The sequence below is a fragment of the Gadus chalcogrammus genome, chromosome 19 (genome assembly GCF_026213295.1).
Source record: "Gadus chalcogrammus isolate NIFS_2021 chromosome 19, NIFS_Gcha_1.0, whole genome shotgun sequence".
Taxonomy (NCBI): domain Eukaryota; kingdom Metazoa; phylum Chordata; class Actinopteri; order Gadiformes; family Gadidae; genus Gadus; species Gadus chalcogrammus.
This window is the reverse complement of record NC_079430.1, coordinates 8,009,681-8,072,656: the sequence shown is the minus strand read 5'-3', so window position 1 is coordinate 8,072,656 and position 62,976 is coordinate 8,009,681. Positions and strand designations below refer to the sequence as shown.

Below are 62,976 nucleotides of genomic sequence, written 5' to 3'. Positions count from 1 at the left end.
CTGTCTGTCTGTCTGTCTGTCTGTCTGTCTGTCTGTCTGTCTGTCTGTCTGTCTGTCTGTCTGTCTGTCTGTCTGTCTGTCTGTCTGTCTGTCTGTCTGTCTGTCTGTCTGTCTGTCTGTCTGTCTGTCTGTCTGTCTGTCTGTCTGTCTGTCTGTCTGTCTGTCTGTCTGTCTGTCTGTCTGTCTGTCTGTCTGTCTGTCTGTCTGTCTGTCTGTCTGTCTGTCTGTCTGTCTGTCTGTCTGTCTGTCTGTCTGTCTGTCTGTCTGTCTGTCTGTCTGTCTATATGTCGTCTGTCTGGGCTTAATAAGTCAGAGGGAAAATAAGTATTCATTGATAACTGTCCTCTGATATTTAAATATTTTCTCGATTCTATTGTAGAATGGTATTAATTTATTTGTGTTTCTACATCTGTATATCTACCAAAAGCATGGACTGTCACATTGCATTTTAGTTTGACCTTAGCTATGACGGCTCCATTCATAGTAGGCCCTACTGATGTTTTTTTTTTTTTAAAAACATCCCTATAACTACACACGATAATCGACTCACATAACAAACACACTGAATACAGTGTGCAGGTTACAACTCCTGGTTGTCCACCGACACTCTTCAAAATGTCCACTGGGTGTCATCGTTAGGCAGCCGTAATTACCTTTCTTTCGCCTTCTGCAGCAATTCACGCTATATCAAATCAAATAAAAAGCTGACATCTATATAAAACCCTATATAAAACACTGAATAAACAACAACGCAATCCTTACTTAATTAATGATCAGATTGAATTATGGCATTGTGATCATAACCACAATAACAACTTGTGGGGTCAATACCCTTCTAAAGTTTAAACACATTATATCAAACTATTTGCGCAGGTATGGAGGTGGAGATGCTTTGGGAGGCATCCCGAAAGGGAATGGTTCAGTGGTTCACACACACACACACACACACACACACACACACACACACACACACACACACACACACACACACACACACACACACACACACACACACACACACACACACACACACACACACACACACACACACACACACACACACACACACACACACACACACACACACACACACACACACACACAGTACGGAACTTCCGGAAGACACCGGTTTGTTTTCCTGCGGGAAAAAACATCAACTCCCATAATGCCCCGCAGTGAGTGCACGTGTCAACCCTGCCAGCGAACCGGACTGGACGTCACATTCCAACATTCCCTGATTCCTCCCAACGCAATGCTGTTAGGGACGACGTACCATCTGATCTCTGCCCTGTATTCCCACGAAATAAACTAAATGGCACGGCGGATTTGATCTCAAGAGGTGATCCCCGACTCACCGGGACTCATAATCCTCCATTTGGGTGAGAACGTTTCCAATTGCTAGCCTGTTAAACTGTTGGGCTGTGTTGTAGCCGCAGTAACAAGATACAACACACAACGAGCGGCTGGCCGTTGTGACCCCAACTGAGGCTGAATGGCGTATTCCTTCTAAAAAGTGTACAAACCTGTTGCTACGGCTATGTCACCCAATAGAACCACACGTTGTGGGATATAGTTGTGGGCTGCTTAACTTGGGAGTAGTGCTGAGACCTTACTAGCCCGGCTACATTGAGCTGCTGGTCTTGCGTCACCTTTGTTAACAACATCCTTGGTGCGCGCCGAAGAACGCCGGGGCGTTGAGGCGGGAGGCCGCTGCCGCACACCGATGCCGGGTGCTCCCCTTCTTCTCTTAACAAAGAACATTGTGTGTTTTTTATTCCCATCTGAATATTGTCTTGACAGTGTGTGCATATGTCCAGTGGAGCGGATGTAGGTAGCATCGCCGGCTAGCATGGGCGTGGTTTGAGGAAAAGTTGATCCAGTCGTTGTGTTGTACGCTGCTGCTCTGCTGATATTGATGAACGTTGTTGACGATTGTTATTGATGGGTTGTTACTTCATAGTCGTCGGGTGTTGATGAGTATCAGCTGATTGCTGAGACTGCTCACAATTAGCTCCTATGCTCGTGAGCTGACAAACGAATAAGAGATAATTTTTGATTACATGTGACAAAGAAAAGTTGTGCTCTGAGATTGTGTATAACTAGATCAGGGATAACATTTGGTTATATGCATTGCAAACCACATGGCAACTATTTTCTCTCTCCATACATTCAATGAGGGGGGTAAACCGGTAAAATCAGTCATTTGAATATTTCCGTCATCAAGCTGTCACTGGCCCCTAAACCAGTGTGCATGGTTTAATATAATTATATTATTTTTGAACTAGTCCTTGAGGTGGACGTAGGAAATCCACGTTGTATGCAGGTCAATAGGTTCTGCTTTGCTCGTGGTTTACTGTAGACAAATGGCTGTAGGTAACTCCTGAGTTCCTGAGATTCCCGAAGGGGAAACATTAAATCAGTGATTGCAAACCTGTTACACTCCAGTTTGCATGCCAGTGCAAGTCATACTGACTCCAATGGCAAGTAAGGCTCAGTTGTATGGATAAGTGTCTCACCCTAAATTAGAATAACACATCTAATTTGACATTGACATCATGTTCTAGGTCAGGGGGCAGGACAGTCTAATGGTCAGGGTGTTGATGATTCCACCACCAGTGTCCACATTCTGCAGTTTACATGGAGCCTGTTGGTATCTTCAAGCTCTTACCTAGTCCTTACCTAGTCCTTAAAGTTGGGTAGGCAACTCAGGCTTTGAAAATATCCAACTGACAATCCCACCCCTCCCTCAGGCCTCCCTTCAGGCCCCCCTCCTGAAACACATGAGAGTGGTCTGCATGGTGTGTAGAGGATGAGTCCACGTGAGAGAGCGTTGAGGATCAGAGCGCCTTGTTATCATCGCTAACACTAACCATATCCAACTTCAACATGTATTTTTCACATGTAAGAAAACGCATCCAAAACGAACATGGCTATTCACACTCACAGCTCTCCTGCTGGAAGGTGAACAGACGTATTGGCCATTCAATCATCTCAATCGGGGAGAGTGTAAGGATTTAACATGTTTATTACTGGCCTGGAACAGCTCTTTTTGTCCCAAGCATGTTGGATTTTTTGATTGCTGTTGGGATCTAAAGAGCATTTCAACCAATATAACCAAAAATGCATCTCAAACAATTGCCATTATGGGGCATTTAGGTGATAGAGACGGTGCAAAGGTGATAAAGGTGACTTAGTTGGCTGTGGACCTCAGCCTCACCATATATCCATCACAAGGTAAAGGCAATGCCCAGGAAGAAATGAAGAAATAAGATCTCTCCATGACATTAATATGGCTCGGGTCAGAGCTTTGATTCCCAGCAGTGGCCATTCATGCTGAGAAAAGTATGTGTTCACAGTATTGTAGGGACGGTTTGTATAACAGCCACTGACCACCACGGAATGTGATATATTTGTTCATTCATATTTATTTCAAATATACAATTTGGTTGGAGACGGAGTCACCAAAGAGACCCCCTAGATATCTTTCAAAGAGACGTTTTACGTATCAAAGTTAACAGGCTCGTTCATTGTTAAGACCTCCATCACAATGTAGCGCGCACACACTCTCACATAGTGGACAATGGGACATTTACAACATTAGCACAGTTGACTCATGGTTGGATGGTCCTGGGTTTGAACCCAGGTTAGCGGGGTTCAAACCCCGTTTAACCCTGTGGGAGTCTGTATGTTCTCCCCAGGTTTCATATGGGGTCCTTTGGGAGCTCCGGTTGTTCCTACCCCACCAGTAGTATTTGAGTATGTATGCCTGCCTACTGGCCTGGGTGGTGCATATGGTTGGGAAGTAGTAGGGTGCCGTCTAATTCCCACGTGTGAGCGGGTGTGTGAGACCCTTGAGATTAACTGATGTAAAGCCTATCAAAGGTAGGGTTTAGACCCCGCTCAGTAAGCCCAGAGTGGTTAAGTAAAGGTTTCATTGGGGTCCGTGGCTCCACCTGCTAGTGAGCTAACCCTGTAGGCAATAGGCCTTGAATGCGACATGTTGTTCTATCCCTTCTCCATCCCACGTGCGGGTGGAGAAAGTGAGTCGGGAGGGAGAAGGAGGGTGGGAGAGATCGAACAATCAATGTGTTGCACGCAGCTCGACAATGTAATAGGATTTAGCCCATTTGAAATGGTATGAAAATAATCAATGTGTGGGAAACATTAATGATCGCTGATGGCGCCGTTCCCTCTGATGGATAGAGAAATTCCCCAAATAATTCCCCACCCAAGAAATGTCTGTATCGGAAAACACTGCATTAGCTTGGTGGCTGCTGGTGACTTGTCAAAGCAGCACATGATTTCAAGCTACATAGATATTATTGAAATATCATATCAATAAATTTGGTCTCTACTGGATTACCGTTTTGCCGGAAGTATAGAGGTGAAGGAAATATGATGCCATTTACATGCAACCAAAGGTTACGGATCAGATATAAAAAATAAAAATACAGATCTCTGGATTTTTATATTGTAGGAAAAAAAAGGGATAATGTACAAAATGAATTACACTAGTACACTACACATCAAGATATATAACATAGGTCATTTTTTGATATTTGAATACGTAAATGTTACATTATTATACTTACTATTACTACTATTTTTAAGGAACATGTTTTTGTTTAAGGTTTCATAAACAAACAAAGGAATGATGAAAACAGAATGATGCATGCTTCAGAAACATCATTATTCTCCATGGCGGCTGCCTGTTGCAGTTGTGGGAATGTAACCTCCCCTCTGACCCCAAGATCCAAACCAGCCCAGAGGTCTTGTCAGTCAGGTCAATAGCGTTGTGCTGCCGACCTCCGCAGACCTCTTCCCAATGTAGAAAATCCATGTCTTACAACATCTGAGATACTGCTCTGCAAATAGAACCCGCAGTTTTCCCTATGGAGAGACTCACAAAATACAAACTACACCACAGTGTGCCTCCAAAAAGAGGAGTTTCAGCGATGTTGTGGAAGGTAAAGGAGGTCTATATCGCCTTGATGACCTCAGAAAAAAACCAAGTGAAACTGAGGACATGGCCTCCTACTCCTGGTATTATTGAGTGTGTGATTAGTTTTTTCTTGAGGTATTTAGTAAAAGTTACTATTTGACTTGTCCTGTTATTTACCAGTCTGTTATTAACTGCTCTGAGACTAGATTCTCTTTATTCATGTCCTTGTCTCAGGTGTGCCTTCATCTCTTTGCTTGATTTCCATGCTGATTGCACTTTATGCCACTGTTTGTGCACAACAACAATCAGTAACAAACCAAAGCCATGAGGTAGGCTTACTTTTGTTGACGTACCCCCGTCCTTCTGTTGGGTGAATGCATCGATGACTCAGCGTTTCCACCTATGGCCCGTACAAAGGCCCCTTTAGGTGTCCCAGTTTGTTTGCCAGGTATTTGGTTGAACAAGCATGAAGGTATGTGAACGCATCCACAAAAACAAACTGTTGGATCCTACAAGTCCTCACTCCCTAGTATCCCTACCCCCCCACCCCCACCACCACCCCTTTCTACTATGCTATTACGAAGCCACCGAGTCCGGCACAATCGCACTATTGTATTGATTCACAAACAGTCCTAATTTAACCACACGCTCCTGTTGGCACCGTCCCCTAGATGTGGGTCACAGGCCCATTTACTCTTCTTGTTTTAATTAGCCAATTGAGTTACAACCGGGAGGTCGGTTGCCAATGGCTTTGGTTTGAGTTTATTTACAATTTGCATGTATTACCAAAGTAGCAGCAGATTGGTCTTTCAACCTCCGGAACATGGGCAGGGAATAGGTAAAGTAGCAACATTGTTTTTATAAATGATGTAGAAGGGTTTTCTCACCCTTCAATAATATGCTCAAGCCTCAAGGTTCTCATTTTGGAATGATGGAGTTGGTAGGCTCGTCTGGTTTATGTCCTGATCCACAGGCAAAGGAGACCCAATCTATTGTTTGATTAACTAACTGACCAACCAACCATCACTTCTTGTATTTTGGACTACACCGGTGAAAGGGAATTTATTCAGATTTTGTTCTAACTATTACAAATATGCTATAAGTCATGCATTGTCTAGACTCCAGACACTATGAATATGCTAATCATGTTTCTGACTAACATATTTTTGACACGCTGTGCAATGAGAGCAACACTTGTTGGACAGGTGTACTGTCATTAAAACCATGAAATCTATTGTGTGGAAATTAGAACCACCATGCTCGATAGCTGATGCCACTTCCAGAGGCTTCTACTGCACCTGTTGGATGTGTTGGGGTGGATAAATATACAATGCATATCAATTGCAGCCATTGTGAAATAATAATTAAGGCCTGTGTATTATGCATAGTGAATATATGAAATAATGCGCACACACAAAAAAACATGAAAAAACATGCCTGTGTGTAATTCTTTCTATGTGTTAGTCAAACATTATTTTTTTTACTAATGACGTTAACTGTGCAGAAGACCAACCTAATTCCCTATTGCCCCTCAATCAGTGTCGGAAAATGATGTGTCTCATGTTTGTTCTAGTGTGTAAAATTAACATATTGATGCGTGATATAGCAACTATCAATATGTAAACAATGGGTGTAAGCAGCATGCCTGTCTACCTACTGTAGGCATCTAACTGCAAGTGATCTAAGCCCAACCTGCACCAAAATGACATGCATCTACAAACTCAATTCTCAAGTCTGCTCAATGACTTTGAAGTGAATTCCAAAGGCAGTAGGCCTCCCTGGTTAGGGTGTAATGCACGAGGACAATTGTATTGGGTTGCATGCATGCATCTGGTATGGTCTCACTTTAACCCATCCTAAGCTTCCTGTGGCAGTGAAAGTGTCTGCTTTGGTCTTACCGTCTCTGCTCATCTCCTTCCTGGCAGTGATAACCACCACCCACAGCCTCCACACAGCCTCTCACCAGGCGGGTGGTTTATTTAGGTACCCTAGACCCGCCATACCACGTTGCTTCTTAAGAGGCTTTCAGCCCCTTTCACTCAGCCGATCCGACCCCCCCACAGATAAGCAGTTAGACATCAAGCAAGACCGGCACCGTGGCACGCACCTGGGTGGGTGTCAAACTGTGTGTTCATGTGTGCCTTCACACACACACTGACTCTGACACTCTTTGACATGTCTCTTTGCCTTTCAATGTCTATTTCTCTAATAATTGAAATTGCTTAAATTTCGGCCTGAAAGTGAGTATAACCTGAAATAGTGATTTCTCTTTCGAGAATGTGTCACATTTATCACGTACAACAAAAAGTTATAAGTGTGTTTATTCAAGTGAGGATACAGATTAACAGCTAGCGAGGCATCAGTTTGCAGTCTGGAGCCCTTTAAGCCTTTCCTCCTGGTGTAAATGCTTATTCCTTGCCAATATTGCATGCCAATATAGCATGTGGACCAGATTAGCTCTGCTAGCAGGCAGCTCTGTCTACAGGTCATGAGAACGTGGCTTTACATCCCTATGTATAGTCGGTCTGTTTTCGAGCTCTGTCTAGCCAGCTAATCTGCAGGCCCTTTTACTCCGATTTAAGTGACTTACATTGAATTAATTCAGAGAAATGCCCTGAGGGAGCAGGTAGGAGTACTACATCTTACCTGAGGATACCTACAGAAAGGATTTGGCCATCAGGGATTTAACCTAGTACCTTTTCGCTGGCAGTAAAAAAACAAAAAACACAAACTTTTCCATTCCCGTACACCTTCTAGAGTCATAGAGGTTAGAATGGATTGGTTTACCTATTTAAACTGTATTACCAGAGCCTATTTACCAGTTTCCATTAACCTAAAATGTTAACACAGTTAACCAGGTTTTTTTTAACTCTGAGCTCGGCTAATACTTTGGTAGAATCATGTTATGATCTATCACATTATAATTGAGCTATCGATGCAAATTCAAATGCTTTTAATAGCTTCAGTCTCTTCTGACCTTCATAAAACATTTCTTTGCTGGATGGAGAGCTAAAACTAAAATGAAATAATACGGTATCTGTGGCTGTCGCAGGCCTGTAAAAACCCAGGCTCCAATCATTTCATACGGCCCAAATCATATGATTGGATTGCATACCCGTCTATGAACCTACCCTGATATCTGCACAGTCCACTAACTCGAGCATGACTCAAAGCAAAGCAGGAATATTGCTCAAGCTAGACAGCTAGTCATGTTTCTGGGGGGAGTGCCTTGGATCGAGGCCTGAAATGAGGGGTGAGATTACTTTGGTTGGTCAATTTCATTAGTTTACTCTGTCAGGTTCCTTCACATTTTCTACCCTACCCCTCCTACCCTATATGAGATGTTGAAACGTGCCACCTCTTAAAGTCTATTGAAATATTACTCTAATTTAAAATGTAGCGTTTGCATAGGTTAGCTTTAGATTTCAAAGAATGGTGACGTTTTAATACTTTACTGTGCATCGGTCCTAGGGGTTACGCATGATTCTCACTCATCTATGCTAAAGTAGCTAAGGTGCTACGTTGCAATGCTGCTAAGTTGCAAATGCTGCACGGCTGGCCTGTAGTGTTAACTTGTAACTATGATTTATAGTCAGTTATTGCTCTGTAATTTATACTGTTTGAACCAGCTACTGCCAGCAGGCATACCTTGATTATGTATGGTATGATTTATTGTAATGTTTTCCACATTGTAAATTCTGTAATTATGCAAACATCTTCTCGGCACAAACAGGCTGTAGGAGCCTCCATAAAGATATAGGGACGCCTGTAAAGGGAAACTCAAATTGTATGCATTATAAAGCATATGATTTCATAGTGCATAAGCCAATGTGATTCTTATGCAGATATGTTTTTCTCTGGCATCTGAATTTCATCTTCTCTTTTCTTGTTGTCCCGGAAAGGCAGACATTGCCCCTGAAATGGCACTGCCTTGTCCCTTGTACCTACCTATTGCAGTGCCATTGTACAGTAGTAGCCATGCATATTGACGAATAACAAGTTCAAGGTATCATTCAAAATCAGTACGAAGTTGTGGTAAGAATTGTGTATAGTTAGCCAAGATGGTGTACTACCCCGCATTATGATTGAAATACAGCACCAGACCCATCTTAAGACTCTTGAGACTAATGCCATGCAACAACTTGTTTGTAGTCCCAAAGCCTAATGTCAACTTTGTTTATGCGTTAGGTAGAGTGGCGGGGACATTCAGTTCTCTGCACAGACCATGTATGCGGGTAAGCTAAGCTGGAAGGACAATTTTGGGGGTGGGGTATTGTCTTTCAGTGCAAGCCATCGACTCATTCCCCATGTTTCTTTCTTCACAAAGTTGCACACGCCTGCAGCAGTGTTGATGGAAACTCTGGCACTGTGTGTGTGAAAAATGTATTTACTAAATTTACTAGATTAATCTCTTAAAACAAATCTTGCGTGCAAAACTGGATCCTTAGTGGGTTTATGATTCATATTTGTATATACAGTATTAGCAATATGTGCTTACAATTTTTTCTTACGTTTACGAAGATAAACAAAAGGACTTTGGGTCAGGTTTCCCTGACAACAGCTCAGGTCTATAGCTACAAAGCCGGTGTTTACCTTAGTTGTATGATGCTCTGAGGCTCATGTTGGCCTACGCCACGGCCAGCAGTGTGGTACAGGTCAGTGACCATATAAGGACATGACACAGACCAGCACATGGATGATAATGGGGGAGAAGATGGATAGATGTGTTATCCCCTCAGGCAGTTGTACGTGAACATATGTCAAGGAAGAAAGTAGGGCAGTTGGCTGTATATTGGCAGAAGGGGGCCCCAATCTGTAGGCAATATAAATACAGTGCTGGGCCTTTTAGTTATGTACCATATAACTAGCTTTGTGCGTTCTGGACATGGCTTCTGTGTCACAAAATATTTATATGTTGGTATATTTGTTATAGCATCAGACTAAGTTAGTTTTCCTTTTGCTCTGTCACAAAGCTCAAAGACCATTTGGTCGTCATTCATTTGAACAATAGATCAATCACCGTGAGTGATAGGGGAGTAGGACAAAGTGGTGCATACATTGGCTGCAGCCCAAGCTACGTTCTCATGTTATTTCAGTTATGGTAGTTATTGCAGTTGTATTGTACTGTTTCATGACCAATACATAATAACATGCCTGACTAAACAATCGAAAAATCCATTCTTTATCTGCTGTCATAAGACTTTCTGATGTGCAGAAATGGGCCCGCTGAACAACTGATAAAGACCCTAGAATTGTATAATGGAGCCCAATTGATACCTTGGTTGATTTTATTTGACGATATTGATCTATTACATTATACTAGATATTTCAGTATTAGTTTGTCGGTATGCTCTGATGTGAAAACTTTAGACATGTATAGATTTATCTTTGTTATTACCTCTGTAAATCCTCTGCTGCGGTGGTTGAACCTCTAAATGCTTTAACTGAACACGCACAGCTAAACACTCATACAGGTACATCATGTTCTGTGTGAGGGTTAGTAGCTCCTCCGCATTGGTGTCTTTAGCTCATGATTTTAATGCAATGTTGCTGTGGCTCGTAGCATTGCTGCTGGGTTTGCAGTGAATCCCACAGAGCTGCTCTTCCCCCAGGGCACCACAATATATTTACCGGAAAACATCCTCAATCTATATTGAGAATATCAGCCGATATATCGTCATCGCACATTTTTTACTTCCTTATATTGATATCAGTATCAGCCCATAACTTCCAGTATCGGTCTGGCTTTACAATTTAATAGTGCATGGTTGTCATCGTAAATAAAACTATATTTGTATTATCTGCCAGGTCTACAGGGTGTCTGCAGGCATTTCTCAATGGCCCTGAGGCAGTGATTCCAGGCAATGATTTGCTTGCATGGTGGAAGAGGGCGGTTGGTGGGTCTGTTTTGCTGTGGCACACCATAGGAAATATGAAAGTGTTCTGGTTCTTGGGAAGTAAAATCCAAATTATCAAACAAAGTAGTAGTAGTAATAGCCTAGCTAACTATCAAACCTAATTAACCTCTGAAGACCTTTCAAAGTGGTTCTACTTAATTACAGCCTAAGGTCAACATATAGATAAATACCAATACATTTGGTCAGATCATAGTCCGTTGACCCAGCTTAATAGCTTGGAGATTAGGGGAATTAGCCTGGCTTGACCCACAGGGGGTCCAGGGACATTATCTAGAGCAAAAGAGAGGTTCTTGCGCCCGACTTGACTTAAACCCAAAGATGGGTTCTCCCATGTGGCTGAATGATTTGGGCTGAGAAACACGCAGGGCGGGCCAAGCAGCCCCCCAGGAGTCAGCAGATACCATTTGGTTTGCTCCAGGGAGCAAATCCTCTTTGCGTGGCCGGTGACCAAGCCATGAAGTAAAGGAGCTTAGCAGGCAGGCGGGGAACTACTGCCCTGTTGGCTGGTGATCAGGTGATGATCACACGCGTCGCACTCGATGTGTACAACTCGGAGACAAGTAGCGCGTGGTTGTTGTGGGACTGATTCAAGATGGTGAAGTTGTGGGGGCAGGGAGAGGAAGATCTGTTTGGACCGCCAGGGTGTAGTGGAACTTGGCTCGTGTCAACTTGGTGGTGTTGGCTCTTGTGGTTGTCCTGTGATTGGCAATGGACAGGGAATTAAACTAGCAAGGTGGCAGTTTGTACTGCCTGCTGGTTTAATTTGAGTCTTGAGGTAAGAGACAAACAGAAATTGAAACGATAACTGTGCTGCTCTGTCGACCAAGCAAACCATAAACACAAAAATACTGCCCCCTGTGGCAGGACGAGGAAGTGTTACTTGTTCATGATTGAGTTATGTTATTAATACGTTTTACTCATTAGCTTTGTTTCAATGTGAAGCATTGAAATTGCATGCTGAGATTGTAATGGAGAAAATAGTATTGTGATGTTTAATATACATTCAAATTCCATGAGTTATTAAGCAGATGCTTTCATTGAAAGCGGCCGAGAACAATCAATATTGATCCAACTACAAAAATACATCACTGAATTAAAAAGCGTTGACTCAAGGCACACGGTGGATTTCATTCACCGCCACGTCAAATCCTGATTGTTTTTCTTGTATTTTAGCTGACTTTCTTTATGTCTCTCTTCCTTTCGATCACAGCCCCCTTCTCTCCCTCCCTCCCTCCCTCCCTCCCTCCCTTCCTCCCTCTGCCCCCAAACCCCTCCCCCACCCTACCCCCCCCCCCCCCCCACCCCACCCCCATCCCTCCCTCACCCGCTGCCAGCGCGGGTCCGCCGGTTGCCATGGAGAACTCATCCTCGGTGGCTTCCGCATCGTCCGAGGCGGGCAGCTCTCGTTCGCAGGAGATTGAGGAGCTGGAGCGCTTCATCGACAGCTACGTGCTGGAGTACCAGGTGCAAGGGCTGCTGGGAGATAAGGCCGACGGCGAGACGGACGGCGGCGTCAAGGCGTCCCAGGTCAGAGGTCTTCGGATTGGAAGAAATTTTGGGGGAGGGGTGGGTCTCTTATTATGAAAGAGTAGCTGAATACGGTGACGGAGCTTGAGAGAGATGGGGGGTGTGTGTGTGTGTGTGTGTGTTTAGGGGTGGTCCCCGATCAGGCCAGGCCTACTCTTTGTTGGGCAAAATGCTTAACCCCTTACCTCCTCTATAATGTCTTGTGTCCTCTTCAAAGATTATGATAAACATTTGGTTTTAACATAAGCATTGACATTATGAAGAGAAATGTTTGTAAACTTGCATCACCCGTCATTATAAAGCGGGTCAGGATTTATGAAAATAGATTTTGGTTAGGAACGTAAGAACTGAGATTTGTTTACATATGATTACATAGACTTGGCAAGCGATTCCTCCATTTCCATAGCAAATGTGCTTGATTGCTATCCGTTCCACTGCTTACACACGCATTAGATTGTACCCACACACCACCATTATGCTTCTCCTTTGACCCCTTGGATCTCTATTTACATTCAAACCATCTAACGCGCTGCCTTTTCTCCTTTTAGTGGACGGAGGAATACAATGACAAGAGAGATGGCAGCTGGTCATCATCCAGGGGAAGGGGCTCGTCCAAACCGGTAAACACACTGTGTGCGTGTGCGTGTGCGTATGGGTGTGGTAGTGGCTGGTCAAGGCGCAGGTTCTGGTTCCCCCAATACCTGCTGCTTGATGATATGTATCTGAATTCACTATAAGTTCACTTTGGAATAAATGGCAATAGTTTTAATAATGGTATAAAAGACAAGTGCAACTACCGGGAAGCAGTCGAATAAAATGATCTGACGATCATTTGGCTTGATTACTCAGAAAGGAAGAGAGTCTTACAGCCGCACAGTCACAGGTTTATCAGCTGCCCCCCATGCAGCAGATATAAGACGGCAGATAAGGGTGGAAATGTGTTGTGGAGATACAGGCTGTAACCGCTTTAAAGGCTGTTATTGCCCCATTTAATGTTTACCTATTCTGCCATAATCCCCTCTCGCTGTGTCCGTATAAAGTGGAAATAAGAGGACTGCTGCTATGGTACTGGCTAAACCACCCTCCCTCCCATTTCTCTTTCTTCTCCTCTTTTCTCCCTCCCTCCCTTCCCTCTTCCCTCTCCTCTTTTCTCCCTCCCCTTACCTCTCCCTCCCTCCCTCAAACCCTCCCTCCCCCTGCCAGGACGAGTGGGACCACAGCAGTAACGGCAGCACCGGCTCCAGGCCCAGCTGTGGCTCCAGACCCGGGTCGGGGTCCCGCTCCGGCAGCAGGGGGCGCAACAACCAGTTCACAGCCCCAGCCAAGGTAGCGTGGCATCAGGAGGCGACGCATCACATGCACCCGCGGTCGGGCCGAGTCAAACCACTGGCGCGCCGATTTGCCTGTCTGCGTGGTCGGGCCGAAGCAGGCCCCCCCCCGCCTCCAGGCCGGCTGTAGGGACGCTGGCCCTTGCCAAATTGTATGGATATAAACATATAAAAATACAATCTTGTGTCTGCGTCGCATCCCTGTGCACGCAGGGTATGACTCAACATCTTATCCGTTATCATTCGTTGGCTCCTATAACTATGTAAGCCTGATTATGAAGGGTAATGGAGGTTTGGATGGAAATGCCCCATGTTTATTTGAGTTTGGCGTAATTTGCTTGCAAAACTAAATATTTTGTTGAAATAGGACAGATTTGTGTGAGATTAGTCTTGGTCTAAAGTCTGGCCCTTGGAAAATAGTTCAGACTATTTGATCGCGGAAAGGTTATTCAACGCTGTTTTCCCCTGTGGGACCCTCTGGGAAACATGTGAAAGCTTTTCCAGTTGTGTAAACATGACTCATCTGAAATACATCGTCTCTCAATGATCTGTTGAGATTAGGAAGCAAAAGGTTGTATATTGTACGTAAAACTGAATAAATCATATCATTGTTTGTTGTCTGAAACGACTCAACTTACACTTGAAACAATAGTCACATTTCATCATAGCGTTACAGCCAAGGTACTGTTAAAATAACATTACATCATAGTGTAGCATTGAACATGTAGTAAAATCAGACAGTAACATAACATCAAACACTAACATTACAGCACAGAGTAACCTCAAACGTATAGTAACATCATACAGTAACATAACATCGTTGCGTAACAGCCAAATTATGACTTATTATCATCCTTCCGTCACGGCCTAGCTACTGTTAGCTTGGCTGTTAGATGATAGCTTAACTCCGGTCAAGGCCAGTGATCTATAAGGCCCTTTATGATGACAATGATTGTTTACGCTAAGTATGCAGTCTGTATTTTTGGTTCTTATAATACAGCTGATGTTTTTTTTTATCGTCATTGGCTGGGGTCACTAGTTTAATACAGAGAGGGGCCAGCATATTGACACCTATGGGCCCTCATTGGTGTGCTGCTGTACTGAACCATCCTGTGTGCTGTGTCCTGCAGAACGGGAACAGAGAGGGCTCCTTGGACATCCTGGGGACTGACATCTGGGCCGCCAACACCATGGACTCACACGGGTAGGTCAGCCCGCTCAGATGCAAACGCAGGCCTAAAATAACTTGCAGAGAAATTTGTATCGACATTGCTCACGCGCTGCCACACAAATAAAGTGTTGGAAATGAAGTTATGTTAAAGGCACTCTCAGAAGTACGCGTGCGTGCTTGTCGACTGTGTTATTCTCTGAAGCCACTATGAAAGAGACGACGATGGAACTCGTGGCAGAAGTCTCGCCCAGGTCATAGCGCCACTAGACACGGGAGACGGGAGCGGTTGCCAAGGCAACAGCTGCAGCTTGAAGGTTGCCTACCTAATTAATGGCCACGTCAGCACATCCGCGCACACAGGAAGATGGGAGGGGTGTGTGTGTGCCAGACAACACAAAGAAGCCATAATGTGATCTTTAGGCTGACTCAAATGCACGTTTGTCAATAGCAAGACTAGGACTAGAATTGAAGATAATATTTACTAACACATTGTGGTCGGTTACACCATGAGCATTTGATCACAACCACGGATGCTAGAAATGGGTGTGATGAGCTACAATGATCTGCAATTTCTGATCATTATTTGGATACCGTTAACTTTATTGATCCAGCTTATTACGGTATTAGCAACTATGAAAGGGGCTGGCATTGTGTTCCATTTAACTTGACTTTGACAAGCTATTCTATAGTTACTTTTCTAAAGATGCCCGGTTTCATATTATTCAGTACGGCTGTGTTTGTTCAATATCAGCATCTGCATGTGTACAAACGTTTACACATTTGTGCGTATTAAATAAAAAAATACGCAATGTCTAAAAGTCCATATTAAATGGTACAGCCTATGGGGAAAAAGGCAAAGAATCATGACAAGAAAGTGTCTCCGGTAAGAAAGTGTATAGATGATTTGAACGTATAAGACTGACGGGTCTTTATAAATGTAGACTGCGCCTGCATGTGATTAGCCGTCCAGTGAGTCAGAGTGTGGTGGGCGTACAGTGATTGTGGTAGAGGGGCTGTGTGGGTGTCGCATGGCCGCGGGTTAAGTGCAAGTAACACGTGTGTGTGTTTAAATGCAGCGTTCGAGACCAGTTCTGTTCTGCAGTCTCCTAGCTGCGCGTGTTGTGGGAAAGCAGAGGGCAGAGTGGAATTGTAGTTTCGAAGGAGCAAAGTTTGTTTTTGAAACTTCAAACTCATGGGCTTGCAAACTCCAAATCCACAACAACCAATGCACCAATAGTTAGTTTTGTGGCAATGCTTGAGCAAATATACATGTGTAATTGCAATACTTGTAGGATTAAAATAGGCATTCCATTGTTTTGTTTTTCTGTGAATTGGCCTTTTTGCCTAGTACCCCTATTATCCAAAGCTTGATCATTTTATCATATCTGTAGCCTTAGATCAGTGATGTGTCCAGAATACAACCCTTTGAGTGTTAAAGCAGGAAGGCTGGTTGCGGCATGCAGTGCCTTTTAGAATACACGAAGAGCTTTTACATCTAAAAAAGAAGGCAGTGACAGCCCCTTTTTTAAAGCATTCGTGTTGTATTTCACATTTCCCTTTTTGTCTTGCATTGATGCGATGCGCTTACTCTTCGTTTGATTACCACTGATGATGAGAACGAATAGTCTGATCAGAAAGCGACACGACTCTCTGTCCAGTATTCTTTTTAAACGTGGTGGTGCATTCAGTGCATACCTTTTATGTAAGACAAGCTCCCCTGTAAATGACTTCAGAGGGAACATCAAAACAAACGACGTGTGATGTAACTCACTGTGAACAGGAGGATCAGGGTTCGGTCGACGTGCTTTAGTTCTTCTCCTCCGCCCTAATGACTGAGCTGAGGTTAGGCATGGAGACTAATGAAAGAACCAGCTGCCCTCCCCTGACCCACACAGTGAGCCTGCACATCCAGTGCTTACTCCAACCACACCCATCCAAAGAGCACACAAAAACAGCCCTGCAGTGAACCTCATGGTGTCTGTGCCCTACTGCCTACATGCAAACCTTCCTCCGGCCTAACTGTCTGCATTCATGGCTATTGTAGAGGTCCTTTTGTTGTTGTCAATCTCACTCCTCCATTTATTTGGGGAACCTCTAAAAAGTAGGGTTGGAGGGTTCAACTCCCCTGACGTCCGGGTTCTGTATGGCCTACCGTTACTGTATCTTGCGTCTTCGAGTTCAATATCTCCAAGTCGATTTACGAGTAGTCTTAGTCATTTTGCAGACATGCCTCTGTCTGTATATGTGTATCTAGACATACAGGTCATGTCTGACACTACACAGTTGTTCCTTAACCCTTTTTTGTCCCTGACCATAGTTTCAGGTGTTACATTTTTTGTGCATCTGCTTCCCCACATTGTTTTTAAACCAAATATCCTCTTCCTGTGATGTCAGTGTCCCAGTGAACATGTGATCATTAAACACATTTCTAAGTGAGCATTAAATTAGGCGGTCTGTTTGGATTATAACTTTCAAACTTTCCTTTTTTCAAACACCTCAGTAACGTGTCCTCAACTATCTGTGTTGTGTCCCGGTCTCAATGTGGGGAAACACTGCTGTAACACGTACACTACTGTGAACTGTGTGGTGCATCCCAACTTCTTGTCTCTCACGAACAACGTTGTCTCCTTGTGTCAGGGGGGCTGGCTGGGACGTGCAGCCAGAGAAGCTGGACTTCACCCAGTTCCACCGGAAACTCTGCCGCGGAACGCCAAAGCACCTGCCGCACATCGACAGAGAGGGGTAAGGCCCTTTTACCGCCTTTTCACTGGTCTACCCTTCTCAGCTGTATGTTGGGTTTGTTGTCACATTGTCACATTCCTGGCCTCCTATAGGACGGTTTCAGTCATGTGATCTGGATTTCCAAAAGTCCATTTCAAGCCGCAGTCTTGATGCTATTTTTACCAAACATTTAAGGATAGCAGCAACCAGTTCTCGTTGTTGTTGTTGTCCTAGTGGTGATAGAATACCAAGATGGCCACTTGGAATGTGCGTGACTCCTATTGATTATGCTACATTCTGACTTTATTGAACTGCTACCCATTGGTCTCATCATTAATAATCTAGGATTTGGTTGTTTTGTTGCCTGTTCTGTATATCCTCAAGTATTTCTGAAACCTTCACCTTTCATCAGTGACTGATTATTATGCTTACAGGATGATTAAAGACAAGTTTGAAGAGGATGACGGCATAGACATGAATGACATAGAGCGATTCCTCCCTCACTTGCACTCAGTAAGTCTATTCCCTTCTTGTCTTTTCTCTTTTATGTATGTCTATTTTCAACAAAATCTTAAGGGACTTTTAATTTGTACTTGTTTCAGTAATGTTTCCTTTCATGAGGTATTTTGAAATGTTATTTCTTTCTCAAACTTGATTTCATGCTCTTTTGAAGCGTTTCTATCCATTTAAATCTTTTAAGCAGATGCTGTTCGTGTTCGTGTTTGTTATGACAGTGGCGCACTCTAGTGGCACTTTAAAGGAATAGCAGGTATTTGACTCCAATAATGAGGTAGAATGGGAAGTCTACGTGATGTGTTGCTCTCACTGTTTTCCATCTATTTAGCTGTTGTTTTGATGTGATACAGCAAAAAATGCAACATTTGAATGACATTGCTGTCCAAATTATAATATCATAAAAGTCCGAAGAGATCAAACTAGTTTACAATATAAAAGTATTGTGTGTATTATGGACAGATCTACAGTGACACCTTGTGGTGACCAAGCAAACCTACATCAAACACTGACAAAGGAGTGGGCAGTGGGGATTAAAATGTTGTGACACAAGACCGACCATAAACAAACAAACGGCTTCATGATTAACTAAAGGCTCCACGATAGAGTTTTTACAGCAGCTCCTAAAAGCAACTGCAACACAATCTTTACTTTCCCTATTGATAAAGACCGTTCTAATCCTTCTTGGAAGAAACAATAATATTGGGGTTGTCGCGTTTTTGCGCCCTGAGAACCGTCACACAGAATCACCCATAATCGTAACACAACCACCCCATTAGGTCTATGAAAGCACAGATAATGGAGGCATGAGACCACTGTATTTACCATGGCTGGCTGCCATTCAGTAAGGGATGGTTGGAGATTTACCCTAGGTAAATACTGTTTCCCTCTCCCCGGCCTGCCCCCGGGTCACGGTGTCTTCCGTCCTAATTGTTTCCCAGCCAAGTTCCCTCGGTTTATTTCCTCTCCCCCTGTTGACTCAGGAGTCGAGATGTGTTTCGGTTCTCAGCCAAGAGAGCCTGGAGTCGCAGCGAAGCGAAGATGGTTCTTCCTTTCATTCTGGGGTTTTTTCCTCCCTGAGCCAAGACGACCGGTTTCCTTTCTCTCAGACACAGCCAAAATACGTGTGTGTGTGTGTGTGTGTGTGTGTGTGTGTGTGTGTGTGTGTGTGTGTGTGTGTGTGTGTGTGTGTGTGTGTGTGTGTGTGTGTGTGTGTGTGTGTGTGTGTGTGTGTGTGTGTGTGTGTGTGTGTGCGCGCTGGCTAGGGGGCAGGTTTCTTCTGGCCGAAGGATGTGGGTTGGCACCAGGACATTGCGGGGTTCATGGAGTCAGAGCCGGGGAATACCGAAGTTCTTGTGTTTTCGGTGTCCTACCGTCATAACTCATCTCCTTGTTATCACTTCAGCATTTCTCTCTCTCACTCACTCTTTTACACACACACACACACACACACACACACACACACACACACACACACACACACACACACACACACACACACACACACACACACACACACACACACACACACTACTCACCCCCGACGTCAGCAAGGAATGTGATCTGTGAGGGGCATCCAGAAGTGATACTTTTTCGCAACACGTAAAATATCTGTACTAGAACCAACAAGAAGATCCAATTGACCAGAATACCAACCATCACTAGCGTCATTCCAAGTGTATGTATCCAGTGATGAGGCATCGCGGTCTCCCGTGTCGGGTCAGTCGGTCGCCGCGGTGACGACGGAGCATACCTCTCTGACTGTGTCACTCATGTCAGAGCGGCCGTGTAATCGACTGGAGTCGTGCGGCGCCCCCCCTCTTCCTTCCGCCGCCCCGGGGCTACTGTGTGACAGGATTGCGTCGCCCTGCGCCTCCTCCTCCTCCACCATGCATCCTGAATGCCTCCGCTTCCTCCTCCAGGAGCCGCGCTGGGAAAGAACCTCCCGCTTGTGAGCGTGTCACTTTTGACTGTGTCTGTGTAGGGTTTCGTGTGTGTGTGTGTGTGTGTGTGTGTGTGTGTGTGTGTGTGTGTGTGTGTGTGTGTGTGTGTGTGTGTGTGTGTGTGTGTGTGTGTGTGTGTGTGTGTGTGTGTGTGTGTGTGTGTGAGCGCACCACTCTCTGTCTGTGTGTGTGTGTGTGTGAGCGCACCACCCTCTGTCTGTGTGTGTGTGTGTGTGAGCGCACCACCCTCTGTCGGTGTGTGTGTGTGCACCACTCTCTGTCGGTGTGTGTGTGTGTGTGTGTGTGTGTGTGTGCACCACTGTCGGTTTGTGTGTGTGTGCACCACTCTGTCGGTGTGTGTATGCACCTCTCTCTGTCATTGTGTGTGTGTGCGCACCACTCTGTCTGTGTGTGTGTGTGTGTGCACGCGCACCACTGTGTATGTGTTTGTACACACCACTCTCTTTGTGTGTGTGTGTGTGTGTGTGTGTGTGTGTGTGTGTGTGTGTGTGCGCGCACCATTGTGTGTGTGTTTGTGTGTAATGATACCTGAGAAGTAAAGCCAGTAAGTAAGGACTTCCTCCATATTCAAACGGTTGCTGCCAGAAGTCAGTGAGTGGGCGACCTGGCCTTTCTTAGTCTCTATGGAATGCTAAACACACACACACACCCCATGTTCACATCCTCTACTTTAGTGTCATGCTGTAATTACACTAATAGTTTAAATAGGTTTCCGAGGGTCAATTCATAGCCTTTGTTTTCGTTGAGTAATGGCTCAAAAGCTATTCAAACCAACAATAACCTTTTTGTTCTTACTATTTACTGTATAGTCGTTAAGCTGGCGCTTTTATCCGACGTGCCTTAAAAAGATTTCAGAAGCATGCCGTTAAAGGTGCTGTAGGTAAAATGTAGGTACAATTAGGTACAGGAGCTATTATTTGAGTGTAATTTCTTGGCCGAGCAATCCCCTCAGCTATTCTCCAGTGTAATGCGCTGTGAGCCTATCTGTTTCAAGTTGATTGCGCCTGCCCTTTTCAATTCAGATGTCAGAACGCTCCTGGCTAATTTCTGACAACTCCGACATCTTTTCTGTGATTGGTCCGGGGAATCCATCTTGCCTGTCAATCACAGGTCCGTGAATTTAAACTGTTCCCATGGCGGATTAAGGGAGGGATAGTGCAGAAAGGGAGGTGACTTCTTTGGGTTGTTTTGATTAAAAAACTGCTCTCTTCCTCTCCTTTCTTTCTCTCACTTTAAAACTCTGGACCTCACATACTGCAGCTTTAAAGAGCAGGCGTTGGATGCATTTCTTATGGCGGCTGGGAGGTGGAACACCCCTGTGTGTGTGTGTGTGTGTGTGTGTGTGTGTGTGTGTGTGTGTGTGTGTGTGTGTGTGTGTGTGTGTGTGTGTGTGTGTGTGTGTGTGTGTGTGTGTGTGTGTGTGTGTGTGTGTTTGTGTGCGTCCATACGTAACATGCTGGCTGTGGTCCACTTGGAGGGAGCAGACATACCGCTGTCATTGGCTGTCTCGTCTGTGTCATCCTCCCATTTTGTGTCTGTGTCGTGACAGCCAAGACCGGCAGTGTATGCATACGCATCCCTCCATGAGCAACGCTTCTGAACAATAATTTTATAGCCAATCACCTTATGTTGTTGTTGTTGTTGTTGTGATGTTGCGTTTGACTTAGCCCCATGGCACTGCTGTTGAACCCGAGCCAGTTTGGTAGTGGTCTGCCTGCTTCAGATAATTGCCTGTGCTGCATTCTCCTCTTTCCCTATGGTCGAGCGGGCACTCTGACTTTAAGTACGGGGGTGGGTCTCTTCGCATAGAATGTATGCATTTGTCTGTCGCTGGGTACATTGAACGTGACATTTCCCTTCCCGCAGGTCATATATTGTCTTTAATAATCATGTCACGGATGGATGTCGCGTTTATTAATAACAAGGCAAAGGGCTGGGAAGGCATCATAGCAAAATGCCTGTGTAGTATATTAGTATTAAATATATATATACTTTCCATATTAAAGAGATGTTGAATAAGAAAATAACATGAATACAAGGGGAAATATGATATTTTTTTAGGACTTATTTTAGGTGACTTAATGTATTCGTGTTGTTGCTTGCCACGGGTCTAGTCTTCGGTGACATCATTTGAGACTCATTACGGAGGCATGGCACCACGAGAGATAAATAGACGGCGAGGGCGGGGAGTGTGGTTAGTCACTGGGAATGCATCCGATCTCTTGGTCAGTGAACAAAGCAAACTAAGAAGGGAACAAAGCCCGATTTCTGGAGCTGAGACGCTGCAGACTGGCTGGCCCCACTGACGTGCCCCAGCTACGTGCTCTGGAGCAGGACTCCTATTGCCTGGGGGGGGGGGGGGGCTGAGGGGGGATAGGGGGGGGGGGCTGAGGGTGGCGGATAAGGGGGGGGGGGGGGGGGGGGGGCTGAGGCTGAGGCTGAGGTTTCACCTCTGTCGGGGCCGGCATCCCTTTCCATCGCGCTACGTTCTACACCTTGATAAAACGTCCCCACGTCAACGTTGTGGAATGTGGATCGTACTTTTTATATTTGAAAGTTAAAAAAAATTGACTGATTTATTGTCAATTTCTTCACACCTAACAGACATACAAAGGAATCAAACAGACGTTTCTCACTATCCCACCGTGAAAGAGATAAAGTGCACAGGCACAACAGATGAGGCATTTCCTAACACTAAAGTAAACAAAAAAGTGCACAACAGATGAAGACATCTACGAATCTAAAAATAATCAACAGAATATTAGTGTAGTGCAAAGAAAATGTCTGAATAGCAGCCACAATTTATATTGTAATGGGGCAAAAATATAAATATTGTAAAAAAAAAAGTCAGTAGTAGCAGTAAAAAAATGTATATGATTTATTGTAATCCACGTGCACCCGTCTCAGCCGGCTCCCCGTCGCTCCCCGGTCCCGACGCAGCCTCGCCAACGCACGTGCTCCTCCCTTGTCGGGAAGTGCTCCTTTACCTCCAGCGGCCCTGGCGTTCCCGCCCAGCGCTCCTCTGTATGACATGCGGGTGCCTTTTTATGTCGTTGCGTCTCTCCCCCGCGTCGCGTCTCTCTCCCCCCCGCGTCGTGTCTCTCTCCCCCCCGCGTCGCGTCTCTCTCCCCCGCGCCGCGTCTCTCTTCCCCCCCGCGTCGTGTCTCTCTCTCCCCCGCGTCGCGTCTCTCTCCCCCGCGCCGCGTCTCTCTCTCCCCCGCGCCGCGTCTCTCTCCCCCGCGTCGCGTCTCTCTCCCCCGCGTGGACAACCCGTGATATACAGCGCCGTGCAGAGGGTCACGGCACCACTCGGACCCCCTCCCAGGCTTCCCTTCCTGCGATTGTCCTTCCACCAGCCCCCCACGGCCGTACCGGCCCTTGGACGCTGGGACCCGTTGCGCTGTTCTGATCACACGCACGCACACACAAGCGCACGCACACACAGCTGTAGCATAATCTTTGACACTGTCCACCGTGAATACTGGACGACTGTTATCTGATACATTATATGTATATAGTAGGGTGAAGCTAAGACGCAGCAAAGGCGTTTAAGTGTGTGTGTGTGTGTGTGTGTGTGTGTGTGTGTGTGTGTGTGTGTGTGTGTGTGTGTGTGTGTGTGTGTGTGTGTGTGTGTGTGTGTGTGTGTGTGTGTGTGTGTGTGTGTGTGTGTGTGTGTAAAAAAGCCTTCAGCATCCAGGCTGTTCTTGTTTCTAAAAGTGAAAGAAATCCACATAATGTTCAGTGTTTTTGAGATCATCCGAGTAGAACTTTCACTCCCACACTGTTTTGTACAAAGCAGCAAAATCCTAAGAATGTGTAATTAACTCGCACACCGCTCACGACTCGGTACGCTCATTCTGACCATTCTTACACCGATGTTATCGCTAAATGATTTCCAAAAACAGATCCCGACAATGCGAAACATCACGACTTTACGTAGGCCTCAACTTGTTACTAGGATACTCACTGAGATTTTTTTTTAAAAGTCAGTCGCAAATGTTGCCTTGTTCTACATATGTCCACACGGTATGTTATACATGTTCCCCTCCAGCCACATTTACTCAATATTAAAAATCGCCCACTCAAGAGTACTTTGACTTAAAAGACCAGCAGGTGATTGGAATGCCAAGCCATGCAGTGAGAGCAGATGGACTTATGCATCAAGTACATGAATAAAACAAAAAGGGTACAATATGGCAGAAATCCCCTTGGTTCACTCTTGTCCCAGGATCACATTTCAATCATTTGCCATGTCGGTCTCTTACAACTCTGTCCCTTACTTTTTTTTTGCGTTAACATTTATTCGTTCATCTGCAGACGCCTTTATCAAACGACACTGAGCCTAAGAGCCACCACACAGGTGGTGCACGACTCTGTTTCCCCAAACTACACTCACTGGCAGGGTAGCCATAGGAATTAGATGGACCAGGTCAGTATTCACCTGTTATTTGTATTTGTGCAGAATAGTAACTGTGGTCTTCATAGCTGTGGAGATAGCGGTGTAGCCGTTCAGAGATGGGTTAATAAAGATCAATAAAACGTCAACCGCTTTACCGGCTACTGCGCTGAGTTGGCCATCTCGTCTGATGGACTGCAACTCTGTGCCGTCAAACATCGAAGAGCTCTCAAAGAGATCTCGGAGGGCCGTCGCTGATCTCTTGGCTTTCTGCAGTGCCCTGGAAATACCAAAAGGTGAAGGAGAAATTGAATGTTAAACCACCAGCAGAGCAATACAACGACCATACCTGCTTCACTAATAATGCCTCGACCCCAGCCATATCGACGTCTACACAAATAAATTGTTTTCTTCCCCAACGGCGTGTCGGAATGGTTATTCTTTCCTTTTGTGGTCGATTTAAAAATACAACATAATGTAACCTTTGTTAATCTTAAGTCCTTGGCTCTGTACTTTTCTATGGGAATGATTTGAAGTACATTCTTGTACAGCAGATCACTCTGATGGCCAGTCTCCTCAAGGCAAAGCTGCTATGTTCTCTGCTGTATTACGCTGAAGGCCCGACCTCCAGCACGCTGCAGACTCAAGTCCTTTTGTCCGCCACGGTGCTGTAGCGCCGTCAAGGGCTATTCTGGTCGTGGACATAATGTCCTGCGCTTCGGCCACACTGTAGTTAGGAACATAATGACATGTCATTGATCGACGGGTCTTTACACTGATCGGCTAAGTACAGTATATTTAACCGTGCACGCGCGGCCTTAATTAAAAGGGCAGTCTTGAAATCTTTTAAGAGAAAAATAAGTTTGGTTTTTAACTTGTCCAGTTTCTACCGAATGAGGTAATGATTTAGCGCTCATTTAGGAAATACTTTCATTAGCCGAAATTGCTCGGTTGTTTACTGGAACATTCCTTGGTAGATTCTGCGTGGCACAGTAGTTGTCAACCTTGAGATTGCCACTTAAAGTGGAATATGATATCGGTGCGGATGGTTTGCACACGCTAAGATGTAATTCCTGTGCTCCATAGAGGTATATGTATTGCGTACGCAATACGCATGCATGCATGCATACACAAGTGCTCCCTCCGAAGGGAGAATCCCAGCAGGATTCCCCTTCTTGTTTCGGAGCGCCGTCTGGGGATCACGTCAGCCTCGTATGTCATTTTGTGTTCATGTCGGCTGCCGTGTGCCGCTTTATTTACTGCTTATAGCTGCAGATTTCCGCCACGGCGCTCGCACGCCAAGTACGTGTGCACACGCATCAAAGTGCATGTGTGTGTGCGTGCGCGCACGGGCAGTCCAGACTCGGGCAGTCATCTGGTAACCATTTGAAGGCAGGGTTGCTGCTAATGATATCCTAGAGGAAAACAACAGTAGCGTACGACTTCTTGCTGGGCTCTATCACCCTCACACCCGTGCGAGTCTACAGCGCAGCAACAAGTTCTTTCTGACGTGCCGTGCCTGCACAAATCATGTTATTGTTGCTCCTCTGAATTAGATTGCCCAAATTGCTTTGTTGCATTCCATTCAGTATGGCTATCTCCAGTCAGGTCGACTGCAGGACTAAATGACTGTGCCAATTGAACACACTGTCCCACTGCTTCAGTGTGTGCGTTTCTCATCTGGTACCAATCAGATTTGACCACAGCTCCTTTTTTCTTTCTTTCCTCTGAGGGGTTGAAAGTAGGTTAGAGGAAGCAGTGAGCACCAGTATGAAAATCCAAACTGCCGCCTCTGATAAAAGTCTGCATGTCTAAACGTACAATTGGAAGTCTTCTAGGCGAGGCGGGAGGCTCCCTGAGTGGGTTGTTAAGGCATTGCATATCGCAAACAATATTTTGTGTGTGTGATATTTTTCATATTTTTCACATAATTTTGTTCGGTGCCTGGAACCTAGTTGCCTGATACATTTAACTTAACATAAAGTTTAGCGCAGTAATGTCCTTTTTTTTGTACTCCCTCCCCCCTCGCGTGCTATTAAAATACGCCGACCTGCTGAAGGTTATATAAACCTTCTAATGCGGCAGGATATGAATTTAGAAAATGCAATTATGTAAGTATCTTTTTTTTTTTTTTTAAGTCCCGAGAAAACGGTGTGAAATAATTTTGAAAACAAGTATTTAGTATGACACATGTTTTTTTCCTTTCTTGGGCTATTATCTCAGCCGCATGGTGAAAAGGCGACTGTTAATCGCACAGGAACAGGGGTCAGAAAAACGGTTCCAGTGCTGCTCACTGAGAGCCTCTTGTCGTAGTGAGTGCACAGAGGCTTCACTCTACTTGTTTGTGTTGTGACTGTACCCATCTGTCCATTAAACGGAAAGCCGTCTATCTCTTTGTTGGTCTCTGGCTCTGTGTCTCGGTCTCTCTCGCTCACTGTATTGCCCTCTGTGGCTCTTTTCTCTCTCTCTCTCTCTCTCTCTCTCTCTCTCGGTTTCTCTTGGTCTGTCTCTTTCCTGCTCTTACACGCAGGAAGAAAACTCACTTTTCATAAAACGGGTGTTGACAGTGTTCCTCGTAGATATATTTTGTTGTTTGTTGTGAAGACAGCTTCCACACTTCAGATTCACACTTGAGCTGATAAACATAGCACTTTCACCTTGCATGTCTTCACACCTGCCGTCTCTACATGTAGCTAGACCACACACACACACACACACACACACACACACACACACACACACACACACACACACACACACACACACACACACACACACACACACACACACACACACACTCAGTCCTTCAGCAGAACACGCATGTAACACAAATGCAGCAGCAGCCCTCTCCGCCGTCCGTTACCATGGTAACCCCAGGCGGTGATGCTGGGGGGGACTTCTGATTGACAGCCCTAATGTTTAATGGATGGCTGTCGGGCTATACTGTCTTGGTGGGGTCGGGCTCCGTGTTCACCGCCTCCATAGCTTGTCGGCAACATGCTTTTGATGCGTTGTCTTGATGCGTTGGAAAATCTCCACAAAGCCCCTGATATGTCGATGATATTGCTCTTCCCCAACACATAAACCGCACATGTTCCAAACATACAGCCATAGGTAGTCATAGCAGTTATGCCATTTCTCTGTTCAAAACAAAGTTGCCGCTTGTGTGGAACAGAGGACACGATGGTCGCAGTGTGTTGTACGTGCACAGCAGACAATTATGGTCCTTGCTCCATTCGGGATTAAACGCATGCCTCTAATAAGTTGTACGGTCAGACATAACCATTTATAACTTTATAACAACCATCCCACCCCCATTTTCCTTAAAGTTCCAGAAGCTGACCTTTTATCTCCGTTATATTCGATCCTTTATCCGTTATCCATATGTCTCAGACCTCAACTTTATATATTAAAAAAAAAGTAGCAAGTGTCTGACAAAGGCTGGCTACATCAGTCTGCCTTTGTGAAATATTGTTATTGTAAGTCGGTTGGAATGCCAGAGCTTAAGATGCTAGGTAAGCCAGCTTCCCTGCCGTCTCTCCCCCTCATCTCTGTAGGGCACAGACCCATTTGATCCGCAGCACGTCAGCCTCACTCACCCCTCGATACCCTCTGCAAAGCTTGCTCAACTCACCAAGATTACAACGCTATACTTTTGTGTTCTACCTCCATTTTAAATCGTGAACTGTGAGTGAAATGTAAATCGTGTCGAGCCTTGAGGCGGTGAAAAAAGTGGATGGTCTCCGTATCGATCGCATTTAATAATCCAGCTCTGCAAGAAACATTGTGGGTAAGGAATACGGGGTCAAATATGGACTTATTCATGTCCCTCCTCTCTCTCCACAGGCCTTCCCGCCCTTGCCTAATGAGGCTGAGATCGCGCACACCAAAAAGCTCTTCAGACGAAGAAGGAGCGACCGACGGTAAACACAAACACACACACACAGACGTACGCAAGAAGTGTGCACGCACGCAGAGGTATGCAAGAAGTGTGCACGCACGCAGACGTACGCAAGAAGTGTGCACGCACGCAGAGTCATACGCAAGAAGCTCACACACACGCAAAGAAGCGTGCACGGATGCAGACATACGCAAGAGGTGCGCAAGCAAACATGGCCGCAGACATACACAAGAAGTGCGCATGCACACAGACGATACGCAGGAAGCGTGCGTACATACTTGATGGAGAGAGATTTTTCGGCGTTGATGTCATCGCGGCAGCCCGGTGTCTGTGCCTAAAGCTTTAACTCTTGTCTCTGCTTCGTGCGTCAAGACAGGAATGCGTTTCTTTTTTCCTCTTACACACACACACACACACACACACACACACACACACACACACACACACACACACACACACACACACACACACACACACACACACACACACACACACACACACACACACACACACACACACACACACACTGCATTCAGGGGAATAGAGCAGGGAAATAATTTCCTCTTTTGTTTGGTTTTATTATTTTCTCTGAGGTTTTGGTGCACACCTCGGCATGGAGGTTGTCTTGGCCAGGATATTAGGCCTTCTTTGTATTTTGGATATTTCTCTCTGGGTGATTTGAATCTTGTGGAAGAGAAAATTGAGTTAGCAAAGTTGAAATTAAAAAAGGTCTCTGCGAAGGGCTTACGGTGCCCCACTGGCAGACTGCTTTAAACCATGTAGCTCCAGAACTCAGGAAGATTCAGAGGTCTTATGTGAACCCATTCTGACTTCATTCCAACCCAGTTAAAAAATATATATTTTATAATTCTCTCTATTATCTCTGCCTGTATAGTCTCTCTTGCTGTGTCTCTATATTATCCGTCTCCATAGTCTCTCCCTCCCTCTCTCTTTCTGTCTCTCTATTATCTCTGTCTCTATTGTCTCTCTCTGTCTCTGTCTCTCTCTATAATATCTGTCTCGTTGTCTCTCTCTCTGTCTCTCTTGCTGTCTCTGTATCTCTCTGTCTCTCCTCTAATCTTTCTCTATAGTCTCTCCCTCTCTCCGTTATCTGTCTCTATTGTGTCTCCCTCCCTCCATCCCTCTCTCTTACCCTCTGCTATTCTCTCCTCAACCTCCGTCCCTGGAAAAACTTTTTATTCAGTTGCTAAGGAACACACAAGAATGAAAATATTTGGGGCGTCTTTGTGGATAAAAAGAGGAAACCTAGCCTAGACTAGAACAGGGGGGGGGGGAGAAAAACACATCATTTCAATCCTTTCATTTTTTTCTTCCATAAAGTGGGAAGAACAATCGGTCCTATGTTTTTTTGTTTTTTGTTTTGGGGTGCAATCAAGTGCATAGTTCACTACTGAGTTATTCACTAATGCGTCCGTGGCTGAGCTTGCCGACGCACCAGAGAATCAAGTGTTGTGCTAATAACCGTGCCACATTTTCAACCGACGTGTATGACATAACTGCAGAATCAATGTTCAATCCTCTGTTTGCAACTCTCCCTGGCCTGCCTTGTGTCGCTGCGGCTCCTCGGCTCTCACTGTGCGGGTATCCTCACTGCACATCTCTGGAGCTCACTGCGTCTTAACCCTCTGTTCCTGGAGCTAACGCACTCACCCGCTCGCTGGATGTCTTGCGCCTGCACAATGGGGTTTCACTCTTCTGGGTGGTTTATACACAGGGTGGGAGGGTTCCCCAAAAATGTGAATGCAGACCTCCGCCTGCTTGGAGTTTCTTTTTTCTCAGAGGAAACACCCAATAGTTTCATTACCAGGTATAGAAAAGTGATGCTGCACGAATTGTTCGTTGAGGAATATTGATCAGCCTCATGCTCACAGGAAACAGAATAGGCATGCTGGCGTGCAAATATTCCATTATGTTCTATTTATATAATTCTATATGTTCTATACATCTAAAATGTTCTATTCATGTTAATAATGGCCATCCCACGTTTTGAAATCACAGTTATACTATCTCACTGGCCCATCGCTGAAAAGGTATATTCTGCAGTTCCTAGAATTCAGACTTCATAGAGATCATACACACACTCCAGACCAGATGTGTGATGTCACGGTTAAATGGAAATGTTCACGGTCCAATATGCAAGAATATGCAAATGTTCTGGATGTCTTACTTCAGAGGAGAAGGGTGTTGGCATGAAGGCTTAAGGGCATATTCAAGTTGCGTAGCCATGAATATTTAATTCTCAGTGCGGGCGAAGGCGTACCGATGCCAAATGCAATGTTCACGGTGTTGAGGAGGAAACGTCCCAAACGATGTGTATTACCCAACTTTCTCACTGATGAACGGAAAAGTGATTTATTGTACACGGTGGCCGCGTGATGTGTATATTCTCAGTTGTCTTGAAAAGAATGATGGCTATAATTACTTAGAAAAATTCAGCAGGTACAAAACAGCCACTCTTTGATACTTTGTAAGATGCTATGTAGAATACCAATTTCAACACTTTTACCACTCTTGGGAAAACCCAGATTAAAGTCAAATGAAGCCTTTTTCAAAGGAAACAATCAGGGTGTGATGACAGTCAACAGGAGGTGGCAGTTTAGTGAAGGTGCAGTGTAAACCCACGTGCTGGCATCTATTTTGGTGGGGTTGTCCTTGAGCTGTTTCAGTACTTGCAGTGCCCCATCTCCTCCAGTCAGTGGATCCATAGGGATATTATTATGCGTTTGTCTGTTGAAGCCTTGTATCGAGAGAGAGAGAGAGAGAACTAATGAGCCTTAATACTTAATAAGTAACATTAACATGCATAGCGTTTCCACCAAACTGTAACTTGCTGCCCAAGTGAAACTTAATGCTCAAGAAAGCGAACACAGCCAGGTGTGTCAGTCACTTGCCCCATGAGGACCCGCTGGGTGTGTGTGCCAGCTTGACGGATATATCCGGGGATTGTGAGTAATAGCTTGTTGGCATTCTGCACATGAAATAAGGCCAATAGTTTAAGTGTGTACTCTGAATTCCGGGTCATTCGGGACCAGGAATAGCGCAGTGTTTGCTCTGAAATCGTGTGTCGATCTTCAACAGAACACCTGAAGGACTTTTGGGTGTGTTGTGCATTAAGTGGCGCGTCCTGGTTCCACATCAAAGGACAACCAGGGGAGCGGGGGGGAGGAGAGACAGAAAAGTAATGGCATGACTTGACTTCCTGTGGTGCCTGCTGAGTAGTTCTGCGGTCGGGCCCGACTGTTTGACTGCCCCCGGGGCCACTGAGACGACCAGACACCGAGGCAGAAAGGTTAAGGAGAGTTGCACATGCAGTAAAAGAACTAAAGAAGAGAGGGGGGGGGGGGGGAGAGAGGGGCACGGCGCCGCATGTGTTTGTAGTTAAGAAAGACCCATCAACGCATGCTTGACATTTTGTGATTTACTGTTGTGATTTACGGGACTATGTTGCCGTTTTACTCGCTCCCGAGGAGAAAACATGGCCGTCGCCTTTAGCCCTTGTCTATTCTAGCCATAAGAATAATAAAATGAAAACGTAATTTATTTCAAGAAGGGCGTCACACATTTTTTACTTTGGTCTGTCACACCTGAGGCGCTAATAGCAAAAAATAAAACAGCTTTTGAATGAATAAAATGAAAAGGAAATTGAATCAAATCGATTCCATTTCTCTTTCAGGGATTGTATCTCCAGAAATATAGGAGAATGTATATCCTTGGCAAATTTTGTTTCCTCCTCCTATAACTGGGACCACACTTTACCTCTTAACGGCAGGATATTGTATAATACGCGCCGCTATTTTGACAACCGTTGTATCAAATTGTATGCCAATCAGCGTTAAGCTCACGCACATCAATGTCACATGGCGACTGCAGTACTGCGTGCAGCGTCTGGCTAATTAGCACTGGCTGGTTCATGCCAGGCAGCAGTCTCACCGCAACCTTCTTCCTGTGTCTCGCTTTAATCTCGCGACGATCCGCAGTGAAACTCTGCAAAAAAAGAAAAAGGGGTCCGCAGCACCTCCTCTGCTGTTATGATAATGCTTGTTTCCTTAAGAACAAAGACGTTACGCAAGGGAAGAAAGAAGCAAAAAGCAACAGCCCACACTTTTGCAGCGTTAAAAACAGACGGTTAACTTCAAACGGGCGACTTATAGACACACTGTGGGAAATGTAGCAAGGATGAAGGTTGGAGGGTCTTCTTTCATTGCCACCCTGCCACCAACGATGCCTTGAGGGGGTTCAGGTTAATTGGTCTGCCTATGAGGGTTCCCCTCCCTCCCTCTCTCCCCCCCTGGTTCCACCAATTGGAAGGCCTGGTCATGCACCTCCCGCTTTAGGGCCCCTCCCCCTATCTCGCCATCATCTCAACTCTCCTTCATTCAATATCCTGTCGACCATATCTGTAGTTTTAATTTGACAATCAGTAAAGTAGTAACCATTAGATTTAGTTCATTAGTTTCCTCCTTTTATTTTATTATTCTCCTAACACCGCGGTCTCCTCACGCTCTCCTGCAGCGTCTCCTCCTCCTCCTTCACTCCTTCCTCCTTCACTCCTCAATGCTTGGCCTTGCTTCCTCTGCATCCATCTGCTCCCCTGCTCCACCCGTCTCTCATGGTTCTCCTTGTCCCCTTCAAACCCCTCCCATGGAACGCCCTCCTCCTCCTCCTCCTCCTCCTCCTCCTCCTCCTCCTGCTCCTCCCCCGCCTGTAGAGTTGTTGATCCGCTTAGCAGGGACCAGATCACCATACTGCTGCCTACAGGCCCGGGGGGACAGCGCCAAGTTTCAGCAGCCAGGTCAGTATCCCCACCACCACCACCACCTCCTCCACCTCCTCCACCCCTCGGCCAGACCGCCGAGCCGGCTCTCTCTCTCTACCATCATGTGAACGACATTCGAGCCTCGCAAAGACCAGCGCGTGATGTATGCCCTGGCTATAAACGGACCCACACAAGACGTATAGTTAGTGGTGTGTGTGTGTTTTGAATATATCCGGAGCATGAAGCATTTGGCGGGGCTCCGGGGGTAAATAAACAAACATTCACCCCTGAAGAAGCCTCTTTTTTTTTTTTTTCTCCCTCTTCCCACAATACTTCTCCATAGTGCGCTCTACTTCTCCTTAGTCTCTCCCCACTTCCTCTGTTTTGCATTTGTTGGCTCTTGTCTACACTTTGAGAGAGGAACTGTGACTGGAGAGAGAGCGAGAGCGTGTGTCTATACGGACAGCCAGCAGTACCCTGGGCATCCCCAGCACCAGTTTTCCTTTTAGTTCATAGTTGTGCATGTTTTATCAAGGCCTCACCTGAAAGCTTCACCCGTCACCTCACCGATGGATTGCGATGCACAAAGGTTATTTTCACCGGATCGCGGAGGTGGATGAAACGCTCGCTGAAAAATGGACCAAGCATTACCGCTCTCAAGTCTCTGGTCATCGGGTCCTATGCCATCGAGGGAGTTCTTATAGCTGAAATTGGTCCAGTCGTCTGTGTGTGTGTGCGTGAGCGTGCGTGCGTGTGGGGCAAGGTCAGGCAAAGAGTGCCACAAGAAAGTGGCTGAAGAAAAAAAGGTGAAAAAATAGTGACGTTGCCATTATAAGTTCTACAATTAGTCTCGCTCGGCCTGGATCTCATGGTAAAGTGTGTGTGTGTGTGTGGGCGAAGGAGAGAGAAGTGAGAGAAAATAAAGGCCTGATTTCTTCTGCTTCTCCAGAGGTTAAGTGCTGCTGGGCAGGAGCAGAAAGGTTATTTCAGACTGCCTTTTGGAGAACAAGCAAAAGAGAGGGGTGTGTGTGTGTGTGTGTGTGTGTGTGCGTGTGCGTGCGTTCTCTCTAACCAGCTACAGATAAGAATCGTACGATTACGACCAGACCCATTGTCACTGTGATTTAGAGATGGTCTGGTTTGGTAAGGGGGCCGTATCTCTAGCTTTATGGATCAGCCCGTTCTCTGCGTGCGAATACACACACGCTTGTCCGTCTTGGTTTGTGTGTGCGCGTGGTAAACAAAGGGGCCAACCCCTCCCATGACACGAGAATACTATTGCGGGGTGGGGGCTGGTTTTGGTCTGATGTAAACAGGGGAAACAAACAGCAGACGTTTAGCATCCAGTGCCGGCCTCGGGGGCTCACAGCCCTGTGTGAGGGAGCGTTGCTTTAGGTGATGACACGCAGCACAACTATGGCGTGGATATGTAGGTATATAATTGGAGCCTTAGAGATTCCTCAAGGCCCGCCGGAGAAGGCTTCAATCGTACATGCGAACAAACATATCGCACACACACACACACACACACACACACACACACACACACACACACACACACACACACACACACACACACACACACACACACACACACACACACACACACACACACACACACACACACACACACACAAACGAAGAGAAGTTTGTGCTTGACTAGTATGCAAAGATCTGCTCAAGACATTCTGCCTGAATGTCTGCACCTCCTACATATGGAAAGTAGGACTTATAGCCTCATTAATGCAGTTAAAATGCATTGAAATGTAAATTGAAATATGTATTTGGCAGATTTCCATAGACCTGTGAGACTGCAGATGCTTTTAGTTGGAGCGTTTAAATACAGATTTATTTTAGAAAGGTAGTGTAAGAAATGGGATTGAATAGGGTATCTGGTATAGCCGTCATGCTTCAATATAGCTGCCCGGTAGGGGCGGCATGTGATTGGTTCTTGGCACCCTTTGAAGCTCAAGCGATTCCTGATTGGTTAAACTGTCGAGTGAGGGAACTGGGCAGATCTGGAACTGATGTGGAGGAACTTGGAAATTGTCTCACTTATGAGAGGAGGGCAATGCAGGTTTAGTGTGCATTTCTCTGAGAAATTGGGAATAACTTAGCTGTGCTTAAACTGTCAATCTACTAGATTTATTTTGGAAGACAACCGTCTCTTCATTCACAGGACTTCACCATCATTAATAAAAAAGATACATACATATATATATATATATATCAGACATATATGTATTATATTGAACACATAAGCTATGCGATTGAAATTAGTCCTGACCGCACAATGACCATCATTTCTTTGTTATCTTTTAGCTATTCTCATTTACCAGAATAGCTAATTTTGTGTGGGCTCTCAGTTGGACTCGAGTTTAGCCAGAACATCAGAATCACGTCCAAAAATAACTTCCCAGGGAAGTTCAACGGGAGAACATTTAGTGGGAGACCGTGTAACACAACAATCATGTTATGTCACACGCCCTAGCCCTCTTCCCACCATACGATCATACTTCACATGTTCCCTCTGAATCATTTGGCTCCGCCGAACGGTCCCCGTCTTTTATGTAGGAGTTCTGCTTAAAGCGAATGGAAATGTATACCGCCACGTATAAACTATTAAAGTGGACGTCTTGCTCTATGAGCACACAGCATCCAGTCTGTTCTCCCCGTTGCTCCCATGGACGTCCTGTATTAGGCGGGATACACTGACCCCGTTTGTTTCCATCGCCTGCGGTCGGAGGCATTTGGGTGTAGAAATTGGCACCCCATGGTAATTTCATGGCAACTTCAACAGCAGACTGGGTAAAAATACGGCTACTGTGGATAAGAACAGGAAAGCTTGCTTTCCTTACAGCCAGAATACCTGCGGAAACGTTGACCTATCTGATGGTATTTCCGAATGCAAGCAGCCACTGAGGTGCATACGTCATGCAAACACATGTCTGTTCCTAAGGCTGGCAGGCTGTCACTTTTAAATGTAAATATAGATTTCTGTCTCATTTCTTTGTCAGCTCCTTGCATACGTCTCGTTTTTATATGCATGCCATTGACAGTCGCCAGCCCCCTTGAAACTAGGGTGTTCCGCAGCCTCAGATTATAATGGTAGTCATTTGGAGAACAGGCCGGAAGAACAAGTTGTCTTCGGCACAGACACGTTGATCCGCGAGTTCGCACTCACCTCGGGTGTTCACCGGCAGACCAATTAGCAGGCTGAACCCGTCCCACCCCAGAGTGTAGGTGTATATAGGTCAGAACTGACGTCACACATCCACCCAATTATCCATAGTTATACTTCACATAAAGCTTTTTGTGAATAGAAAGAAAAGAGTGAATCGCACGTATCATCGGAACCGCAGGACGGAATCTAACCCGCGCCTCTAGAGAGGCATTCATTCAAAACCAACCAACATACGAAGCTCGAATTCTAATCACAAGACTAAGTCCGATATGCCCACCATACGCAATAGGGTGGCGGATGGGACGGGGCCCCCCTCCCCCCTACGGTGTGACTAATCCTAGGGAACATATGCCGGTGTGTTGTCCCACGAGCAGCACAGCCAAATGACAGAGCGGCGGAGGATGAGGTAACCTCAACGCACAACAGAGGGACTCGGACATACTGTAGCGCCGTGTGTATGTTGGCTGGAGTGCGGTTTACCATCTCTACAGCGTGAGAGGATGCCTTTAGGGAGGCTCTTTTCATATGGTGTTTGAGTTGAACTGCAGCCATTCAGTCTTGCAAGGCGGCGGTGGTACAGAATGGGTGGGTTCGAAAACAAGACCGGTTATGTTGCCATGATGGACATAAGGATAGGGTAGAGGAGATGGACTAGGGACGCAACATTGTAGAAGCAAAGTTTAAAATAGGTCACTGTGTATCCAACATAAATGTAGAAGAAAGCACTTTATTTACTGCTGCTTTAGTTTTCTGACTCTGTTCCCAAAGCATTACTTTCAATTGAAATTAAATAGTTAATTTTTTATTTTTGGTTGTTTTAAAGTGGTATCTGGTTTAAAATGTATATATTTCACGGGATCCATGGTAAGCTGCACAAGGCTAAAATGGAGGAGGGAAACGGAGGCATTAGAGACCAGAGAGGCAGCTTTAGCGTATCCATAACAGATGGATGACCGCGCGCCAGCGTGACACACACACACACACACACACACACACACACACACACACACACACACACACACACACACACACACACACACACACACACACACACACACACACACACACACACACACACACACACTGTGACTCAGAGGGCTGGTCTCGTCAGTGTGTGCCGGGCTAGCCTCGCTGCAAGAGGTGAGGGGGCATGCATGCCGGACAGCCCCAGCGCCGCCACAACCGCCAAAGCCATGTGGCTAACTCCACCCCCCTCTCATTCCAGGAGACAGCAGCGACCACAGGGACCCGGCAAGACGGGCCAGAGCCAGAACCAGAACCAAGCGCCCCCTCCCCCACAGCAGCACTCCCCGCAGCACCAGAGGGATCCGTCATCCCAGCAGCAGCAGCAGCAGCAGCAGCTCTCCCCGAACCAAGACCACCACCACCACCACCACCACCAAGACCACCACAACCACCACCATCAAGACCACCACCAACAGCAGGACCAATCGGGAGACAGCAGGAACAATGGCAACGGCAGGCCCTTGCGTCAGAACCAAGGAGGGGGCCATCATGGCCAGCGCCACGGGGGCCCGCCCCACCACGGCTACAGCCAGACCCGGCGCTGGCAGTACAACCAGAAGGGCCCGGGCCACGGCCAGGGCAGCCCCACGGGGGACAGGGGAGCCCCGCCCAGGACCACCACCCCCACCTCCGGCAGCGCCACAACCACCAAAGACAACGAGACGCCTGTGGTGGAGAATGTAAGGAGCGGCGACCACAGCAGAACCCCCCGGCCGGAACCAAAGGACCACCGGGGCGGAGGGGAAGCCCCCCACGACCCCGCTCCGTCCGGGCCCAGGGCCAATCAGAATTCCTGCCGAGACCGGGCGCTCAGTCAGGAGTCCCCCAGCCCCCAGCCGGCACCACCGAGACCACAGAGCGGGGGGAACGGGGGGGGCGAGGGGCGGTCGGGCTGCCCCAAAGTCACCCTCCTGCAGTCGTCGAAGGAGCGGCTGAGGCGAAGGCTAAAGGACAAGGTAGCGCGACAGCTTCTTACCTTACTTGCCTCTGTATAAAGAACACCGTTCTAAAGGTTTGCATTGAGATATGTGTCCGCTATGTTCAGACGCATCGTCTGGGCATAGTTCACCGCACAATGGCAGTGTACATTCGTCTTTGCTGTAGAAAGTTGAGTGTTTCACTTCATCGGAATTCCACCCATTGTGTGTTGGCACGAAGAAACAGTGATGGAATGTGATCGTTTTCATTGGGTGTCTAGGTCGCCTCTCACCCTTTTATATGTAACCCTCCGTTCTCGAAGAAGGTGAACAAGAAGCCGTATAATAGTCGTTCTATTGAGTTCTGCCAAGTATAGACGTTGTACGGATCGTGAGGGGAAAAAGCACAAAGCATGTAGTGCATAACTGTCCAGACATGGGCATAACTGAATACCTTCCAGCGAACCTTACTCTGAGGGGTGCGTACATGCGTGCCAAGTCCTGCAGGCCTCCTCTGTCTATTTTCACCATCTGCCTTTTCAGCATCATGTTATGTCACCAAGTTCACATCTCTCTGCAGACACTACCAAAATCACATTCTTATCACGCACCCAGAAAGCCAGTCCAGATGAATCGTTTATTTCTATATTTTATGCTCATAGCTACAGAATTATGAATGTTGGAGAATGGCCCGCACACACATAAAAAATATCTATTCCTAATATCTTATTTAGCAGATATCTAAGAAGTAAGTAAGGTGTACCTCAATCCAGTGAATTCATTAAACCCATTTTTAAAGAGACAGTGCAGGGGAGTTCGGACACCTTGCTGAATTAAGCCTACAGGTCCAGCCGAAGTCATCGGGGAATCGAACCCAGTAACCCCCGGTACCTCACCTTCTCACCGTGGTCCTTCCCCCCCACCCCCCAGGACGAAGCGTGCGTGGTGGGCAAAGGCGCGGGCTCGCAGCGCATGGACCGCCTGGTGGAGCTGCTCAACAGCATGAGGAGCAACAGCAGCGGCGTGGAGCAGCGGCTGACCTCCTTCATGGAGGAGGCGCAGGGCTCGGCGCGCTGCGAGGAGTCCCTGGCCCAGGTGGTGGCCACCCTCTACGGCACGGCCACGGCGGACCGCAGCTTCGCCGCCACCGCCGCCAAGCTCTGCGACAAGATGGCGCTGTTCATGGTGGAGGGCACCAAGTTCAGGTCGCTGCTGCTGAACATGCTGCAGGTGAGCGGGGCTGGGGGAGGTGGGAGGGGGAGGGCTGGTCGTGGACCTGCTACTTATTAAAGAAATACTGATTGGCCTTGTCTGTGTCAATGCAGTTGGTCCTTCCTGTTCATTTAGATAATTTAGTGAGATTCCTTGCCAAACTAAAATTTCCCGTCTGTGGTCTGATGAAGCACATCTTATTTTATTGATTCGAAGAACCTACAAACGTTAATACGTGAAATAAAAATAACTTTGTATTTTCCTAGAACCTTTGTAAGTGCCTCCCATGAGGTTCTAGCAAATCCTCAAATCACTAGGACATTCTTGGTTCGGGGCAGTGTTTCGGATGCGCCATCTTCTGAACTTTCAGCACACCAGACCGAAACAGTACACGAGACAAAGGCCGGGTCTTCAGCACAGCCCTCAGGGAAAGTCCTGTGCACGTTGCGTCACCAAAGTCTAAAGCAAACATTGTGCTCTAGTTCAAAAGCAGCCGCTTTTTGTCACTTTTTGAACATCGATTCATATTGTGCGGTCGCCACCAGAGTGGTGCGAGTTTCCACTTCCAAAGGCGGCGGCTCAATGAGTGTGTGCCGCGGAAAACTTGACAAAGTCATCTTTGTAGTTTGTGTTATCGCCGTCGGGTGCTGGTGAGCGAGCTGCAGCCCTAGCAGATGGACACCCGCTGTGTGTGTGTGACGCCCGGGAAATGTCAATGGCAAGGCCATCCAATCACCGTCCCTGTCTCTGCCCCCCCCCCCCCCCTGAGGAAAGGGACGGTGTCTGCATGGATTCATCCTGGTTCTTAAACAAACAGCCCTGCCCACACCTCCACCCCACCATCTCCACCCCACCCCCTCCACTCACCTCCGCCCACCCATTTGTATTCAGACAAACAGTTCCAGACTCCCAGCGGTAATTAAAACAACCCCCAGCCATGTATTGTTTTTCGTCTTCCTCATTCCCCGTCAGCTCCCCTTCCCTCTGAGCTGCATGTTCCCACCCTCCCCTCCTCCCCCACCTCTCCCCCCCTCCCTTCGCGTCATCTCCCCTCCTGTCATCTCCCCTCACCCAGAAATGGGTGAGCCCCCCCCCCCCCCCCCCCCCCGGGCTTCTCTCTGCGGATCGACCAGACATTCACACTACAGAAAAAGGCGCAAACGTGTGGAAACCGGGGGAAAATCGCAGATATATGCAACACATAACACACAACATCCCCTTACTGTCGGTAGATCCACACAATGGCTAAATGTTTACCCCCCTGCTGTTTCACCACACCCACCTTCTTGCTTCCTTTCTCTCCTCTCTCCTGCTCGGTCTCGTCGGCAGGGACAGCCTTGCATTATTTCTTTTGTTTTCAATCAGAGCGAACACAAGAGGGGATGAACCCTTCCCCTTAATCTGTCTCTATCGTTGTGCCTCCTTTGTTTCCTTCGTTTTATCCACCTCCCTTCCTCCCTTGATTCCTTCCTTCCTGGGTAGTTGGTGTTTGTCTTCCTCTGTCTCCCCCCTTCCCCCCGTATTCTCGCCCAGTTCAGACCCCCTGCCGGCCTGTGACATTTTGGCTTAATGCCTTTTAAAAGAGTCTGCATGTCATAAGGGACTATAGGGCTCTGTGGAAGATGCACACTGACGCCCATCCGCTCTCTGCTTTTTCCGCCATATGTAAGCAATTACCGCCTGTCCGATTTCATTTATTATGCTTCAGACAACAGGGTGTAGTTGCCGCCTGCTTAAATACTTTTGGAGCATCATTATTTCACCTGCTTCATGTTTTATTTATGGCTCGTTTATATATAAAAAAAAATAAAGTTTTCTTATGCACTTGTCCCCTGACCCCGGCTTCAATGGGCCTCCGATCTCGCCTCTGCTTCTACAGGGTTGTTTCGTCTCCATTCTTGTCTCGCCTGTGTGGGTTTTAATTAGGTGTCGTGCATACGTGAAGTACCACGCTGGTGTTTTAGGATGCATGTGCGAGGCCTCTGAAGTTGTTTAGTCGTGTCTGTGTGGGCGTGTGTGTGTGTGTGTGTGTTGGATATCACCCCGCTGTTCAAGTTGTTTCTCAAAGGTTCATGCTTGGTGTGTGCATATCATCAGGCCGTTCATGTCGGTAGCGGATACACATGTATGCTTTGGTTCTTGTGTACGGGCCTCATGTGTGCGTTAGCAATGAAAGGGCTTATTGAACACCACAGACGGATCGGTCTTCACAGAGGAGGTAATAAATACTTGATGTCCCATATTAAACCACCCAAACGTGCATTACGCATTAACCTTTATATTAATCCCCTCCAATTGTACTGCCTTAGATCAGCTCACTATATCGCCCTTTACTTCTTAAGCAAATTAACATATGCTGATCCTCTTTTGTGTCGGGGAAAAGGAAATATGGAAATGAGTTGAATACATATTTAAAGTGGAGTGCTTTTAGCGGCAGGGTTAACACGTGTACCACCTACTGTAAATTCCATTAGAGGAGTGTTGAGGATCATAATGGCGAGCAATGCCCTTGCCAGCGCAAACGCTTAACCACCGCTACACACGTGCCTCATGAAGCAATGCATCGGCTCCTACCTCTGACTCCTCCTACTTTTGCCGTTCAATCATGTAGAGTAGGCCATGGGAACGCTGCTGCTGCCAGTGGTGGTGGTGGTGCTGCTGCTGGTGTGCAGCCTTCACCATTTTTGTAGTCTTCTTCAGGGTCCGTATTTAATTGATCAAATGAACAATATAACACAGTCATTCTGAACAGTGGAACTTTTACGACATGGCAGCAAACATAACAAAGTTTGCATACAACAATGTTAATTATTTAAATAGGCATGAATAAGGGCAATTATGACATAGTAAATGACTGTAGGGATGAGGGTTGTGGAAACTGGGAATAGATAGAATTCAGTGTTCTAGATATAAAGTCCAGGAGTGCCGTTGAATATGAGCATTGACTTTGTGGAAGTACATTGAGTGTGTTGTTGTAAGTGATCAGTGCATACATTCGGTTGGTCATCTCTTGCTCTATATCTTTCTATACATCTCGACCATGCCAGTCTGTACGTCTTTCATTGTGCGGGTATTATTTTTTTATACTGTGTTGGTATAGGAAAAAGATCTACGACTAAATTCTCTTCTACAAAGTTGAGATTTCTTCAGATAATCTGTAAACATGAGGGTGAAATATGGGTTCAGTAATCCCATTCAAACTTCTGTATTGTACATTGTGTGATGAAAACAGTATCTCGTGCAATACTTCTGTGTCCAACACTGCAGACCAGCTCTTCCCTTACCATCCCTTAATTCAACATCAATATTGTTGTGATTAAAGATCAATACAGTAATGACAACATCTTAGGATCATGACGCTCAGGTGTGGTTCCATATTCTCTTAACACCCCTGTACTTCTGCCCGCTGTCCGTCCGCAGAAAGACTTTGCCCGTAGGGAGGAGTTGCAGCAGGCGGACGTAGAAGGTTGGCTGGGCTTCATCACCTTCCTCTGTGAGGTGTTCGGCACCATGAGGAGCAGTGCTGGGGAGCCCTTCAGGGTCCTAGTACTGCCCATATACACCTGCCTGCGAGAGGTGAGTTCCATAAAGATGCATGCATATATTTACCACCACCAGAGGGCAGCGAAGTACATTCCCTATGATGTGTCTTTTGTACTACAGAAGCATAACAGACCAAATGGATAGTGAGTTTGGTAAAGGCAAACCTAACTGGTTTACTGCATCAGACTTGCTGTGTTAATAAATACCAACTGTATATATTTACTTAAAGCATTTGTTGTGGAGGTTTTGGCCAAGAAAAGGGTCACAGTTTATTCCATATCTGACAATGTTCCATTGGCGTTTTCTTTTCTTCTTTACCCACCATATCCGAACCATCTATTTCTGTAACACACACTCATGCACTCATACACAGCCTTCCAGAGCTTAGCCCAGAGTTTTAACTGACCTTTGGCGACATTAACAAGGGTCCGACTTGCTTTTATTCTTTGCCAATCTCCAACACACTCCCATATATATGTGTATATATGTGTATATATATACTTTTATATATATACATGTGTATATGTATACACACAAACACACACAACTGTCACGTCTATGTCAACATTCCAGCAGCAACTTGCCAACTCCTCAGTTCTCTCATACGAATGCGGCCAGAATACGTGATGCCAGTAAATCGCATCAAAGCAAATAGGGCTGCTCAATTAAATGCATATTATTATAAATCACAACTTGGACTTCTGCATTGAGTTTAGCGGGAAAGGTCGCAATTCATTTTATTTAATTTTTTATCACAGTAATATTATCCGAAATACATCATGAATTTTGTTTGCCTGTTACATCAGATTCAGACTGCATCCGTATCAACTCGGCTATTGTTCTTAATGTGGACTGTATTCTGTGCCACAGAATATGAATAGAAGACATAATCTGTCAATCACAATGAATAATTGTCACAATTGCGAGCAAAATCTTCACATTCATCCTTCTTGTCATAAGCGTGCAGCCCCCAACAACCAATCTGTTGTTGCGTGCGCTGTGCATATGTTCCTGTCCTCCGTTGACTAGATTTCACACATCCACACGTGGGCCCTGATTCTCCCCCTCCTTGTGTACAGTGTATATAGGAGGTATTGTGAATAGGGCTCCTGAATGCGTTGGCGGTATGGTGCATCATGTGCAGTATGAAGCTCTCTGGGCCCCAGTGGTCCATTGTGTCATCTACAGTGGTGGTGGTGGTGGTGGTGGTGGTGGTAGGTAATGCCTAGTCTCATGGTGTTTGTTGTTGTCATGTCTCCTAGCTGCTGGAGTCCACAGACGTGAAGGAGGACGCTGTCATCTGCTGTTCTATGGAGGTACGGGACCTATACATGCACACACGTGCACACACTCACACGCCAACAAACACACACCAATGCAAGCAAATTAATGCACACATGCGGGCATACACATATGCGCACACACACACGCTTGCCTACATACACGCACACACCATTGCAGACAAGCATGCACTATCATACACACACTCTCACCCACTCAAACACACAAACACACCTTATACACTAGGGTATGGAGCTAGGATGAATTAATCAGAGAATTGTATTCCAACTAGGCAGTTGTCCCCAATAACGGATAACACACTAATCCACTGAACACACACCAGTCTTCTCTCTAGTAATAAAATACGACTTCATAAGAATATGAAAACCCACCCTTCTCGCAAATACATATTTTGTGTTTTGTGTGTGTGTGTGTCTTTGTGCACGTTTGTATGTCTTTGTGTGGGTGTGTGTTTTTTTTTTGTGTGAGAGTGTGCGTGTCTTTTTGAGTGTGTGTATGTGTCTTTGAGTGTGTGTGTGGAGTCCGTCCTCGTAGCGACCCAGCGTGTCGTGTTGTGTTGCATCCTCGTCTCCCCGGCCTCCCCACCGTGTCTGAATTATGAAAGCGGCGCCGGGATGCTCTATTTTCACACACACACGCACACATGATGATGTTGATGTGGAATTATGGATGCAATGTCGCGGGAGCAGGATGGCAAAATGAGAGCAACGCACTCGCTCGTCAACTCAGAGAGGGGGGAGGGACTGAGAAAGAGACGTATCGAGGGACAGGGAGAGACTTTTTGATATCCTCTTAATATTCCATATTTGAAATTTTTTGTGTATTTGTTATTGAATATTATACTTTTTGGGATGTGTACTTTTTGATATAGATATATATTTATTTGTAGTATTTGACTTTTTGACTCATATTTCTCTATTGTCTTCATTTTTCACCTGCTTTGGCAATGCAAACGTTTATTTCCCATGCCAATAAAGCTTATTTGAATTTTATATGAATAACGAAGGAGAGACATAGGGAGGAGAGAGAAAGTGGGGAGAGACGGAGAGAGCAGCAGAGAGAGGGAGGGAGGGAGGGAGAGACCGACACAGAGAGCGAGCGAGAGAGTGAGTTGAGTACTGTTTGCCAAACAGCTCACAGACTGCCTGGTTATTTTATTTTTCGATATTTGCGCTGCGTGCTTCCACGTGCACACGCGCATACTACGACACAGAAGCACAGACACACACATACGCGAACAGAAACACACATGCACACACACACACACACACGCACAGTGAAGCACTCACAAACACACACACAGACCCGCAGACAAACGCACACACAGGCTGGAGGGCATGGGATGCGCCTCGCCTGTATCCACAGTGACAGGGCGGCAGACATAGGCCACTGGGAGCACACGCACACACAGACGAATCCTAACCTTTCACCCATATCTTACCAATGCAGGCTGGATAAACAACACTGTGAAATCCTTTAGTTTTCTCTTCTCTGTACTCTGTAAAGAAATACATTTTTTATTAGATGGATCTACATTCTGTCCTCCATCTCTGTTCAGCACTCTGGGAGCTATTCTTCCCCTCGTCTCTCCTCCTCCTCCACCTTCTCCATTTTCTCCCCTGATCGTGTATCTTCTTCACAAACCCCCCAGAGCGTCCTCCTCCTCCTCCTCCTCTACACCATCACTCCTCCGAAATCTACTCATCTCCCCTCTCTCCTCCTCCTCCATGTTGTTCTCTTGCCATCGCCTCTCACCACCCCCCCCCCCCCCCCCCCCCCCTCCGACCCCTAGTTGCAGAGCGCCGGCCGCCTGCTGGAAGACCAGCTCCCCGAGATGATGACGGACCTGCTGGCCGCGGCCCGCGACAAGATGCTGTGCCCGGCCGAGTCGCAGCTCACGCGCTCCCTCCTCATGGAGGTCATCGAGCTGCACGCCCACCAGTGGAACCCCCTGGGGCCGCTCACCACCCAGTACTACAACCGCACCATCCACAAGCTCACCGCCGCCACCTAGCTGCTGGGAGGCTGTGCTGCTGCTGCTGCTGGTTGAGGGGGTTTTGGGAGAGAGAGTTTAGGGTGTATGGGAGAGGAGGTCCCGTACTGTGTCGCTGGGGGAAGTCTAACCCTAGGCTAGACGGAGCCCTGGCTCTCAATGCTGTCTGGCTCTGGCTCCTGGCCCTTCATCTGGCCCTTACCCTGGCCCTTACCCCTGGACCTAACCCCTGGCCCTAACCCTGGCCCTTACCCTGGCCCCCTGTTCCTAACCCCTGGTCAGGGCAGTCCTACGCAGGCTCAACGCTTTCATGAGATGCTGCGACTTGATACCCACTACTAGCACATTACCACTACTACACTAGGCCACGGGGCCTAGAGTAACAGTCTTTGGCTCTGAGGTTTCGGATACCAGACCTAGACTAAAAGTCCTAGACTACTAGACTTTGGCTCTGAGGTTTGGGATACCAGACCTAGACTAGCAATCCTAGACTAGCAGTGTATGATGTCTTGGCGTTGGGGCCTATTGGCTAAATAGGCCTTGGAAACAAGGCCTTGACTACGAGCTCTGGACTACTAGTCATTCAATACCTAGACTGGGCCCAGACTGGACCTAGACTGTACATCAGTCAAGGCATCAGACTTAAGTCCTGCCATTATCAAGCCACTATCCCAGTTTTCCAATCTATCGGGGCTTATTGTAACTTTATTACAATTTTGTTGGTCTTCGTCTCTATTATTTAACCTTTTTGTCATCCAGTAATTACGGAAATATATACATTTTATATTAAAATCTGCATATTTTAATGGTGTGATTAAAAAAATATATATATATACATATATAACAGAATTTGCGACCGTAAACCTATAAAAGGTTACAAAAAACCATTCCCCCAACATGGCTGGGACGATGTCAGCGTCTCATCGTGGAGGCTGTTCTATCCGTTCGTCTCCCCGACACTTCGGCGAGCACATGAAACAATTTGGCACAGAGGAGTGGCACACTACAAAATTAATTAGTCTTTGTTGGGAAGAGAGGAAAGGAGGGCGGGGGAAGAAAAAGAAAAAAAACCCATGAAAGGTAATGGGATTCTACACGGCCGGGTCACATTTAATGAGGAACACCTGTCGGCAGCATCGTGGGGGGAGCCCGCTCTGATCTGGGAGACGACCGGATTGGCGCGGCAAAGCCAGCGATGCGGTTATATCCCGATTTGTGGATTTCAATGGAAATGAATCGTGTTATTTCGTCACAAAGTAGTGCGTACGTAATTGCCGTGGAGGTGTGCGGCGCGTACTTTTCTCGCAAGTTGTATTTGGAAAGAAGGTACTTTATAAATATGGGAAATGTGATGTGTGCGCCATATTGTCGCCACTCATAGACGTGTCTTTTTTAAATCGAGATGCTTTTTCTTGAGGACTAGACTCGCTCAACCGCTAGATGCAGCATAAACAGCTCCTTGCATTTGAAACGAATTGCCAGTGGCTCTCTGGTGCGTCTCTGAGCCAACATCAACAGCCAAGGCTATTAATAGGACGAACATTATGGAGTCAAGCAGGGTTTAACAGCAACACTTAATGCTCTTGTCTTTGACGCTATTTTGTTTCTTACCCCCACACTAAATATAATGATGGGGTCCCAAGAATAAACTGGCCCAACACAACATCCAAATTTGTTGACATTGAGGATTTAGCTTTGGGAGAAAGTATGTCATGACAGAATACCCAATCTAAACTTGATTCAATACCAGTGTTGTGTGTTTAATTTGGGTGGTGCTGTTTCCAACCCATCCTGGGAATGGATCTGTTCCAATGTTCGGCTCAATGTTTTCCTCGAACACGGCCGTCCTTGGAGCTATTCAAACATAACCGTAACCTTTTAATCACCCATTGCTTTAGTCACACGTCCCAGCCAATCAGCTTAATTATGTTTTGCAACATTTGCATATTCATGCCCACATTATTTTAGCCTAATGGCCGTAACAGGAGGCGCCATCCAGTCAGACATGATTATGTCCTGGAGTAGACCACAAAAAGTCTGTGTGTGTCCCAATACACAAATGGAGACTGTGGGCCGACCAGTAGGGGGTTCCTTGGTCACAAAATAAGGGAGTGTGCCAACGGCTAAAAGAGCAAATGAACAGTGTTTTTTTTTTTCTTTGTCTGGTTAGTGGAGGGGGGGGTTTGGAGAGCAGGCGACCCTCCGGTCCGCTGGGGAATATCAGGATCCCCTCCCTGAAGAGCTAGATGGAGACGGGGTTAAGGTATTCCATGTCTCATTTCTCTCTTTGTGTGTAAAAAAAAAAAAAAAGAAAAGAAAAGCCCGGCCCTCCTCCCTGCCCTTTGTCTGCCTCTCTGTCCTCCCCCGGCCCCCCCCCCCCCCCCCAGCCGCCGCCCACGCGACCACCCCACCGCCCCACCCCCAGTGCTGTCTCATCAGTAGCCCCCAAGGGTGGTTCTGAGGCTTGCTGGCTGGCTGGCTGGCAGGCTGGCGGAGGTATATGGAGGAAGGGTAGACATGGGTCTGTCTGCCTCCCTCTGGAGCCAGGGAGCGGGGTCATGGGGCCATGCCGGCAGCCAGCCCCCCCAGCCCCCCCAAACCCCTACTTCCACCCCCTCTCCTCCACGCCTCCCTCCTGCCTTTGTTCCCCCCCCCCCTGTCCCCCCCACCCCTGCAGGGAAGCCCTTCTTCCTGCAGGGATGAGACAGCCGGCCTGCTGGCCCGGCCCGCGGATCAGGACGGCTTGGGCCGGGGTGGCAGATGGCCCGCTTGAACCCATGTGGGACGGCACACTCCTGACCCCCCCCCCCCCCCCATGCACACGTAGCCCCTTCTCCCTCCCAGCCCCCAGGGCCAGAGCCAGACCCCAGACCTAGACGTCAGCCCCACACTGGGGCTCCCCAACATAAGGACCTGAGAGAGAAGGCTGCGATGTGGGACTGAATGGGGGGGGGGGGGGGGGTTGTTCATAAGAAAGAGCTGAAGAGGAACAGGACATTTACTCTGAGGAAATTTGTTTTTATTGTTTTTATGATTATTATTGTTGTTGTTGGGACCGGGAGGTGCTTTCTGTATTCTGTCCAGCTGTCGTTTTTATGTATATATTTTTTATCATGTGTTTATTAATGTATTATTATTATTTTGAAGTTACAACGATGACGCGACTATATATTCTAGTAGTAGGCCGTATTGCACAGGTTTTCGTTTGTTTTTGCACTGTTTTAAAGGAGATCTGCTTTTAAAAGTTTAGAAGGAAAAAAAAAATAAGGAAAGATAATTGAAACAGTGGTTGTGAACGAGCATTGATGAAACCCAAGCGACTGCACCACCACGGCTGGGAGAGAAACCAAGTGGGTGACGCGCCGGACCCTTAGTGGCCTTGTCTGCCATCACGATTTTTGTAAGCGCATTCTTGTTGTTTGCACCGAGCATGCACAGCCCGACCCAGTGAAGGCTGCTCTTGATTGTTCTGTTAAAATTTAGACGTAAACTCACATCCAGCCACCCACTGCGGACAGGGAAGAGGAAAGTGAAAAAGAAAACGAATGAAACGTCACTAATATTGAAAAAAAATCGAGCGAAGTGTGACTGGGTATTATTGCAGTCCTGCATACCCCGTGATTCTAACGGACTGGCTAACGTGCGCGTGCTATATTAACAACACGCTAGTGCGACTGCTAATCATTTGTAAATGGACATGATGTATTCGCTAGATTACGATATATTTACTACGATGTAAAATATTTAAAATCGGAAGAGGGATAGGTCTCTGCAGAATTGTTCTAGCTAAATGGTCGTTTCGGTTGTATGGCGTAGATGTTGGCCTTCCTACGTGTGTTTTTTGGAATTAACATACAGGAAATGCTTCATATTGAATTGCTAAGGGTGAAGTCACACACACATACACTCACTACATTCAAAGACTGTGTTAACTATTGAGTTTCTGTGGGCGGTTTGAAGTTTGTTTGTTTGTTGTCCATCTTGCTTGTCTTGCATCAAGAATCCACGTCCGGTGAGATAAGACCCAGGTCGTCTACGGCATCGTGGTGTTTTTGAGCGATCACAACGTTTGTTTTGTTTTAGAAGGTGCCGCCTCTGATCTGTCAATTTACATTTGCCAACAGGATGATTTTATTTCATACTTCAAATTCGTTTGGGCTTTTTAATTTCATTTGATTTGAAGGCTACTATTTAATTAACCAACGTTTGTATTTCCACTATATATATCTCAAATATATATACAAGTTTCCCAAGTTGCTCACTATAAAACGTCTGATACCTAGCTTGCTGAGACGTGGGTCAGAAGTGTGGTCATTACCATGTTTTTAGTATGTGCCACACAAACGCCTACCAAGTCAATTTCATTATGCAAAGAGTGTCTTGCTCTCATTGGACATGGGTGAGGCGTCTGTAGCACTGGAGCGACCCCTCCCCCACGCCCTTTGACCTCCCCCCCCCCCCCCTCGAGGGGTCATGTGACGACTGAATGCTACGTACCTTCATTTTCATATTCTCATGGAGATTGAAACTAAAAAGGAACAGAGAGAGATGAGGCCGCTCCAGACAGCTGCCGCTAGGGCTCCACGCGGCGGCCATCTTGAGAGGTCTTGTTCGGGGGTTTTGTTTTGTTTTTTTTCTAAACAATTAAAGTGGAAAAAATAAACTAACAGCAAAGAGATGAATCAAGGTTGTGTCAGGTGTGTTTTATTTCTTTTTGTATTGATTCAATCTACACATAATGTACACGTGTACAGGATTCACACACGGCCTATGTCGACTTCAGTGTGTTGAGTCAGTGTGCTTCTTATAAATCAGCTTGCTTGTTTATCTAGAGACAGTTGAGCCCTTGACATTCAGCCTTGCATTCACATCTACCTATGCACACCGTGGCAGAACAATTCAAGCCATTGCACTCTTGACACTCGCGCACACACTCTTGCAGTGCTGGTGGGCCGCTGAATGAACATGCAATCGTGCATGTGAGGATGTCCTTGGCCTGTGTGTGTGTGTGTGTGTGTGTGGAGTGGGGGGGAGGGGGGGGGGGGGGTGACATATGCCTGGGGGCTCCCCGGCTCCGGGCGTCCCAAGGGGGGGGCAGCCGTCCCCCCGTCCAGACGTCCTTCCACATCCATCTATGTCAAGCGGGCGTGTGTGTGTGTGTGTGTGTATTCAGAGCACGCATGATACCCACACACAGTTCTACTGACTGAACTTATGATGCTCTAACGAATAGGACTTTAATAATGCAGGCTGTAGAAGAAGAAGAGGGTATGGAAAGAATAGATTAGGAAAAGATATGTGTATACATACACACATATGGATTACACACACTTTGCAAAGCAGAGTTTCAAATGTAGTCCAAGGTTTTATTAAAGACAATACTTTATTATCACCGCGATAATATGGACGGATAGATAATAATGCTTGTTATATTTTATGACCCCCGATGTCATGGGTCAAGCTCGACTGTTTTGTCGGCTGGCTGTGTGTGTGTGTGTGTGTGTGTGTGTGTGTGTGTGTGTGTGTGTGTGTGTGTGTGTGTGTGTGTGTGTGTGTGTGACCTTTCGAACCCACCTATTGTGTGAGCCAGACAAAGGCACGCTCAAGCTCAGCTGCTCTTGATGAAGCATTAAAGACGAGAGAGCAGCCAACACAAACACACACGCGCGTGCAAACACACAAAGTCAAACACACCAGATCCAACACCAGGCTATTACCCTCTCTCTCTTCAATAGATGACTGACATCTGAAATGCTAGTTGTTGCTGTGTGTGTGTGTGTGTGTATTCTTTTGTGTGTGAGCGTGTGTGTGTGTGTGCGTGCTCGCCTGTGTCTCTGTGTGTGTGTCTGTGCGTGCGTGCGTGTGTCTGTGTGTGTGTATCCACCTGTCCCTGTGTCTTTGTTATAATACTGACATCTTGACTGTTCACACACGCGTCGCGCCTTTTATATCCGTAAAGAGGCGCGTGTTGGTTGCTGATCGGCGTGAACATGCAGTCTGCCCGTCTCGGCACTCGTCTGTCGGTCTGATCACACCCCTGCACGGCGCATCGCTGGGTTTGATCAACGCAAAAACACAAAAGTAAAAAAATATATATAAATAAAAGCGAGCGGGCGAGAGTTCAATAGCGTGTTTGCAGAAGATGTTCCGTGTTGGTCGGAGGTTCAGAGAGGCCACTGATTGTATAAGAGGAAGAGACGAGTCAAAATGGAGCCAAGAAAATAAATAAATGGAGGAGCCTGCCCAGATGTTTGTGGACGGTCGGATCGCTGTGGGAGGAATCGATAACCGTGGGCATCGGAACGGTTTTAACTTTTTCCACATACTAAAAAAGACACACAAATAAGATTCGAGGGCATCTTGGAGGGATTTGTCTGTGTGAAACTAGTCTGGAGTTTCAAACGTGTAGGCTCAACTCAACTTTCTGACTTCTGTTTGCTCGTCAAAATCAAATGGAGTCGCTTCAAGGCCAGATTTAGTCTGTCTCACATTAAAATAATAGATAAACACATTTTTAACAAAACAAAGCCCAATGGCAACCAGAAAAGCTATAGAAAAACAAGTCTGGTGGCCTGGCTGGAGACCACTGATGGAAACAGGCTCCTGCTGACCTTCTCTCGTCCTCCCTGAACTTCTCCCGGTCGTTTTAGTGCTCAGAACCGGCTTAGCCAAGCACTTAGGATCAGCAAGCACAACATAGCATGGATTACTTTTTAAGTATAGGCCTAGACTTCATTTATAGGTTTAAAGTATTATATAATTTAATTATATGTGAGTTTACGAGTCTGTTTACGTGTGATCTGAGCTGCATGACAAAGTTAAGAAAAATATAAGAAAACATACTGGAGAAACTAGGATTAATAAATACATATTTCGTATGCATGAAATATTTATTTATATCGAAATATTGTTGCTATGTTACCATTTATTCATATGTAATCACTAATATGTCTTACGAAACCGTGTCCCAGACACACAACTTATCATGCAACGCAACTTCTCGTCCTCGCTTCCTCTCTCTGAGCCACCGCCGCGGATCCTCCTCTGTTCTCCGGCAGACGTCTGGCCCACATGGGGGCCGGCCTCTGGGCTCAGGGCCGGCCTTGTCGTGGGTCGGGTTGGCTCTGCTGTAGCCTGGTGGTGGAGGAGCCTGGCTGCCAAGCAGCTCCTCACGGCCGGCCAACGTCAACACTCCCCCCGTCCCCGTCCCCGTCCCGTCCCCCCGTCTCCCCATACAGTTATACACAGGCGGGGGGGTTTCCAACTCACTAAACCATAATACTGAACTGACTTTAGAAACTGGAGGTTTTGTATTTGTTTATGTCTCCCTGTTGCAAATCTAGTTTAATGGGAATGTCCCATCCTGCCGGCACTGAGCTCCTATTTGTATATGTTCAGGTTGTGTCGTTTGTGTTTGAGTGTGTGCATGTGTGCATGTGTTTGTGGGTGCATGCAGGGTACGTATGTCGTCTGTCCTTGTGTGTATGTTTTTCATCGATGTGTATCCTAAAAGTATGTATTTATGCATCTCTCTATGCATGTGTATATGTGTGTCTGTCTATTTGAGTGGTGTGTGTGTGTGTGTGTGTGTGTGTGTGTGTGTGTGTGTGTGTGTGTGTGTGTGTGTGTGTGTGTGTGTGTGTGTATCTCCCTATCTATCTATCTATCCATGTATGTATGTTGTCTCAGTATGTGTGTCTATGTCTGGGTTGTGTCTGCATCTTTGTATCCGCATGCATGCAAGTGTCTGTGTGTCTTTGTCTGTGTGTGCATCTGCTCTGCATGTGTGTGTGTGTGTGTGTTAGTCTGCTCTGTGTGTGTGTGCACGTGCACAACGTGTGTGTGCACGTGCACAGCGTGTGCCGTGGCCGGGCCGGCTCCAGCCACCCAGAAGTGTGTCTTTCTTTGTGGCTGACAGACCCGGCGTGAGCGCCGCTTCCGCTGCGGGCTGCTCCTATTGGCCGAGCCACTGGAGCAGAAATCAGCCGCACACACACACACACACACACACTCACACGCACACACACACACACACACACACACACACACACACACACACACGTGTGGTTCGCATCCGACGCAAAGCCTCTGCTGCTCGCTGAAGCAGAAGTGAACACACACACTTAGACACACACACAGACACACACATAGACACACACACACACACACACACACACACACACACAGACAAACATAGACACACATAAACACACACGCATACACAGACACACACATAGACACACACACATACATAGACACAAACACATACATAGACACAAACACACACTTATACACACAGACAGACACACGTACACACACACACACACACACACACACACACACACACACACACACACAGCCGTCAGGACAAGAGAAGTGTCCACAGACGAGCAGCAGGGGGTGACACCTGATGTCTTTGTTGCTAGGCCGGAGATCTCCGCCCAGCGACTGCCATCGCCGCTGGCAACCCGCTGTGAAGAAGCGCGCCCCCTTGTTGCTAGGCAACCTGAACTTCTCGTGACAGACCGTCTGGTAACTTCTGGTAATGGGAGTAAAAGGGATGGAGAGAGAGAGAGAGAGAGAGAGAGAGAGAGAGAGAGAGAGAGAGAGAGAGAGAGAGAGAGAGAGAGAGAGAGAGAGAGAGGAGAGAGAGAGAGAGAGAGAGAGAGAGAGAGAGAGAGAGAGAGAGAGAGAGAGAGAGAGAGAGAGAGAGAGAGAGAGAGAGGGGATGGTTGAGTAGATGTATAGAGAGGGGGAGATAATGAGAGAGAGGGATGGATGGAAAGGTAGAGAGAGAGCATAAGAGAGAGACATAGAGAAAGACAGATGGATAGGTAGGTAGATCCATCAGACTTGTTTAAAGCCTACACACATACTATGCATGTGTCTTACTAATAGCACACTCCATATATAGAAGTAGGGGAATTGTGTGTGTGTGTGTGTGTGTGTGTGTGTGTGTGTGTGTGTGTGTGTGTGTGTGTGTGTGTGTGTGTGTGTGTGTGTGTGTGTGTGTGTGTGTGTGTGTGTGTGTGTGAAGTGTACATCCATTACTTTTGATTAGCTCTACATGTTGTAGGTTCCTCAGGAGACACGTGTTACGTATTAAATATGAATCACAACACACTGAAATGCGCATGCCGTTAAATAGGTTTTATGTCTCCTATTAATATATTCATTCCATACATCGGTTTTAAATCCCCTAGAACGTAATCAAGGTTATTAATGGTGCCGCTGTAGATGATGGGAGTGGTCGTTATGTGTTTACATTTTACCGTTAAATTAACGGATTTGACTTCCAACGACGTCATCAAGTACTAAGCCATGAAATGCTAACGGTTTTAATCCATCTTTAATGGTGGCTGTTCCTTAGCTTTATTAATATTGACACAAAGAAAGTCTATAGGAGAATATAGACAAGTTTTTAAACAGACAGTGTTGCCCTTTGGCGAGGTTTCAAGCTATCATTCTATAGTTATAGTTCATTCTATAGTGTAGTCTTGGGAAGTGATGGATTTAGTCTGCCGTTGGATTATAACCATTGGGATCATACGGTTTCATACAGGCTTTGGAGTCTGGTTCCAACACCAAGGGAGGGAAACATGCAGCAGGAACGATGGTAGGTGAGGCAAGCCTTACGGACCAATACCTCACACCGGTCTGGTGGCCGTGTTAAGGTTAAGGTGAACGGTTTGAATTGACGAACAGGGCCCCTGTTTGAAGTGGATATGGATTAACATTAGAGGAGCCAAAGCCGGAATGAACGTTCTGTGTGCAATTTAAATTCCAATTAGCTTTAGTGTCTTCCAATTGGCAGACGCAGAAAAAAGAAACGAATCGTCAGACAAGCATCATTGGGGATGTACTGAAACGGGGTTCTCGCTGAGTTAACAGCGAGTCCTGCAGTGGTACAGAGTGCTCCCACAGTCTCCTCGCCCTCAAACGAAGACAATCGAAGCTTATCTAAAGGCGGCGCTCCGTCGATAGCCTCATTAGCCAGGCCTGATAGTCCGCTCCGTGCGCCTTCAGCCAGCGTCCCCGTACCCGTTTGGAGAAGACTTTGGGCGGGCTCTCCTGCTCATCGGCAGGAGTAAGAACCACCACTAGGGTCCTCGGCTCCAAGCCGAAAGGTCCTGGGATCGATGCCCTCCCACATCTGCGTCGGGGTGACCCTCTACCTGCCTTCTGAAATACTTGTATTGGAATTCACTTTGGCCACTTTGTTAAACGGTGACATAAGGAGCAGAGGGGCGTTGGGACCTCCCGGGGCGAGACAGGGGATCGAAGGCAACACTTTAGCCAAGGCCTTCTGCTGCTGCATTGGGCTCAGCATTCAGAACCGGGTGCGCCTCTCAGCAGGGGGGTTGGGAGGGAAGGGAGGGGGTGAAGGACCTCCTGTTGGCCGACAGGGTGACTCACCAACCCGCTGATCCACCCCCCCCCCATGCTGAGACATCCCCCCGGACCTGTCTCCGAGGTGGCCGCCGCCCGACCCCGACTGAATATATAAAGTAACACGAGCCTCTTTTAAACCTCTTGTCTTGCCCTTTCCTCCACTGAGTATTTTTAAGAGAAGAGCGTTTTTTTTGCATCGAATGAATCTGAAAACACCAGCGTTATTATTATATTTATGAGAATGACGTGCGTCATCATCCTCTTCATCATCGTGATTCAGACATGGATTTCGGCCGGCTGACATGGTTTGGGGCGTGCATGAGAGAAGGCGTGGAGTGAAAAAGCCTTTAAGTGGGGAATGGAGGCACAGTGTTTTGGAAATGCTGGTGAAAAGGTTGAGATGGAGGTTTGGCGGCTCCACGGAGACGACCCCCTGACGTTGTGAAGATGTTCGTGAGTGTCTAACTAGGGGTCAGGACGGAAGCACGGGGGAGGTTTGAAGAGAGGTGGGAGGTGTTCTTCTTTGTCCAAGGAATGGGGGAAATAATGACCTTTGGATGATGGGTCCATCAATCCATCCTTCCATGCTTCCTTCATTCCCTCCGTCCTTCCTTCCTTTTGTCCTTTCCTCCTTCCTTCCCTCCTTCCTTCCTTCCTTCCTGCCCTCCTTACTAGCTTCCTTTTCTTCCTTCTTTTCCTCCTATCCATTAATTCATCCATTTATCCCCAATCTATCATCCTTCCATCCATCTATCTATCCATCACCCATCTACCCATCATTCATTCATCCGTTTATCTCTCTATCCATCACCCATCGACCCATCATTCATTCGTCCGTTTATCTCTCTATCCATCTCCCATCTACCCTTCATTCATTCATCCGTTTATCTCTCTATCCATCACCCATCGACCCATCATCTGTCCTCCGTCCATCCATCAGTCGATGGAGCCATCCCCTGTCCACCGTCTCTATATAATCCAGTTCGCTCTCCAAACTCAAACAAGAGCACACAAGTTGCCGAGCGCTAAATATATTCCACGTGCTGCGCGTCCACCCACACACTCTCCACCCTGCAGTCTGCTGGACTAACTATTTGGCTGTCCCTCCTTTTTTTTTTGCTCACACACAAACGCGGGTGCACACATGTGCGCGTGCATGTGCACATATGCACGCACACGCAAATACACACGGGTGCACACATGTGCACGTGCACATGCACATGACACACACACACACACACACACACACACACGCATTGTCTGATGTCATTGGGTGGTTACTGGGTCACAGCACCAATTCACCCCCCACCACCAACCCACTCACTCACCCACTCCATACCCATATTAAAACCCAGTTCACCAGCTAGGCTGTGTGCGTGTGTGTGTGTGTGTGTGTGTGTGTGTGTGTGTGTGTGTGTGTGTGTGTGTGTGTGTGTGTGTGTGTGTGTGTGTGTGTGTGTGTGTATGCTTGTGTGTGTGCATGTGTGTCTTTGTGTGCGTGTGTGTGCGTTCATGTGTGTGTGTGTGTTTGTGTGTCTGTGTGCATGGCATGCATTCATGTGTATGTGCGCTTATGAGCGCGTGTGCGCGTGCGTGTGTGCAGCATGGCACATTTCCTCTCCTCGTGAACTGTGAAGGCATTCATTTTAAACGAGCCATTGAACTAAATGGTGCACCGCATAGACATTCCGGTTCCTCTCGTAATCTGTCTTTATTGTTTTATGTGTGCCGTTCTGTTTAATAATTTCCTCTAGCCGTCCTCTCTCTTGACATTGGCGAGATACACAGCAGGCTCTCCTCGCAGTTGATAGCGCTTTTTCCCCACATAATAGACAACATAAATACCTTTTCAACCAAACAGTCTTGAGTCAGAAGAGCCGAATAGATCCAATGGAGGAGCGAGAAGACCCACCAGAAGCTCCACTCTGATACGACCTGTTGACTCTCAGTGGGAGAGGAGGAAGACTTAAAGAGGAGTTTCAGACAAGCTTGGTTATAAATCCGGTTATTTGATTTGCTAAGAGAGCACTACTTCATACGCTATTACGCTTGTTGTCTGTTACGTCCACCGGGTTTTCGTAAAAGAAATGTGGAAGAGTTTGACCGTTTTTGGTCGGTTTTCCCAATCGGAACCAATGGAATATACAATTCTCACACCGATTTGTCCGGGACTAATGGGCCTTTCCCGCTATTTTTTTGGGCAGAAGCGGGGTTGATGTTGCAGGCCGGAATTTGATCACGACGCCAGTATGAAGCCGTTTCCTGCAATATTAAAAAATAGCGGAGTGTGACGGAACGCCTTTAAACTACAATCCACCTTGAAACCCAGGTGGTTTATGGGTATTTCCACAGCCATGCACGGAATTTCAATTGCGCTCCGGCTACTTTATTACTGGTGCCCTCTGCGGTAATGCAACTCATCACCACATCTTTATGACAATCATAATACACTTAATAGGACCATGAACGGTATAGCCACTACGTGACCCCATGTACCGGCTCCAACCGCTGAATTTCATTAAAGAAGTACCCGTTTTACCTACAAGAACGCACGGGTGAAATGTCAAATTAATATAAATGTTAATCGCGTCCAGTGGTCTGTGGGATTGCTCATCGCATTGAAACCTTTTATTATTATTCTGTTTTTTTTCCCACCAGTAGGAGTGTGTTATTAGTTTTAACATGGTGTCTGGTGTCCGAGTGCGTGCATGGGCAGAAATTAAACAGCGATATGTATTTGACCTCAGAATGGAGTATGTGTGAACGCCGTCTCTCACTGACAAATAAGTGTTTGTGTGTGTGTGTGTGTGTGTGTGTGTGTGGGAGTGCCCACGTGTGTGTCTGTGTCTGTGCATGTGTTTCGGCGCATCTGTGTGTATGAGTGTGGTACTTGTATGCATGTATGTGAGTGGGTATGTTGAAGTGTCAGAGGTTCTGTGTGCTTTTTTTTTTAATTTAATGAAAGCCAATAAAATGGACCTTTAGCTACTCTGATCACGGCAGGGATAAAACATTTGTTTTCTTAGTTATGTTATATATTCTGTCTCCGACTCTTGGTAATTGTTTGCCTTGTCTTAAATTGTTCTCAAAGGGCTTTTCGTTTTCACATGATTATCTAACGGTATTTATAACCAGAGGTCTCGGCTTTGGTTTTTTTGTCTTTGAAAAGAATCGCTTCTCAAGACCAACTTCGAACTAACACTTCCAAACTTCGGCATCGCAGAAGAACAGAAGTTCATCGACATCTTATTTTTGAAACAACCTTTGTGGCCTTGTGAAAAGCAATCACACGCTCCCAGCCTGTGCACTGTTAGCCATCGAAACAGCCGTTAAACACACAAGGACACCTGGTCTCACCAACCTTTACACACACACTGCAAACTCTACCAATTATAATATCACCCATTGGCTTGTCTTGTTAAACGTCCCTATTGATCACCCATTGATCCCCTAAACAGTGTGTTATTGAGAGGGCTTGTGAGGCGTAGTGTATGGCTAAATATTGTCAGATGGCTTTGGAGGAAAATCATTATGAATGCTTCTCCCCGAGCAGACAGCGGTATTGACGTGTGCCAAGCATGAACATTACGCATCGTAACTGCTGCATATCTCGTCTGCAGCCTAATTCTTCCTGCTATTGATCTGAATTGTGTGTGTGTGTGTGTGTGTGTGTGTGTGTGTGTGTGTGTGTGCGTGCGTGCGTGCATGCATGTGTGTGTGTGTGTGTGCCTGTGAGTGTGTTGTGTTTGGTCTGTGTGTTTGGGGGATGGGGGTGGGACTATGCCTGTGTGCGTGCGTGTTGTAGCTGTGTGTGTGTGTGTGTGTGTGTGTGTGTGTGTGTGTGTGTGTGTGTGTGTGTGTGTGTGGGTGTGTGTTTGGGGGAGGGGGGTAGGAGTGTGCTTGTGTCTAGCCGTCTGTCTGTTGTTCTTGTAATAAATGAACGTGGGGTTTGTTATGGTTAATCGGCAAACAAATAAAGGGGACTGCAGACATGGGATTTGCAGAACATTTACAGACTGCAAGACGAGAGAGGCAGCCAGGCAGAGGGAACATAAACTCCTCTTTATCAAACGTGGAGGGCAGGAAGTAGACACAAAACACAAATGAACTACCCAGTCCGTGCCTGGAGTCCAGCCTGAGTGTATGTGTTAATATGTGTGTGTTAGTGTGTGTTTGTTTGTGTTTGTGTTTGTGTATGTGCCTGTGCGTTTGTGTTTGCCATCATTTATGTGCGTGTGTATGCGTGTGTACGTGTTGTGATCATGCTTTCCGTGCACATGTGTTTGCAATCACGTGCGTGTGTGTGTGTGTGTGTGTGTGCGTGCGTGTGTGTGTGTGTGTGTGTGTGCGTGTGTGTGCGTGTGTGTGTGTGTGTGTGTGTGAGGAGCCAGGGGGGTGCCGGCCAGGTCAATAATTAAGCTCTAGTTTGTTTTCACGTCCACCTCTCAGCCAAGGGAAACACCTAGGTGTTAGGAGGAGCATCCAGGTGTAAGAACCTGCCTTAAAGCTCTGTTATTCCAGCAGAGGGACGCCTGCCTGGAGCTCAGGCGCCAACACACGTCTATCAGAACCCCTATCAGGCGTCTGCAGGGCCCTCTCTGAACGCCCTGCTCTCCCCGTCCACCGTGGGTTGACTGGAGGGGGGCGAGGTTTGGGGCCCTGTGTGGTTTCAATGGAATGACGAAAACCCGGCAGATGCGGAGGTACGCGTTTCATGCGGCGTCGTCAAGCGCGATTTGGAGGCGCTCATTAAAGTTGGCGTCGTAAAAGTTTATAGCGCGTCGAAAGAGCTTGAAAAGCAAATGCCTCTCCTTTTCCATTATGTCTGCGCCGCGTTCAGCTTGGTATCGCGTCGCCCGGAGGAAAGTGGCTTCTTAGGGAAAATGCGTTTGTATCACTTAACGCGAATGTGGGAGTTGGTCGATGAGTCGTCGTTTTTTTTTTTCTTGCCGGTTCGGATTAAAAGTAGAGAGGATGAAAAAAGAGAGAATCCATTAGCAAATGGATGAATGTTCCTCCACGTTCCTCTCGTTCTCTCCCTTCTCCCCTTTCCTGTTCTCCCCTCGTTCACCACAGCATGCCTCGGTCCCTCTCCCCCAACCCTCCTCCCCCGTTCTCTCTCTTTCTCTCTCTCCTCCCTTTAAGCCTCCTATGGGGTGATTTCACTATTTCTGACCTTTGACCCCTGCACCAGCCCCGAGCAGCTGATGCGCTGTGGAGGGTGAAGGTGATGACACGCACACTCTATAGAGAGGTCTCACGCTCAGGGGCGTCCCCCCCCCAAACCCCCGCCCCCCCGGGCTCTGGTCTCCTCCCATTGGTCAGTGTCGGCCAGTGACACCAATGGTCTCCCCCCCCCCCAGTGACCTCTGTGGGCAGAGAGCACAGAGGACCCTCCTCAGCCAATAAGGTTTATAGGCCAGGGCCAGCTGGGGCCTTCCAGTGAATATTATAGCAGTCTATAATAGAAGGACGAGAATCGACTCTTTTCATTACAATGCTATGGTCACCATCATAAACAACTGTGATATAAATGTGGACAGCATCTCTGGTGGATAATATACGTTCTAAACTTTATCGAGATTAGATTTATATTTGGTTTATACTATCACCTGAGGACTTGTTATAACTTGCATACCATTTTATATCCTATCATTTGGTGTTCATAAATATATGATGGTAGTATAAGCAGTGGTACTGTTATATTAAAATGTAAACCTTGACATTACATTGGTATGAATAAATGTAAGCCTGATTCTGAGAGTATGTATGGACAGATTATTTCCCGTGAAATGTTTAAATCAGTCTGGTGTCTAGCAATCGTGTGAATAAGACGATATATTTACATATTCAACGTGACGTGTCTCCAAACTATGCTAATATCTGACATCTTTCCCGTAATTAGCATGCAAACGATCTTCCTATTTCCTCTGGGACTGCATCTATAGATATTATGGCATATAATATGTTCATTTAACTTAATATACTGCTGACAATGTGGGTTTGATGTGAAAACATTTTCCTTGCATTTTCATCTCACTTCCTTTTAAATATTATATCTTCCTTTATTTCTTTCATTCTCCCTCGTATCCGAGGGCCATCTGTGTGTGTGAACGTGCTTGTGTTTATGAATGTGTGTATGTGTGTATGTGTATGTGTGTGCGTGTGTGTGTGTGTTCTAACAAACTGATCAGTCTTCCTCGGACCAGCATGACAGGTCCTTGTTCCTTACAATAGAGAAACCACGCC

The 62,976-nt window shown here is 46.5% G+C and overlaps 1 protein-coding gene across 2 annotated transcripts; it reads left to right on the top strand.

Annotated features, from left to right (window-relative positions):
• The first annotated feature begins 12,198 nt into the window (after positions 1-12,198).
• Positions 12,199-48,700, top strand: ctif (CBP80/20-dependent translation initiation factor). Of its 2 annotated transcripts, XM_056578139.1 has the most exons (13): positions 12,199-12,387; positions 12,936-13,007; positions 13,591-13,713; positions 14,846-14,919; positions 17,524-17,628; positions 18,042-18,120; positions 28,327-28,403; positions 33,111-33,194; positions 37,568-38,324; positions 39,216-39,515; positions 42,918-43,073; positions 44,303-44,356; positions 46,135-48,700. In XM_056578139.1, exons 1-13 carry the CDS (start codon positions 12,214-12,216, stop codon positions 46,354-46,356), a joined length of 2,277 nt encoding a protein of 758 aa, XP_056434114.1. In that variant the 5' UTR covers positions 12,199-12,213; the 3' UTR covers positions 46,357-48,700. The 2 variants fall into 2 exon arrangements, with proteins under 2 accessions (XP_056434114.1, XP_056434115.1); XM_056578140.1 differs by lacking the exon at positions 33,111-33,194.
• The last annotated feature ends 14,276 nt before the right edge of the window (positions 48,701-62,976 follow it).

Excerpts from the sequence above, each read along its gene's own strand:
- ctif (XM_056578139.1), top strand. The coding sequence starts at position 12,214 with ATGGAGAACTCATCCTCGGTGGCTTCCGCATCGTCCGAGGCGGGCAGC. Across the intron at positions 18,121-28,326 it reads TCCTCCCTCACTTGCACTCA|GCCTTCCCGCCCTTGCCTAA; the intron begins GTAAGTCTATTC and ends CTCTCTCCACAG. Across the intron at positions 38,325-39,215 it reads GGCGAAGGCTAAAGGACAAG|GACGAAGCGTGCGTGGTGGG; the intron begins GTAGCGCGACAG and ends CCCACCCCCCAG.